At 47.3% G+C, this 70,366-nt stretch overlaps 19 non-coding genes and 1 pseudogene across 19 annotated transcripts; all 20 read left to right on the forward strand.

Moving 5' to 3' along the window:
• Window positions 1–20,952: 20,952 nt before the first annotated feature.
• Window positions 20,953–21,116, forward strand: LOC135025206 (U1 spliceosomal RNA). Its single transcript, XR_010221991.1, has one exon. It is a non-coding gene; the product is annotated as a U1 spliceosomal RNA (small nuclear RNA).
• A 152-nt stretch (window positions 21,117–21,268) lies between these two features.
• On the forward strand, window positions 21,269–21,410 carry LOC135025193 (U1 spliceosomal RNA; annotated as a pseudogene).
• A 693-nt stretch (window positions 21,411–22,103) lies between these two features.
• On the forward strand, window positions 22,104–22,267 carry LOC135025200 (U1 spliceosomal RNA). The gene has a single exon (XR_010221985.1). It is a non-coding gene; the product is annotated as a U1 spliceosomal RNA (small nuclear RNA).
• A 152-nt stretch (window positions 22,268–22,419) lies between these two features.
• On the forward strand, window positions 22,420–22,582 carry LOC135025198 (U1 spliceosomal RNA). The gene has a single exon (XR_010221982.1). It is a non-coding gene; the product is annotated as a U1 spliceosomal RNA (small nuclear RNA).
• Window positions 22,583–23,253: 671 nt separating this feature from the next.
• Window positions 23,254–23,417, forward strand: LOC135025201 (U1 spliceosomal RNA). Its single transcript, XR_010221986.1, has one exon. It is a non-coding gene; the product is annotated as a U1 spliceosomal RNA (small nuclear RNA).
• A 151-nt stretch (window positions 23,418–23,568) lies between these two features.
• Window positions 23,569–23,731, forward strand: LOC135025170 (U1 spliceosomal RNA). Its single transcript, XR_010221956.1, has one exon. It is a non-coding gene; the product is annotated as a U1 spliceosomal RNA (small nuclear RNA).
• A 671-nt stretch (window positions 23,732–24,402) lies between these two features.
• LOC135025226 (U1 spliceosomal RNA) lies at window positions 24,403–24,566 on the forward strand. Its single transcript, XR_010222011.1, has one exon. It is a non-coding gene; the product is annotated as a U1 spliceosomal RNA (small nuclear RNA).
• A 152-nt stretch (window positions 24,567–24,718) lies between these two features.
• Window positions 24,719–24,881, forward strand: LOC135025188 (U1 spliceosomal RNA). Its single transcript, XR_010221974.1, has one exon. It is a non-coding gene; the product is annotated as a U1 spliceosomal RNA (small nuclear RNA).
• A 671-nt stretch (window positions 24,882–25,552) lies between these two features.
• LOC135025202 (U1 spliceosomal RNA) lies at window positions 25,553–25,716 on the forward strand. Its single transcript, XR_010221987.1, has one exon. It is a non-coding gene; the product is annotated as a U1 spliceosomal RNA (small nuclear RNA).
• A 152-nt stretch (window positions 25,717–25,868) lies between these two features.
• On the forward strand, window positions 25,869–26,031 carry LOC135025171 (U1 spliceosomal RNA). The gene has a single exon (XR_010221957.1). It is a non-coding gene; the product is annotated as a U1 spliceosomal RNA (small nuclear RNA).
• A 671-nt stretch (window positions 26,032–26,702) lies between these two features.
• LOC135025227 (U1 spliceosomal RNA) lies at window positions 26,703–26,866 on the forward strand. The gene has a single exon (XR_010222012.1). It is a non-coding gene; the product is annotated as a U1 spliceosomal RNA (small nuclear RNA).
• Window positions 26,867–27,018: 152 nt separating this feature from the next.
• LOC135025189 (U1 spliceosomal RNA) lies at window positions 27,019–27,181 on the forward strand. The gene has a single exon (XR_010221975.1). It is a non-coding gene; the product is annotated as a U1 spliceosomal RNA (small nuclear RNA).
• A 671-nt stretch (window positions 27,182–27,852) lies between these two features.
• On the forward strand, window positions 27,853–28,016 carry LOC135025214 (U1 spliceosomal RNA). The gene has a single exon (XR_010221999.1). It is a non-coding gene; the product is annotated as a U1 spliceosomal RNA (small nuclear RNA).
• Window positions 28,017–28,168: 152 nt separating this feature from the next.
• LOC135025168 (U1 spliceosomal RNA) lies at window positions 28,169–28,331 on the forward strand. The gene has a single exon (XR_010221955.1). It is a non-coding gene; the product is annotated as a U1 spliceosomal RNA (small nuclear RNA).
• Window positions 28,332–29,002: 671 nt separating this feature from the next.
• Window positions 29,003–29,166, forward strand: LOC135025222 (U1 spliceosomal RNA). The gene has a single exon (XR_010222007.1). It is a non-coding gene; the product is annotated as a U1 spliceosomal RNA (small nuclear RNA).
• A 152-nt stretch (window positions 29,167–29,318) lies between these two features.
• On the forward strand, window positions 29,319–29,481 carry LOC135025181 (U1 spliceosomal RNA). The gene has a single exon (XR_010221967.1). It is a non-coding gene; the product is annotated as a U1 spliceosomal RNA (small nuclear RNA).
• A 671-nt stretch (window positions 29,482–30,152) lies between these two features.
• On the forward strand, window positions 30,153–30,316 carry LOC135025208 (U1 spliceosomal RNA). The gene has a single exon (XR_010221993.1). It is a non-coding gene; the product is annotated as a U1 spliceosomal RNA (small nuclear RNA).
• A 152-nt stretch (window positions 30,317–30,468) lies between these two features.
• LOC135025186 (U1 spliceosomal RNA) lies at window positions 30,469–30,631 on the forward strand. Its single transcript, XR_010221972.1, has one exon. It is a non-coding gene; the product is annotated as a U1 spliceosomal RNA (small nuclear RNA).
• Window positions 30,632–31,302: 671 nt separating this feature from the next.
• On the forward strand, window positions 31,303–31,466 carry LOC135025209 (U1 spliceosomal RNA). The gene has a single exon (XR_010221994.1). It is a non-coding gene; the product is annotated as a U1 spliceosomal RNA (small nuclear RNA).
• Window positions 31,467–31,618: 152 nt separating this feature from the next.
• LOC135025185 (U1 spliceosomal RNA) lies at window positions 31,619–31,781 on the forward strand. Its single transcript, XR_010221971.1, has one exon. It is a non-coding gene; the product is annotated as a U1 spliceosomal RNA (small nuclear RNA).
• The last annotated feature ends 38,585 nt before the right edge of the window (window positions 31,782–70,366 follow it).

Genomic DNA, 70,366 nt, shown 5'->3' on the forward strand with positions numbered 1-70,366 from the left:
CAGTGGCTAAATCGGAACATGTAAGTAGGCATCCTTTAAGTTTACCAAAACCATGAAATCTCCTTCCTCCGGACTGGAGATCACTACCGTGAGAGATTCCATCTTGAAATTGAATTTCTTTAGGTAGAAATTGAGGGATTTCAGATTTCAGATTGGTCTGACTGAGCAGTCCGGCTTCGGGACCACGAAGCGGCTTGAATAAAAACCTTCTCCCTGCTGACTAAGGCTGATTTGAACAATCGGTGAGGGGGAACGTCTTGAAACCCCAGTTTGTACCCTTGGGACACTATTTATAAAACCCATGAGTCCAGGTCCGAATGAATCCAGAACTGACTGAAGAGTTTTAGACGTGCCCCCACTGGTGCGGGCTCCTGCAAGAAAGCCCTAGCGTCATGCAGTGGATTTGGCAGAAGCAGAGGACAATCTCTGCTCCTGCAATCTTGAAGAGGCTACAGACCTCTTCCCTCTTCTCCTTCCTCTACCTGCAAAGAAAGGGGAATCTTAACTTCTTGCATATCTATTGGGCCGAAATGACTGCATCAGATAATGATGCGTCTTTATCCGTTGAGAGGGAACATAGTGCAAGAAGGTTGACTTACCTGCGGGAGCTGCCGAGATCAAATTAACTAGGCCGTCGCCAAACAAGGCTTCACCTTCATAGGGAAGAGACTCCCTTTCTTCTTGGAGTCAGTATCAGCATTTCCTTGGTGAATCCAGATATACAGGGAATGGGGGGAAGGGGATGTGTTCTGCACCAGCTATTAAATTCTAAATATTTGTATGAAGAGGCCCCAATAAATGTCCATCAGTTATATTAAATATTAATTGTAGGACGTTCGGGGGTGCTACCAGAGACAAGTAATGTTATGCAGGAAAGGAGAAGAGAAAAGAATGTCTCTTTTGCTGGCGCACAAATGATGATTTAAAAATTAACTTTTAATAAATTTGTTAAAATTGTCTAAACACGAAATAAAGTACAATAAGTTTGTATAATGTAATTACCATATATAATAAATGGAAATACATTTATTAATATCAAGGTTCGCTACCTGTGTTGTGTCTTTATTATTGATCCAAATTGACTATATCAATTAGTCTGATATTGAATTACTGGACACTATGTAATATTAGTTGAATGTATATTAGTAATTCACTTGACAAATGTCAGAACCTGGCAATAGTTCTACATATCATACACTTACAGCACTCTTTCCACAATATTTTCCCTTTATTCCAGATCAAATGGTATAATCCCCCACAGTAATTATTCCTGTTGTAGTATAGTACAGTATGGTTGCTGGGGACGTCTTTAATGAAAAGAGAGGGAACATCTAATGTGTCTCCTTATGGGTAAAATACTTGCAAGCTAAGTGCTATGAATAGCATCAGCATGTAGATAAATGCTGAGTGTTAGGTGAGTAATGCAGATAAATAGGGATATCTAATAATTCTACAGAATAGTGGGTGAATTATTAGATATCCCTATTTATCTGCACCTCTAAGCACACTATTTGACTGTTCACACCCTGCTGTGCCTATTACCCATCTCCTCCACCACCCTCAACACTGACCCACACATCATTCACCCACAAAGATACAATAAAGGTAGTTTGGATAAATTAGCTAAATGAAATGGATTTAACCAATTTATCTAAATGACCATTTTTGGATGTTTTCCAGTGTTTGGGAGCAAATGGTCAATTGTCATTTGCTTCCACATATTAGCATAATTTTGTTTCAACTAGAAAAAAAAATTGGACAGATAATCTAAGTGTGGATCCAGTTTAATGCTGATTTCAGAGCCAACTATAGACTTGATTGAGGTACTGTGTCCCCGGTACCAAATACCAATTAAAATAATATTGTGAGGTGTGAGGTGTTCAAAAAAGACTGAAAATGAGTGGAAATTATGGTTATTGAGGTTAATAATACTATGGGATCAAAATTACCCCCAAATTCTATGATTTAAGCTGTTTTTTAGGGTTTTTTGAAAAAAACACCCGAATCCAAAACACACCCGAATCCGACAAAAAAATTTCGGTGAGGTTTTGCCAAAACGCGTCCGAACCCAAAACACGGCCGCGGAACCGAACCCAAAACCAAAACCCGAAAAATTTCCGGTGCACATCACTACTTAATTAGAACTTCGGTCAATGTGAATTAACCATTGGACTCAACCATGGTTATCCTTAAAACCCAGGGGTCTATTTAAGATCGATCTTAATCGATGTTGGGCTTCCAGGTTGAAAAAAACACACATTTACTAACATTTTAAAATTTATATAAAAAATCATCTGTTCGTAAATGCAGTGCACATGGTTTTGCCCAACTGCTAACAAAATTCCTGCTGCGATCAACTTGGAATTACCCCCATCGATTGATGTTTTCACACTGCTCGTTCCAACCCCAAAAACTATGAAGAGGATGGGGGCATATACGCAGGGTCCATCCTGTGCATGTGCCTACATTTTCTCCGGGTGCCCCGCAGAAAATGCGAATGCCTCTGCCTGTCAATCAGTAGAGGGCGTACCTTCGCAGGTATATCGCGATCATGAGCCATGTCTCCCATTTTTGTCATTATAGGTGCTCTGTGAGCTGCTGACCATGCCCCAGCCCCTCTGTCTCCCGTGAATAGACATTGGGGCTTATTCAGACCAGATCGCTTCAATTTATTTTCACCCAGCGGGCAATCAGGTCTGCACTGCACATGCGTATGCGCCACAATGCGTAGGTGCGACGGTCCGGAGATCACAAGAAGATTGACAAGAAGAGGGTGTTTGTGTGGGTGGCAACTGAATGTTTCTAGGGAGTGTCCGGAATAACACTGGAGGGACCCGGCGTTTTGTGGGAGGATTTGTGACGTCACCTCAATGGCTGAGTAAGTGCTGAGCTGTGCAGCTCTTGTGCACATGTGATCACACACCTGCACAGCAAATTTTCCCTTCCGCTGTAGGCGGCAACCACCTGATCACAGGGATGCAAAAAACACACCCTAGCGATCAGGTCTGAATTACCCACAATGTGCAAGCTACAGGGAGCCTTCCACCCCCCCCCCCCTTCCCCATGACTATGGGACACTGGGGGGGGGGGGGTTGTTTGGGTTAGCTGGACATTCCCAAAAACAGTGACTGTCCTGCAAAAATTGGGTTAGTTGGGAGGTATGTGCAAATACATTTATTGTTTTGCATGCAGGGTAAATACTGGCTTCTTTGACATTTAGCCACAAATGCTGCACAGTTGAATTACAGTATTACACTGCAATTAACAGTTATGCTAGGACATTCCTTCTCCCAAAATCTACCTCTCTCTGCATGTTACATCTGTCCCACAGTGGCGTGCGGTGAGGTCAGTGGCTAGTGAGGCACTACAGCCATAATGTCCGCCGAATCCTGCCGATGACCCTTAGCCAATGCCCGCTACTGCCTCTGAGCCGATACCCACTGCCACCGCCAATGGCTTACAAACTCTCCCACAATCAACTGACCCAGCCCTCCACCACTAATTTCTATCTCAGTCCGATGCCGCCAATGCCCGCTGCCTGCCTGCTCATGTGATATATTATAAATTTTTAAAGAAAAAAAATGAGTGTTTGGGACTGGGAAGGGTGAGGGAGGAGGACATGAATGCAATTTTGTTGTCCAGGGCTTCCATTAACTTAAAGGAGAAGGGTCTGAATGGGTTAAAAAAAATGTGTGAGGTCCCCCCTCCTTAGTATAACCAGCCTCTTTGAGCCGGTCCTGGTTATTTAAATACTGGGGGAAAAATTGGACAGAGGTTCCCCGTATTTAGACAACCAGCACCGGGCTCTTAGACGGGTCCTGGTTCCAAAAATACGTGGGACAAAAGATGTAGGGGTCCCCCATATTTTTAAAACCAGCACCGGGCTCCACTAGCCAGAGAGATAATGCCACAGCCAGGGGACACTTTTATGTAGGTCCCTGCGGCCCTGGCATTACCCCTCCAACTAGTCACCCCTGGCCGGGGTTCCCTGGAGGAGTGGGGACCCCTTAAATCAAGAGGTTCCTCCCCTCGAGGCACCCAAGGGCCAGGGGTGAAGCCCGAGGCTGTCCCCAGCACCCCTGGGTGGTGGGCGACGGGCTGATAGCCATATGTGTAAAAAAAGAATATTGTTTTTTTGTTGTGGAACTACAAGGCCCAGCAAGCCTCCCCCGCTTGCTGGTACTTGGAGAACCTCAAGTACCAGCAGGCGGGGAAGTAACGGGCTCGCTGGTACCTGTAGTTCTACAACAACAAAAAATACCCAAATAAAAACACAAACACACACACCGTGACAGTAAAATTATTGAGACAGGCTGTAGCATGTGGATGCATGTAACCCTATAAAAGTGATGGATTGGGTGACTATTACAATACCCACTGTTGCTGTCTGAAAAATGATGGATTTATAGATTGCTCTGCCGAGATATGTTTTTTTTCTAAAATGCACCACAGGTATGGATGGATAGTATACTTGACGACACAGAGGTAGGTAGAGCAGTGGCCTACTGTACCGTACTGCTATATATTATATTATTTATTATTATTATCCTTTATTTATATGGCGCCACAAGGGTTCCGCAGCACCAAATTACAGAGTACATAAACAAATAATCAAACAGGAAAACAGCAACTTACAGTTGATGACAATATAGGTCAAGTACAGGGTAAATAAACATAGCTACATCAGCAGATGACACTGGAATAAGTATCAGGTTGCAGAAGACTGCTGGATTTGGTGCTGCTGAAGATTATTAAAGTAAGAAAAGAGTAAGCACATGAGGGAAGAGGGCCCTGCTCATGAGAGCTTACATTCTAAAGGGGAGGGGTAGAAAGACAGGGGTGAGACAGATGGGGTACATAGAGAGTGTGGAACAGAGGTTTAGGATGAGATTTGGCTGGGTTTGGTGAAGAAGTGGGTCTTGAGAGCCCATTTGAAGTTTTGTAGAGAGGTGGAGAGTCTGAGGGGGAGAGGTAGGGAATTCCAGAGAAGTGGTGCAGCGCATGAAAAATCTTGGAGGTAGGAGTGGGAGGAAGTAATCCGTAGGCAGGAGAGTCGGCGTGCATTAGCAGAGCGAAGAGGACGGGTGGGAGTGTAAAGCGAGATAAGATCAGAGATGTAGATGGGAGAGGAGTGGGTGAGGGTTTTGTAAGCAAGTGTGAGAAGCTTGAAATGGATTCTGAATGGGAAGGGGAGCCAGTGAAGGACTAGTAAGAGAGGAGAGGTGGACGTAGTGCATTTGGTGAGGAAAATGAGCCGGGCAGCAGCATTGAGGATAGATTGGAGTGGAGAGAGGTATTTGTCAGAAATGCCAGTCAGGAGGAGATTACAGTAGTCCAGTCTGGAGATGACCAGTGAGTGGATAAGAGTCTTAGTAGCATCCTGGGTCAGAAAGGGTCTGATCCTGGAAATATTTTTTAGATGAAAACGGCAGGTTTGTGAGAGGTGCTGAATGTGTGGTTTGAAGGAGAGGGAGGAGTCAAGGATTACTCCAAGACAGCGCACTTGGGGGGTAGAGGAGATAGTAGTGCCATCAATAGATAATGAGATTGTAGGAGGTGAGGTTATGCGGGAGGGAGGGAAGATGATCAGCTCGGTCTTAGACATGTTAAGTTTAAGAAAGCGCTGGGACATCCAGGAAGAGATAGCAGAGAGACAGTTGGAGATACGAGTGAGGAGAGTAGGGGAGAGGTCTGGAGAGGAAAGATAGATTTGAGTGTCATCAGCATAGAGATGATATTGGAAACCAAAAGAACTAATGAGCTTACCTAGTGAGGACGTATAGAGAGAGAAGAGGACCAAGGACAGAACCTTGGGGTACCCCTACAGTTAGTGGAAGTGAGGGGGAGGTGGAGTCATGAGAGGAGACAGAGAATGACGGTCAGAAAGGTAGGACGACAACCAAGAGAGGGCAGTGTTACGCAGACCAATGGAGTGAAGGATTTGCAGTAGGAGAGGATGGTCCACAGTGTCAAAAGCAGCAGAGAGATCAAGTAGAATAAGTAGAGAGTAGTGTCCCTTAGATTTAGCAGCATGGAGGTCATTGCATACTTTTGTAAGGGCAGTTTCAGTGGAGTGGAGAGGACGGAAGCCAGACTGGAATGGGTCAAGCAGTGAGTGTGAGGAAAGAAAGGAAGTAAGGCGGTTGTAGACAATACGCTCAAGGAGTTTGGAGGCAAAAGGGAGAAGAGAGATGGGTCGGTAGTTGGAGAGAGTGTTTGGATCAAGGTTAGGTTTTTTAAGAATAGGAGAGATGAGAGCGTGCTTGAAGGCAGAGGGGACAGTGCCTGATGAGAGGGAGAGATTGAGAAGGTGGGAAAGATGGGAACAAGCAGAAGAAGAGATGTGGCAGAGGAGGCGGGAGGGGATAGGGTCAAGTGGGGAGGTGGTGAGGGGACAGGAACGAATGAGGGCCATGACTTCCTCTCCAGATGCATGGGAGAAAGATGACAGAGTTGGTGCGAGGGATGGGGAGGGTTGGTAAGGGATGGGAGAAGGCTGGTTACTGATAGTCTGGTGTGATGTGATGTCCTGACGTATGGAGTCAATTTTGGATGTGAAGTAAGTGGCAAAGTCAAGAGCAGAGAGTGAGGAAGGGAGACGAGGTGGAGGTGGGCAGAGGAGTGAGTTGAGAGTGGCAAAGAGGCGCCGGGGGTTGGAAGACTGGGAGGAGATGAGGTTCTTGAAGTATGACTGTTTAGCAAGAGAAAGGGCAGCACTGAAGGATGAGAGCATAAGTTTGAAATGGAGGAAGTCTGCCTTAGAGCGTGATTTCCTCCAGTGTCGCTCAGCAGTACGTGAGCATTTTTGCAGATATCTGGTGCATTTGGTGTGCCAGGGTTGAGGTGTTAATTTGCGAGGGTGAACAGTGGTTGGTGGAGCAACAGAGTCAAGAGCAGAAGTAAGGGAAGCATTGTATGAGGAAGTGGCTTGTTCAGGGCATGAGAGAGAGAGAGAATAGGAGAGAGAAGTGAGTCAAACAGGGAGGAAAGGAATGTGGTGTCAATAGCTTCAATGTTACGCTTAGTGATGGTAGCCTTAGGAGGTTGAGATGGGGAAGTCGAGAGAGATAGGTTGAAGGAGAGCAGGTGGTGGTCAGAGAGGGGAAATGGGGAGTTGGAAAAATCAGAAATATCACAGCGGTGAGTGAAGACCAGATCCAGTGAGCTCCCATTCACATGGGAGGGTGAGGAGGTCCACTGGGAGAGACCAAGTGAAGAGGTGAGGTTAAGGAGTTTAGAGGCAGGGGATTGTGTGGGGATGTCAATAGGGATGTTGAAATCGCCTAGGATAATGGTGGGAATGTCAGAAGAGAGGAAGTGAGGAAGCCAGGAAGCAAAGTTGTCGATGAATTTGGAAGCAGTGCCAGGGGGGCGGTAAATGACAGCTACTCTAAGATGGACTGGTTGGAAGAGACATATGGAGTGGACCTCAAATGTAGATAATATAAGGGATGGTTCTGGTGGTATGAGTTGGTAGGAGTAACTAGAAGGTATAAGGACTCCAACACCACCCCCATGGCGACCCCCAGGTCGGGGGGTGTGTGTGTGAATGTAAGGCCCCCAGCAGAGAGAGCAGCAGCAGAAGTAGTGTCAGAGGGCGTAATCCAAGTTTCAGTAATGGCTAGTAGGTGTAGGGAGTTGGAAATGAAAAGGTCATGAGTGGGGACCAGTTTGTTACAAACGGATCTGGCATTCCAGAGGGCACAGGATAGGGGGTATGAGTTTGTGGGAGAGATGTGAATTAGATTTTCAGGGTTGCTGTAGCGATGAGGTGGGATTAACTTTGAGGGCAGGGATGAGAGAGTAGTGATGGTACGGGTGCCTGAGATAGGAGGGGAAACTGCAGGAGGTGGGCAGGGAGGGAGGTCAGTGTGATGTGGATGGGGGTGTGGGGAGGTGACAGGGAAGGGAGAGAGGGAGCAGGGCTGAGTTGTGGGGTAGCAGGACCATGGGGCAGAGGTGAATGAAAGTGGGGTAACAGGAAAGGTGGGGGAAGGAAACAGAGGGATGGAGGGGAGACAGAGGAGGAGGTGGAGGAGACTAGGGGGGAAGGATAAAGATACATTATTAGGTAGACACTGAGTGATGTGGGGAGTATAAGAAAGCATTGACATAGTGTTAAGTAGGTAAATAGGTTGAGGGAAAGTGGAAGTAGGAGAGGAGACTGTAAGGGAATCCGAGCAGAAGAATTGTAGAAATGCAGGTGAGAAAAGCAGTGTAGGCTCAAGGGGTGTAGATTTAGTATGAAATGAGTCAAAAGCGTAGATAAAGTGGGTGCAGAAATGTATTTGGAGTGTAAGAAATGAAAGGATTGTGTGAGGTTTAAGAAGCAATGGTAATTATGTTAGATGTTTTAAGTGTTTGCAGGTAAAATTGCATTGGTGCAGCTGTGCTTAAAAAACAAAATTACAATAATACAGATACAGGCATTTGTAGGTGAAATGGATGGTTTATGAAATGTCCAAGTAAGGTAGTTCTGTGCTATGTAATCAGATGCAACAATCAGGAGGTGAGTGATCTGAGGAGTAAGTGACTCACATTTGTTATTAGTTCTTCAGTTTTCTTTGTTTTGTTAGATTGGTGTGCTTCTGTTTTCCTTCTTTTTCACTTCGATTGAATGCTAATTGAACACTGCTGTTATGTGTCAATTTTATCACGCTTTTATAAAAATGCACGCTTAGATCAATAAATGCACAGCCAAATGGCTTTGCACAGCCTACACCATTGGACTTTAGTAGAAGACTATTACAAGTGAAACCAATAATTGAAATCTGTAACCACACCCCACCCCCTCAAATGCCAGGCAATAAATTACCTTAAAAACAACAACCAGGCATTCCACAAAGATTAAACTGGGTCTATATCATTCAAAACTTTAAAAAAGTACTTCAAAATCACATACTATGCAATAATGTTTCAATTTGCATTACCCAGCAGAATTAGCTTTGCATATATAGATATAGTGCAGCAGAATAGATTGGTGGTTGTAGTCAATTGTAATTACCCAGCAGAATTAGCTTTGCATATATAGATATAGTGCAGCAGAATAGATTGGTGGTTGTAGTCAATTGTAATTACCTGTAGGTGACAAGAAGAGAAGAAACGTCAATTCACAATCGATATCAGCTGAAGATAAATTAACGCTGATTGAACGCTGCGTTATGTGTCAATTTTATCACGCTTTGATAAAAATGCATGCTTAGATCAATAAATGCACAGCCAAACAGCTTTGCACATCCTACACCATTGGACTTAAGTAGAAGTCTGGTGGTCAGCAAAATTTTGCACTGTCCTCCTACTATATATAGTGCGCACAACTACTAAAATACACCACAGGTATGGATGGATAGTATACTTGACGACACAGAGGTAGGTAGAGCAGTGGCCTACTGTACCGTATTGCTATATATTATATACTGGTGGTCAGCAAAATTCTGCCCTGTCCTCCTACTATATATACTGCGCACAACTACTAAAATACACCACAGGTATGGATGGATAGTATACTTGACGACACAGAGGTAGGTAGAGCAGTGGCCTACTGTACCGTACTGCTAATTATTATATACTGGTGGTCAGCAAAATTCTGCCCTGTCCTCATACTATATAATACAATGCAGCACAGATATGGAGCATTTTTCAGGCAGAGAACGTAGATATTTTCAGCACACTGAGCACAGATATTTGCAAGCACACTGAGCACAGATATTTGCAAGCACACTGAGCACAGATATTTGCAGCACACTGAACACAGAAACTGAGAAAACGCTGCACGTCCTCTCCCTATCATCTCCAATGCACAAGTGAAAATGGCGGCGACGCGTGGCTCCTTATATAGAATAGAATAGCTGCTGACGGGCACGATTGAGGGAGGAAAGGGACATTTGAATCCAGCCCATAGATGCAATGTGAATATGTAATTTGTACCTTCCTATCTTAAAATGTATATACAGTGTATATGTCACAACTGAGGGCCTGAGCTGACTGGAGGCAGCCTCAGTTGTAGGGGCTGAGGTGTAGTGGAACCTGGGAGGTTGTATCAGACCCCTGGACATGTAAGTTAAATGTAGAAGAATTGCCCGAAGGCGTGCCCACGACAACCAGGATAAAAGTCAATGATGTTTATTTTGACAAACTCCATGCATCACCGCAGTAATAAAAGAGAAACATAAAATCAGCAGAGAAATAATACAGTTCCTGGGTACTACAGGAGGGCAAGGACCACAGGGCTCTGGTAGTATGAGACAGTTCTTATTATCTTCTAGTTGGAAAGTCCTTACTAGGCCCGACTGTAGCAATGGAGATAGCCCAGGATCATACTAGCTGGTGTTCCAGGAAAAGCTGGGCTGCTGTGGATAAAATGGCTGCTGTGGGTACTGGCTGAAACCAGACTGATGTAAGCACGGAGTGGATTGCTGGATGGAACCAGCCAAATAATAAATGAAGCTTGAGAGCGATGAAATATGATTGATATATGGAGTTTGAGAGCGGTGAAATAATAGTGCCGGTGGTGAGTGGTAATCTGCGGAAATGATACCGGCACTTTAAGAAGAGCTGATCTCTGCCGGAAGCTAGGCTGGAAGCAGGTAAATCTGTAACTGGAAACAGATGAGTCCCAGAGGACTGGAGAGTCAGGCTGCACCGCAGGTGGTAGACTAGAGCGGGTCTCTTTAGTGGAGGTTTGGAGATGGTAACTGGAACCTGGAAAACAACCACGGGAGAGAGACAAACTGGAACTAGGTTTGACAACCAAATCACTGACGCCTTCCTTGCTCAGGCACAGAATACTTATACCTGCAGCAAGGAAGGGATTGGCTAGGCAATTATGCAGATTACAATGGAAAAATCGGATAGGTGGAAATGAACAGGTGACAGAATCCAACATGGCTGCGCCCATGCAGACACTTGGAGGGAAGATTGGTTTGATAATCCATGTGGGAACTTTAACAGCAATGGCGGCGCCGGCCACAGTAAACAGGAGACGCCAGACTGATGAGTGCACATTTGAACCACGCGGGCAACAGCGGAGGCCGCGGCTGACATAAGCGCCACTCTGACATCCTGCATGCAGAAACTCAGGGACGGCGGCGGAGGCCGCGGGAGATGCCATTCAAGATGTAACATGGCGCCGCTGTGACAGCGTCTCAGAGTGACAGGAGAGGAGGCAGGAATGGGGACATCAGAATAACAGATGGGATCCGGTCCTGGAGCGCTGAGCCAGCCTTAGGAGGCATCTGAAAGGTAAGTTATGGCGTCCAGATACCCGGATCGTGACAGTATACACTAGAGGTCTTTCCGAACCCCCTAATCCTAACATTGTAATTTGCTTTAGGGCGCACCTCCAATTAGTCTAGTGTTTCTTGCTGCCTTTCCAATGAAGCAAGTTTAATTTAGTAATAGGTGAAAAACCATCCCTACAAAGGTGTTAATCAGAGACTTGGCTTTGTGGACACTTTTCAGAGAACAACTTTGTTAGCATAAAAGTAAAGCCAGAAAATGAAGAGCTGTTTAATCACTAGAGATGAGCGCCGGAAATTTTTCGGGTTTTGTGTTTTGGTTTTGGGTTCGGTTCCGCGGCCGTGTTTTGGGTTCGACCGCGTTTTGGCAAAACCTCACCGAATTTTTTTTGTCGGATTCGGGTGTGTTTTGGATTCGGGTGTTTTTTTCAAAAAACCCTACAAAACAGCTTAAATCATAGAATTTGGGGGTCATTTTGATCCCAAAGTATTATTAACCTCAAAAACCATAATTTCCACTCATTTTCAGTCTATTCTGAATACCTCACACCTCACAATATTATTTTTAGTCCTAAAATTTGCACCGAGGTCGCTGTGTGAGTAAGATAAGCGACCCTAGTGGCCGACACAAACACCGGGCCCATCTAGGAGTGGCACTGCAGTGTCACGCAGGATGTCCCTTCCAAAAAACCCTCCCCAAACAGCACATGACGCAAAGAAAAAAAGAGGCGCAATGAGGTAGCTGTGTGAGTAAGATAAGCGACCCTAGTGGCCGACACAAACACCGGGCCCATCTAGGAGTGTCACTGCAGTGTCACGCAGGATGTCCCTTCCAAAAAACCCTCCCCAAACAGCACATGACGCAAAGAAAAAAAGAGGCGCAATGAGGTAGCTGTGTGAGTAAGATAAGCGACCCTAGTGGCCGACACAAACACCGGGCCCATCTAGGAGTGGCACTGCAGTGTCACGCAGGATGTCCCTTCCAAAAAACCCTCCCCAAACAGCACATGACGCAAAGAAAAAAAGAGGCGCAATGAGGTAGCTGACTGTGTGAGTAAGATAAGCGACCCTAGTGGCCGACACAAACACCGGGCCCATCTAGGAGTGGCACTGCAGTGTCACGCAGGATGTTCCTTCCAAAAAACCCTCCCCAAACAGCACATGACGCAAAGAAAAAAAGAGGCGCAATGAGGTAGCTGACTGTGTGAGTAAGATAAGCGACCCTAGTGGCCGACACAAACACCGGGCCCATCTAGGAGTGGCACTGCAGTGTCACGCAGGATGTCCCTTCCAAAAAACCCTCCCCAAACAGCACATGACGCAAAGAAAAAAAGAGGCGCAATGAGGTAGCTGACTGTGTGAGTAAGATAAGCGACCCTAGTGGCCGACACAAACACCGGGCCAATCTAGGAGTGGCACTGCAGTGTCACGCAGGATGTCCCTTCCAAAAAACCCTCCCCAAACAGCACATGACGCAAAGAAAAAAAGAGGCGCAATGAGGTAGCTGACTGTGTGAGTAAGATAAGCGACCCTAGTGGCCGACACAAACACCGGGCCCATCTAGGAGTGGCACTGCAGTGTCACGCAGGATGTCCCTTCCAAAAAACCCTCCCCAAACAGCACATGACGCAAAGAAAAAAAGAGGCGCAACGAGGTAGCTGACTGTGTGAGTAAGATAAGCGACCCTAGTGGCCGACACAAACACCGGGCCCATCTAGGAGTGGCACTGCAGTGTCACGCAGGATGTCCCTTCCAAAAAACCCTCCCCAAACAGCACATGACGCAAAGAAAAATAAAAGAAAAAAGAGGTGCAAGATGGAATTGTCCTTGGGCCCTCCCACCCACCCTTATGTTGTATAAACAAAACAGGACATGCACACTTTAACCAACCCATCATTTCAGTGACAGGGTCTGCCACACGACTGTGACTGATATGACGGGTTGGTTTGGACCCCCCCCAAAAAAGAAGCAATTAATCTCTCCTTGCACAAACTGGCTCTACAGAGGCAAGATGTCCACCTCATCATCATCCTCCGATATATCACCGTGTACATCCCCCTCCTCACAGATTATCAATTCGTCCCCACTGGAATCCACCATCTCAGCTCCCTGTGTACTTTGTGGAGGCAATTGCTGCTGGTCAATGTCTCCCCGGAGGAGTTGATTATAATTCATTTTAATGAACATCATCTTCTCCACATTTTCTGGATGTAACCTCGTACGCCGATTGCTGACAAGGTGAGCGGCGGCACTAAACACTCTTTCGGAGTACACACTTGTGGGAGGGCAACTTAGGTAGAATAAAGCCAGTTTGTGCAAGGGCCTCCAAATTGCCTCTTTTTCCTGCCAGTATAAGTACGGACTGTGTGACGTGCCTACTTGGATGCGGTCACTCATATAATCCTCCACCATTCTTTCAATGTTGAGAGAATCATATGCAGTGACAGTAGACAACATGTCCGTAATCGTTGTCAGGTCCTTCAGTCCGGACCAGATGTCAGCATCAGCAGTCGCTCCAGACTGCCCTGCATCACCGCCAGCGGGTGGGCTCGGAATTCTGAGCCTTTTCCTCGCACCCCCAGTTGCGGGAGAATGTGAAGGAGGAGATGTTGACAGGTCGCGTTCCGCTTGACTTGACAATTTTCTCACCAGCAGGTCTTTCAACCCCAGCAGACTTGTGTCTGCCGGAAAGAGAGATCCAAGGTAGGTTTTAAATCTAGGATCGAGCACGGTGGCCAAAATGTAGTGCTCTGATTTCAACAGATTGACCACCCGTGAATCCTTGTTAAGCGAATTAAGGGCTCCATCCACAAGTCCCACATGCCTAGCGGAATCGCTCCGTGTTAGCTCCTCCTTCAATGTCTCCAGCTTCTTCTGCAAAAGCCTGATGAGGGGAATGACCTGACTCAGGCTGGCAGTGTCTGAACTGACTTCACGTGTGGCAAGTTCAAAGGGCATCAGAACCTTGCACAACGTTGAAATCATTCTCCACTGCACTTGAGACAGGTGCATTCCACCTCCTATATCGTGCTCAATTGTATAGGCTTGAATGGCCTTTTGCTGCTCCTCCAACCTCTGAAGCATATAGAGGGTTGAATTCCACCTCGTTACCACTTCTTGCTTCAGATGATGGCAGGGCAGGTTCAGTAGTTTTTGGTGGTGCTCCAGTCTTCTGTACGTGGTGCCTGTACGCCGAAAGTGTCCCGCAATTCTTCTGGCCACCGACAGCATCTCTTGCACGCCCCTGTCGTTTTTTAAAAAATTCTGCACCACCAAATTCAAGGTATGTGCAAAACATGGGACGTGCTGGAATTTGCCCATATTTAATGCACACACAATATTGCTGGCGTTGTCCGATGCCACAAATCCACAGGAGAGTCCAATTGGGGTAAGCCATTCCGCGATGATCTTCCTCAGTTGCCGTAAGAGGTTTTCAGCTGTGTGCGTATTCTGGAAAGCGGTGATACAAAGCGTAGCCTGCCTAGGAAAGAGTTGGCGTTTGCGAGATGCTGCTACTGGTGCCGCCGCTGCTGTTCTTGCGGCGGGAGTCCATACATCTACCCAGTGGGCTGTCACAGTCATATAGTCCTGACCCTGCCCTGCTCCACTTGTCCACATGTCCGTGGTTAAGTGGACATTGGGTACAACTGCATTTTTTAGGACACTGGTGAGTCTTTTTCTGACGTCCGTGTACATTCTCGGTATCGCCTGCCTAGAGAAGTGGAACCTAGATGGTATTTGGTAACGGGGGCACACTGCCTCAATAAATTGTCTAGTTCCCTGTGAACTAACGGCGGATACCGGACGCACGTCTAACACCAACATAGTTGTCAAGGCCTCAGTTATCCGCTTTGCAGCAGGATGACTGCTGTGATATTTCATCTTCCTCGCAAAGAACTGTTGGACAGTCAATTGCTTACTGGAAGTAGTACAAGTGGGCTTACGACTTCCCCTCTGGGATGACCATCGACTCCCAGCAGCAACAACAGCAGCGCCAGCAGCAGTAGGCGTTACACGCAAGGATGCATCGGAGGAATCCCAGGCAGGAGAGGACTCGTCAGAATTGCCAGTGACATGGCCTGCAGGACTATTGGCATTCCTGGGGAAGGAGGAAATTGACACTGAGGGAGTTGGTGGGGTGGTTTGCGTGAGCTTGGTTACAAGAGGAAGGGATTTACTGGTCAGTGGACTGCTTCCGCTGTCGGCCAAAGTTTTTGAACTTGTCACTGACTTATTATGAATGCGCTGCAGGTGACGTATAAGGGAGGATGTTCCGAGGTGGTTAACGTCCTTACCCCTACTTATTACAGCTTGACAAAGGGAACACACGGCTTGACAAATGTTGTCCGCATTTCTGGTGAAATACTTCCACACCGAAGAGCTGATTTTTTGGGTATTTTCACCAGGCATGTCAACGGCCATATTCCTCCCACGGACAACAGGTGTCTCCCCGGGTGCCTGACTTAAACAAACCACCTCACCATCAGAATCCTCCTTGTCAATTTCCTCCCCAGCGCCAGCAACACCCATATCCTCCTCATCCTGGTGTACTTCAACACTGACATCTTCAATCTGACTATCAGGAACTGGACTGCGGGTGCTCCTTCCAGCACTTGCAGGGGGCGTGCAAATGGTGGAAGGCGCATGATCTTCACGTCCAGTGTTGGGAAGGTCAGGCATCGCAACCGACACAATTGGACTCTCCTTGTGGATTTGGGATTTCGAAGAACGCACAGTTCTTTGCGGTGCTTTTGCCAGCTTGAGTCTTTTCAGTTTTCTAGCGAGAGGCTGAGTGCTTCCATCCTCATGTGAAGCTGAACCACTAGCCATGAACATAGGCCAGGGCCTCAGCCGTTCCTTGCCACTCCGTGTGGTAAATGGCATATTGGCAAGTTTACGCTTCTCCTCCGACAATTTTATTTTAGGTTTTGGAGTCCTTTTTTTACTGATATTTGGTGTTTTGGATTTGACATGCTCTGTACTATGACATTGGGCATCGGCCTTGGCAGACGATGTTGCTGGCATTTCATCGTCTCGGCCATGACTAGTGGCAGCAGCTTCAGCACGAGGTGGAAGTGGATCTTGATCTTTCCCTAATTTTGGAACCTCAACATTTTTGTTCTCCATATTTTAATAGGCACAACTAAAAGGCACCTCAGGTAAACAATGGAGATGGATGGATACTAGTATACAATTATGGATGGACTGCCGAGTGCCGACACAGAGGTAGCTACAGCCGTGGACTACCGTACTGTACTGTGTCTGCTGCTAATATAGACTGGTTGATAATGAGATGTAGTATGTATAAAGAAGAAAGAAAAAAAAACCACGGGTAGGTGGTATACAATTATGGATGGACTGCCGAGTGCCGACACAGAGGTAGCTACAGCCGTGGACTACCGTACTGTACTGTGTCTGCTGCTAATATAGACTGGTTGATAATGAGATGTAGTATGTATAAAGAAGAAAGAAAAAAAAACCACGGGTAGGTGGTATACAATTATGGATGGACTGCCGAGTGCCGACACAGAGGTAGCTACAGCCGTGGACTACCGTACTGTACTGTGTCTGCTGCTAATATAGACTGGTTGATAATGAGATGTAGTATGTATAAAGAAGAAAGAAAAAAAAACCACGGGTAGGTGGTATACAATTATGGACGGACTGCCGAGTTCCGACACAGAGGTAGCTACAGCCGTGGACTACCGTACTGTACTGTGTCTGCTGCTAATATAGACTGGATGATAATGAGATGTAGTATGTATAAAGAAGAAAGAAAAAAAAACCACGGGTAGGTGGTATACAATTATGGACGGACTGCCGAGTGCCGACACAGAGGTAGCTACAGCCGTGGACTACCGTACTGTACTGTGTCTGCTGCTAATATAGACTGGTTGATAATGAGATGTAGTATGTATAAAGAAGAAAGAAAAAAAAACCACGGGTAGGTGGTATACAATTATGGATGGACTGCCGAGTGCCGACACAGAGGTAGCTACAGCCGTGGAATACCGTACTGTACTGTGTCTGCTGCTAATATAGACTGGATGATAATGAGATGTAGTATGTATAAAGAAGAAAGAAAAAAAAACCATGGGTAGGTGGTATACAATTATGGATGGACTGCCGAGTGCCGACACAGAGGTAGCTACAGCCGTGGACTACCGTACTGTACTGTGTCTGCTGCTAATATAGACTGGTTGATAATGAGATGTAGTATGTATAAAGAAGAAAGAAAAAAAAACCACGGGTAGGTGGTATACAATTATGGATGGACTGCCGAGTGCCGACACAGAGGTAGCTACAGCCGTGGACTACCGTACTGTACTGTGTCTGCTGCTAATATAGACTGGTTGATAATGAGATGTAGTATGTATAAAGAAGAAAGAAAAAAAAACCACGGGTAGGTGGTATACAATTATGGACGGACTGCCGAGTGCCGACACAGAGGTAGCTACAGCCGTGGACTACCGTACTGTACTGTGTCTGCTGCTAATATAGACTGGATGATAATGAGATGTAGTATGTATAAAGAAGAAAGAAAAAAAAACCACGGGTAGGTGGTATACAATTATGGACGGACTGCCGAGTGCCGACACAGAGGTAGCTACAGCCGTGGACTACCGTACTGTACTGTGTCTGCTGCTAATATAGACTGGTTGATAATGAGATGTAGTATGTATAAAGAAGAAAGAAAAAAAAACCACGGGTAGGTGGTATACAATTATGGATGGACTGCCGAGTGCCGACACAGAGGTAGCTACAGCCGTGGACTACCGTACTGTACTGTGTCTGCTGCTAATATAGACTGGATGATAATGAGATGTAGTATGTATAAAGAAGAAAAAAAAAACCACGGGTAGGTGGTATACAATTATGGATGGACTGCCGAGTGCCGACACAGAGGTAGCTACAGCCGTGAACTACCGTACTGTGTCTGCTGCGACTGGATGATAAATAATGATATAAAAAATATATATATATCACTACTGCAGCCGGACAGGTATATATTATATAATGACGGACCTGCTGGACACTGTCTGTCAGCAGAATGAGTTTTTTATAGAATAAAAAAACACCACACAAGTCACACGACGAGTGTTTAACTTTTTCAGGCAATCACAATATAGTATACTATACTGGTGGTCAGTGTGGTCAGGTCACTGGTCAGTCACACTGGCAGTGGCACTCCTGCCTGCAGCAAAAGTGTGCACTGTTTAATTTTAATAATATGTATGTACTCCTGGCTCCTGCTATAACCTATAACTGCTCCCCAGTCTCCCCCACAATTAAGCTGTGTGAGCACAGTCAGATATTATACATAGATGATGCAGCACACTGGGCTGAGCACAGATATGGTATGTGACTGAGTCACTGTGTATCGTTTTTTTTCAGGCAGAGAACGGATTATATTAAATAAAACTGCACTGGTGGTCACTGGTCAGTGGTCAGTCACTAGTAAACTCTGCACTCTCTAGTACTCCTAAGCTCCAGTAAATCAAGTGTCTCTGTCTCAATCTCACTCTCTCTCTTCTAATCTAAATGGAGAGGACGCCAGCCACGTCCTCTCCCTATCAATCTAAATGCACGTGTGAAAATGGCGGCGACGCGCGGCTCCTTATATAGAATCCGAGTCTCGCGATAGAATCCGAGCCTCGCGAGAATCCGACAGCGTCATGATGACGTTCGGGCGCGCTCGGGTTAACCGAGCAAGGCGGGAAGATCCGAGTCGCTCGGATCCGTGTAAAAAAAGCTGAAGTTCGGGCGGGTTCGGATTCCGAGGAACCGAACCCGCTCATCTCTATTAATCACTCAATTGGATTTTTTTGCCAGCATATTTCTTTTTCTCTGCAACCCACTGCTAAATTGTGCTTCCTAGCTGTTTTTATAAAATCACTGAATCAAATCTAACTCTGATTACATCAGAGAAGGCCAGGTACCCTACACCATAACAGGGGGTTTGAAATTTTGACTTGTCTACTTAAAGATCACCAAAATCTGATCAAAAGGTCAATTACGTCCCTGGGTGGGATTGAACCACCAACCTTTTGGTTAATAGCCGAACACACTAACCGATTGCGCCACAGAGACACTTTGCAAAAAGTACATACTGACAAAGGCTAATAAGCATTTATCTAGAACGTTTCCTAGAAAAACTTTAAAAAGTCAATAATCTGGAGAGTTTTTGTAAGATGTTTCTTCCACCAACCAACGAAGAAACACATTGGTACTTTTCCATGATGAGTGAGTGCTTCAGGTTCTCTTGCACTTACATGTGCAGCAGAGTACTGCAATGGAAGCATGCTGGGCCCATAACCCAGAGGTAGGCAGATTGAAACTATCCTTTGCTATATGCATTTTTTTTTTGTTAATTAAAGTAATCCAAAACTGGGATTGATATTTTGGTTCTTTTATTTTTACTTAAAGTACAATAACTTTTACCATTTTAATTTGTTTTAATAGTATATTGACAGTATTGTTTTCTTTCAAAAATCCACTTAATTTTCTTTACCCTATTATTAAAATGGTAATTGACAAAAACAAACTACATTGTCACCAGAAGAGCAATACAAAATGTACAAGTGATATATTAAAATCATCTTTTCAGCTTGAATTTCAATGATGCATTGGGGCAACGATTTTGTTAGCAACATCTTCACCCTTAAATAAAGATTTTCTTAATTCCTTACCTGTGTGCTAATTAGATATCACCTTGTTTTCACATTAAACAGACTTCCACATGAGAAAGCAGCAAGGATGCAGTGGCGTTAATGTTTCCTGGTGTCAACCCGTATTATTTCAGTAGACATTGAAATGAGGATGCATCTTGCTGCCTTTCCAATGAAGCAAGTTTAATTTAGTAATAGGTGAAAAACCATCCTTACAAAGGTGTTAATCAGAGACTTGGCTTTGTGGACACTTTTCAGGAGAACAAATTTGTTAGCATAAAAATAAAGCCAGAAAATGAAGAGCTGTTTAATCACTCAATTGGATTTTTTTGCCAGCATATTTCTTTTTCTCTGCAACCCACTGCTAAATTGTGCTTCCTAGCTGTTTTTATAAAATCACTGAATCAAATCTAACTCTGATTACATCAGAGAAGGCCAGGTACCCTACACCATAAGAGGGGGTTTGAAATTTTGACTTGTCTACTTAAAGATCACCAAAATCTGATAACAAGGTCAATTACGTTCCTGGGTGGTATTGAACTTGGTCGGCTCTCGTATAATTCAGATCTCTTTGTCTCAGGTCTCTCTCCAGCCTAGTTTGCTGTCTGTTTCCACTTCTCTTTTCTTGAGCCGCTCCCTTCTATGCCCTTGCGCACTATCCTGACTTCTCTCGTCTGCTTACTTTGTGCATTCCAACGCACAATGCAAAAGGCCGCCATGCCCTGCATACCCCTTTTCTCTTTTCATGTGCAGATGAGGGTTCCAGCCAACTTTGGCCCACTGCTTGGATGACATCACCATATGCAAATCCATCTGCTGCAGGCCTTCCCCCAGGAATGCTTGTACTAGTTGTTGCATTTGGTTTGTTGTTTGGGGGTGCTTCAGTATTAGGCAGCCTTCTGCCCTCCCATGTTCATCTGAAAATATGTGTTCTCCCTGCAGTTGTTGTCCCCAGATGAGAGTTCCCTTGTGCTGCCTCAGTTGAATCTCCTTTACTTGACAGAGATGTGCCTGAGCAGCGGCCCTCCCCAGCCCTATCCCAAATCATACTTATTTTGCATAGGAGATACCATGGTCATGAAGATTGTTCTCCCAGGGTGAGGTTCATTCATTGCATTCTGGGTATGCTGACCCCTGTGATTTCCCCAAATGTGGGAAACTCGACTGCATTATTTGTGGTAGTGGGGGACTGTGTTTGTGCTTTTCTCTGGTCAGCTCTGGTAAAAGTCAGATTTCTTTGCCTCAGATCTTCCTCTAGCCTTGTTCTTCTTTTGAGAGTTCTCTTGTGCTGTCTCAGTTGGATCTCCTTCACTTGACAGGGGGGTGCCCGAGCAGCGACCCTCCCCAGCTCTAGCCCAACTCCTACTTACCTGCCAAGTGAGATACTATGATCATGAAGGTGCTTCTCCCAGGGCAAGGCTTACCCATTGCACTCTGGGTGTGTTGCTCCTGCGATTTCCCCAAATGTGGGACACTTGACTGCATAATTTGTGTTTCCCCTGGTCGGCTCTGAGATAATTCAGATCTCTTTGTCTCAGGTCTCTCTCCAGCCTAGTTTGCTCTCTGTTTCCACTTCTCTTTTCTTGAGCCGCTCCCTTCTATGCCCTTGCGCACTATCCTGACTTTTCCCGTCTGCTTACTTTGTGCATTCCAACGCACAATGCGAACTACAGGTAGTGCTGCAGGGCCCACACCCTTTTACTTGCCTTACAGAGGAGCTCTGGAGCTGTTACAGTGCCCAAGCTGCTGCAAGAAATCAGCTTGAATGCTTAAGGGGCTGGGGCATAGCACTCATGAGCCCCACACCGAAGGAGGGTGGAGGTGTTTAATGCGAACTAGGGGTCATCCAAGCGCCGCAAAAGGCCGCCATGCCCTGCACACCCCTTTTCTCTTTTCATATGCAGACGAGGGTTGAAGCCAACTTTGACCCACTGCTTGGATGACATCACCATATGCAAATCCATCTGCTGCAGGCCTTCCCCCAGGAATGCTTGTACTAGTTGTTGCATTTGGTTTGTTGTTTGGGGGTGCTTCAGTATTAGGCAGCCTTCTGCCCTCCCATGTTCATCTGAAAATATGTGTTCTCCCTGCAGTTGTTGTCCCCAGATGAGAGTTCCCTTGTGCTGCCTCAGTTGAATCTCCTTTACTTGACAGAGATGTGCCTGAGCAGCGGCCCTCCCCAGCCCTATCCCAAATCATACTTATTTTGCATAGGAGATACCATGGTCATGAAGATTGTTCTCCCAGGGTGAGGTTCATTCATTGCATTCTGGGTATGCTGACCCCTGTGATTTCCCCAAATGTGGGAAACTCGACTGCATTATTTGTGGTAGTGGGGGACTGTGTTTGTGCTTTCCTCTGGTCAGCTCTGGTAAAAGTCAGATTTCTTTGTCTCAGATATTCCTCTAGCCTTGTTCTTCTTTTGAGAGTTCTCTTGTGCTGTCTCAGTTGGATCTCCTTCACTTGACAGGGGGGTGCCCGAGCAGCGACCCTCCCCAGTTCTAGCCCAACTCCTACTTACCTGCCAGGTTAAATACTATGATCATGAAGGTGCTTCTCCCAGGGCAAGGCTCACCCATTGCTCTCTGGGTGTGTTGCTCCTGCGATTTCCCCAAATGTGGGACACTTGACTGCATAATTTGTGTTTCCCCTGGTCGGCTCTCGTATAATTCAGATCTCTTTGTCTCAGGTCTCTCTCCAGCCTAGTTTGCTGTCTGTTTCCACTTCTCTTTTCTTGAGCCGCTCCCTTCTATGCCCTTGCGCACTATCCTGACTTCTCCCGTCTGCTTACTTTGTGCATTCCAACGCACAATGCGAACTACAGGTAGTGCTGCAGGGCCCACACCCTTTTACTTGCCTTACAGAGCAGCTCTGGAGCTGTTACAGTGCCCAGCTGCTGCAAGAAATCAGCTTGAATGCTTAAGGGGCTGGGGCATAGCCAACATGAGCCCCACACCGAAGGAGGGTGGAGGTGTTTAATGCGAACTAGGGGTCATCCAAGCGCCGCAAAAGGCCGCCATGCCCTGCACGCCCCTTTTCTCTTTTCATATGCAGACGAGGGTTGTAGCCAACTTTGACCCACTGCTTGGATGACAGAACCATATGCAAATCCATCTGCTGCAGGCCTTCCCCCAGGAATGCTTGCACTAGTTGTTGCATTTGGTTTGTTGTTTGGGGGTGCTTCAGTATTAGGCAGCCTTCTGCCCTCCCATGTTCATCTGAAAATATGTGTTCTCCCTGCAGTTGTTGTCCCCAGATGAGAGTTCCCTTGTGCTGCCTCAGTTGAATCTCCTTTACTTGACAGAGATGTGCCTGAGCAGCGGCCCTCCCCAGCCCTATCCCAAATCATACTTATTTTGCATAGGAGATACCATGGTCATGAAGATTGTTCTCCCAGGGTGAGGTTCATTCATTGCATTCTGGGTATGCTGACCCCTGTGATTTCCCCAAATGTGGGAAACTCGACTGCATTATTTGTGGTAGTGGGGGACTGTGTTTGTGCTTTCCTCTGGTCAGCTCTGGTAAAAGTCAGATTTCTTTGTCTCAGATCTTCCTCTAGCCTTGTTCTTCTTTCGAGAGTTCCCTTGCGCTGCCTCAGTTGGATCTCCTTCACTTGACAGGGGGTGCCCGAGCAGTGACCCTCCCCAGCTCTAGCCCAACTCCTACTTACCTGCCAGGTGAGATACTATGATCATGAAGGTGCTTCTCCCAGGGCAAAGCTCACCCATTGCACTCTGGGTGTGCTGCTCCTGCGATTTCCCCAAATGTGGGAAACTTGACTGCATAATTTTTGTTTCCCTTGGTCGGCTCTCGTATAATTCAGATCTCTTTGTCTCAGGTCTCTCTCCAGCCTAGTTTGCTGTCTGTTTCCACTTCTCTTTTCTTGAGCCGCTCCCTTCTATGCCCTTGCGCACTATCTTGACGTCTCCCGTCTGCTTACTTTGTGCCTTCCAATGCACAATGCAAACTACAGGTAGTGCTGCAGGGCCCACACCCTTTTACTTGCCTTACAAAGCAGCTCTGGAGCTGTTACAGTGCCCAGCTGCTGCAAGAAATCAGCTTGAATGCTTAAGGGGCTGGGGCATAGCCAACATGAGCCCCACACCGAAGGAGGGTGGAGGTGTTTAATGCGAACTAGGGGTCATCCAAGCGCCGCAAAAGGCCGCCATGCCCTGCACGCCCCTTTTCTCTTTTCATATGCAGACGAGGGTTGAAGCCAACTTTGACCCACTGCTTGGATGACATCACCATATGCAAATCCATCTGCTGCAGGCCCTCCCCCAGGAATGCTTGCACTAGTTGTTGCATTTGGTTTGTTGTTTGGGGGTGCTTCAGTATTACGCAGCCTTCTGCCCTCCCATGTTCATCTGAAAATATGTGTTCTCCCTGCAGTTGTTGTCCCCAGATGAGAGTTCCCTTGTGCTGCCTCAGTTGAATCTCCTTTACTTGACAGAGATGTGCCTGAGCAGCGGCCCTCCCCAGCCCTATCCCAAATCATACTTATTTTGCATAATAGATACCATGGTCATGAAGATTGTTCTCCCAGGGTGAGGTTCATTCATTGCATTCTGGGTATGCTGACCCCTGTGATTTCCCCAAATGTGGGAAACTCGACTGCATTATTTGTGGTAGTGGGGGACTGTGTTTGTGCTTTTCTCTGGTCAGCTCTGGTAAAAGTCAGATTTCTTTGCCTCAGATCTTCCTCTAGCCTTGTTCTTCTTTTGAGAGTTCTCTTGTGCTGTCTCAGTTGGATCTCCTTCACTTGACAGGGGGGTGCCCGAGCAGCGACCCTCCCCAGCTCTAGCCCAACTCCTACTTACCTGCCAAGTGAGATACTATGATCATGAAGGTGCTTCTCCCAGGGCAAGGCTTACCCATTGCACTCTGGGTGTGTTGCTCCTGCGATTTCCCCAAATGTGGGACACTTGACTGCATAATTTGTGTTTCCCCTGGTCGGCTCTCGTATAATTCAGATCTCTTTGTCTCAGGTCTCTCTCCAGCCTAGTTTGCTGTCTGTTTCCACTTCTCTTTTCTTGAGCCGCTCCCTTCTATGCCCTTGCGCACTATCCTGACTTCTCCCGTCTGCTTACTTTGTGCATTCCAACGCACAATGCGAACTACAGGTAGTGCTGCAGGGCCCACACCCTTTTACTTGCCTTACAGAGCAGCTCTGGAGCTGTTACAGTGCCCAGCTGCTGCAAGAAATCAGCTTGAATGCTTAAGGGGCTGGGGCATAGCCAACATGAGCCCCACACCGAAGGAGGGTGGAGGTGTTTAATGCGAACTAGGGGTCATCCAAGCGCCGCAAAAGGCCGCCATGCCCTGCACGCCCCTTTTCTCTTTTCATATGCAGACGAGGGTTGAAGCCAACTTTGACCCACTGCTTGGATGACAGAACCATATGCAAATCCATCTGCTGCAGGCCTTCCCCCAGGAATGCTTGCACTAGTTGTTGCATTTGGTTTGTTGTTTGGGGGTGCTTCAGTATTAGGCAGCCTTCTGCCCTCCCATGTTCATCTGAAAATATGTGTTCTCCCTGCAGTTGTTGTCCCCAGATGAGAGTTCCCTTGTGCTGCCTCAGTTGAATCTCCTTTACTTGACAGAGATGTGCCTGAGCAGCGGCCCTCCCCAGCCCTATCCCAAATCATACTTATTTTGCATAGGAGATACCATGGTCATGAAGATTGTTCTCCCAGGGTGAGGTTCATTCATTGCATTCTGGGTATGCTGACCCCTGTGATTTCCCCAAATGTGGGAAACTCGACTGCATTATTTGTGGTAGTGGGGGACTGTGTTTGTGCTTTCCTCTGGTCAGCTCTGGTAAAAGTCAGATTTCTTTGTCTCAGATCTTCCTCTAGCCTTGTTCTTCTTTCGAGAGTTCCCTTGCGCTGCCTCAGTTGAATCTCCTTCACTTGACAGGGGGGTGCCCGAGCAGTGACCCTCCCCAGCTCTAGCCCAACTCCTACTTACCTGCCAGGTGAGATACTATGATCATGAAGGTGCTTCTCCCAGGGCAAAGCTCACCCATTGCACTCTGGGTGTGCTGCTCCTGCGATTTCCCCAAATGTGGGAAACTTGACTGCATAATTTTTGTTTCCCTTGGTCGGCTCTCGTATAATTCAGATCTCTTTGTCTCAGGTCTCTCTCCAGCCTAGTTTGCTGTCTGTTTCCACTTCTCTTTTCTTGAGCCGCTCCCTTCTATGCCCTTGCGCACTATCTTGACGTCTCCCGTCTGCTTACTTTGTGCCTTCCAATGCACAATGCAAACTACAGGTAGTGCTGCAGGGCCCACACCCTTTTACTTGCCTTACAAAGCAGCTCTGGAGCTGTTACAGTGCCCAGCTGCTGCAAGAAATCAGCTTGAATGCTTAAGGGGCTGGGGCATAGCCAACATGAGCCCCACACCGAAGGAGGGTGGAGGTGTTTAATGCGAACTAGGGGTCATCCAAGCGCCGCAAAAGGCCGCCATGCCCTGCACGCCCCTTTTCTCTTTTCATATGCAGACGAGGGTTGAAGCCAACTTTGACCCACTGCTTGGATGACATCACCATATGCAAATCCATCTGCTGCAGGCCCTCCCCCAGGAATGCTTGCACTAGTTGTTGCATTTGGTTTGTTGTTTGGGGGTGCTTCAGTATTACGCAGCCTTCTGCCCTCCCATGTTCATCTGAAAATATGTGTTCTCCCTGCAGTTGTTGTCCCCAGATGAGAGTTCCCTTGTGCTGCCTCAGTTGAATCTCCTTTACTTGACAGAGATGTGCCTGAGCAGCGGCCCTCCCCAGCCCTATCCCAAATCATACTTATTTTGCATAATAGATACCATGGTCATGAAGATTGTTCTCCCAGGGTGAGGTTCATTCATTGCATTCTGGGTATGCTGACCCCTGTGATTTCCCCAAATGTGGGAAACTCGACTGCATTATTTGTGGTAGTGGGGGACTGTGTTTGTGCTTTTCTCTGGTCAGCTCTGGTAAAAGTCAGATTTCTTTGCCTCAGATCTTCCTCTAGCCTTGTTCTTCTTTTGAGAGTTCTCTTGTGCTGTCTCAGTTGGATCTCCTTCACTTGACAGGGGGGTGCCCGAGCAGCGACCCTCCCCAGCTCTAGCCCAACTCCTACTTACCTGCCAAGTGAGATACTATGATCATGAAGGTGCTTCTCCCAGGGCAAGGCTTACCCATTGCACTCTGGGTGTGTTGCTCCTGCGATTTCCCCAAATGTGGGACACTTGACTGCATAATTTGTGTTTCCCCTGGTCGGCTCTCGTATAATTCAGATCTCTTTGTCTCAGGTCTCTCTCCAGCCTAGTTTGCTGTCTGTTTCCACTTCTCTTTTCTTGAGCCGCTCCCTTCTATGCCCTTGCGCACTATCCTGACTTCTCCCGTCTGCTTACTTTGTGCATTCCAACGCACAATGCGAACTACAGGTAGTGCTGCAGGGCCCACACCCTTTTACTTGCCTTACAGAGCAGCTCTGGAGCTGTTACAGTGCCCAGCTGCTGCAAGAAATCAGCTTGAATGCTTAAGGGGCTGGGGCATAGCCAACATGAGCCCCACACCGAAGGAGGGTGGAGGTGTTTAATGCGAACTAGGGGTCATCCAAGCGCCGCAAAAGGCCGCCATGCCCTGCACGCCCCTTTTCTCTTTTCATATGCAGACGAGGGTTGAAGCCAACTTTGACCCACTGCTTGGATGACAGAACCATATGCAAATCCATCTGCTGCAGGCCTTCCCCCAGGAATGCTTGCACTAGTTGTTGCATTTGGTTTGTTGTTTGGGGGTGCTTCAGTATTAGGCAGCCTTCTGCCCTCCCATGTTCATCTGAAAATATGTGTTCTCCCTGCAGTTGTTGTCCCCAGATGAGAGTTCCCTTGTGCTGCCTCAGTTGAATCTCCTTTACTTGACAGAGATGTGCCTGAGCAGCGGCCCTCCCCAGCCCTATCCCAAATCATACTTATTTTGCATAGGAGATACCATGGTCATGAAGATTGTTCTCCCAGGGTGAGGTTCATTCATTGCATTCTATGTATGCTGACCCCTGTGATTTCCCCAAATGTGGGAAACTCGACTGCATTATTTGTGGTAGTGGGGGACTGTGTTTGTGCTTTCCTCTGGTCAGCTCTGGTAAAAGTCAGATTTCTTTGTCTCAGATCTTCCTCTAGCCTTGTTCTTCTTTCGAGCGTTCCCTTGCGCTGCCTCAGTTGGATCTCCTTCACTTGACAGGGGGGTGCCCGAGCAGCGACCCTCCCCAGCACTAGCCCAACTCCTACTTACCTGCCAGGTGAGATACTATGATCATGAAGGTGCTTCTCCCAGGGCAAGGCTCACCCATTGCACTCTGGGTGTGCTGCTCCTGCGATTTACCCAAATGTGGGAAACTTGACTGCATAATTTTTGTTTCCCTTGGTCGGCTCTCGTATAATTCAGATCTCTTTGTCTCAGGTCTCTCACCAGCCTAGTTTGCTGTCTGTTTCCACTTCTCTTTTCTTGAGCCGCTCCCTTCTATGCCCTTGCGCACTATCCTGACTTCTCCCGTCTGCTTACTTTGTGCCTTCCAATGCACAATGCAAACTACAGGTAGTCCTGCAGGGCCCACACCCTTTTACTTGCCTTACAAAGCAGCTCTGGAGCTGTTACAGTGCCCAGCTGCTGCAAGAAATCAGCTTGAATGCTTAAGGGGCTGGGGCATAGCCAACATGAGCCCCACACCGAAGGAGGGTGGAGGTGTTTAATACGAACTAGGGGTCATCCAAGCGCCGCAAAAGGCCGCCATGCCCTGCACGCCCCTTTTCTCTTTTCATATGCAGACGAGGGTTGAAGCCAACTTTGACCCACTGCTTGGATGACATAACCATATGCAAATCAATCTGCTGCAGGCCTTCCCCCAGGAATGCTTGCACTAGTTGTTGCATTTGGTTTGTTGTTTGGGGGTGCTTCAGTATTAGGCAGCCTTCTGCCCTCCCATGTTCATCTGAAAATATGTGTTCTCCCTGCAGTTGTTGTCCCCAGATGAGAGTTCCCTTGTGCTGCCTCAGTTGAATCTCCTTTACTTGACAGAGATGTGCCTGAGCAGCGGCCCTCCCCAGCCCTATCCCAAATCATACTTATTTTGCATAGGAGATACCATGGTCATGAAGATTGTTCTCCCAGGGTGAGGTTCATTCATTGCATTCTAGGTATGCTGACCCCTGTGATTTCCCCAAATGTGGGAAACTTGACTGCATTATTTGTGGTAGTGGGGAACTGTGTTTGTGCTTTCCTCTGGTCAGCTCTGGTAAAAGTCAGATTTCTTTGTCTCATTTCTTCCTCTAGCCTTATTCTTCTTTCGAGAGTTCCTTTGTGCTGCCTCAGTTGGATCTCCTTCACTTGACAGGGGGGTGCTTGAGCAGCGACCCTCCCCAGCTCTAGCCCAACTCCTACTTACCTGCCAGGTGAGATACTATGATCATGAATGTGCTTCTCCCAGGGCAAGGCTCACCCATTGCACTCTGGGTGTGCTGCTCCTGCGATTTCCCCAAATGTGGGACACTTGACTGCATAATTTGTGTTTCCCCTGGTCGGCTCTCGTATAATTCAGATCTCTTTTTCTCAGGTTTCTCTCCAGCCTAGTTTGCTGTCTGTTTCCACTTCTCTTTTCTTGAGCCGCTCCCTTCTATGCCCTTGCGCACTATCCTGACTTCTCCCGTCTGCTTACTTTGTGCCTTCCAACACACAATGCGAACTACAGGTAGTGCTGCAGGGCCCACACCCTTTTACTTGCCTTACAGAGCAGCTCTGGAGCTGTTACAGTGCCAATCTGCTGCAAGAAATCAGCTTGAATGCTTCAGGGGCAGGGGCATTGCCAACATGAGCCCCACACCAAAGGAGGGTGGGGGTATTTAATGCGAACTAAGGGTCATCCAAGCGCCGCAAAAGGCCGCCATGCCCTGCATACGCCTTTTCTCTTTTCATATGCAGATGAGGGTTCCAGCCAACTTTGTCCCACTGCTTGGATGACATCACTGTATGCAAATGCGTCTTCTGCAAACCTTCCCCCAGGAATGCTTGTACTAGTTGTTGCATTTGGTTTGTTGTTTGGGGGTGCTTTAGTATTAGGCAGCCTTCTGCCCTCCCATGTTCATCTGAAAATATGTGTTCTCCCAGCAGTTGTTGTCCCCAGATGAGAGTTCCCTTGTGCTGCCTCAGTTGAATCTCCTTTACTTGACAGAGATATGCCTGAGCAGCGGCCCTCCCCAGCCCTATCCCAAATCATACTTATTTTGCATAGGAGATACCATGGTCATGAAGATTCTTCTCCCAGGGTGAGGTTCATTCATTGCATTCTGGGTATGCTGACCCCTGTGATTTCCCCAAATGTGGGAAACTCGACTGCATTATTTGTGGTAGTGGGGGACTGTGTTTGTGCTTTCCTCTGGTCAGCTCTGGTAAAAGTCAGATTTCTTTGTCTCAGATCTTCCTCTAGCCTTGTTCTTCTTTCGAGAGTTCCTTTGTGCTGCCTCAGTTGGATCTCCTTCACTTGACAGGGGGGTGCTTGAGCAGCGACCCTCCCCAGCTCTAGCCCAACTCCTACTTACCTGCCAGGTGAGATACTATGATCAGGAAGGTGCTTCTCCCAGGGCAAGGCTCACCCATTGCACTCTGGGTGTGCTGCTCCTGAGATTTCCCCAAATGTGGGACACTTGACTGCATAATTTGTGTTTCCCCTGGTCGGCTCTCGTATAATTCAGATCTCTTTTTCTCAGGTTTCTCTCCAGCCTAGTTTGCTGTCTGTTTCCACTTCTCTTTTCTTGAGCCGCTCCCTTCTATGCCCTTGCGCACTATCCTGACTTCTCCCGTCTGCTTACTTTGTGCCTTCCAACACACAATGCGAACTACAGGTAGTGCTGCAGGGCCCACACCCTTTTACTTGCCTTACAGAGCAGCTCTGGAGCTGTTACAGTGCCAATCTGCTGCAAGAAATCAGCTTGAATGCTTCAGGGGCAGGGGCATTGCCAACATGAGCCCCACACCAAAGGAGGGTGGGGGTATTTAATGCGAACTAAGGGTCATCCAAGCGCCGCAAAAGGCCGCCATGCCCTGCATACCCCTTTTCTCTTTTCATATGCAGATGAGGGTTCCAGCCAACTTTGTCCCACTGCTTGGATGACATCACTGTATGCAAATGCGTCTTCTGCAAACCTTCCCCCAGGAATGCTTGTACTAGTTGTTGCATTTGGTTTGTTGTTTGGGGGTGCTTTAGTATTAGGCAGCCTTCTGCCCTCCCATGTTCATCTGAAAATATGTGTTCTCCCAGCAGTTGTTGTCCCCAGATGAGAGTTCCCTTGTGCTGCCTCAGTTGAATCTCCTTTACTTGACAGAGATATGCCTGAGCAGCGGCCCTCCCCAGCCCTATCCCAAATCATACTTATTTTGCATAGGAGATACCATGGTCATGAAGATTCTTCTCCCAGGGTGAGGTTCATTCATTGCATTCTGGGTATGCTGACCCCTGTGATTTCCCCAAATGTGGGAAACTCGACTGCATTATTTGTGGTAGTGGGGGACTGTGTTTGTGCTTTCCTCTGGTCAGCTCTGGTAAAAGTCAGATTTCTTTGTCTCAGATCTTCCTCTAGCCTTGTTCTTCTTTCGAGAGTTCCCTTGTGCTGCCTCAGTTGGATCTCCTTCACTTGACAGGGGGGTGCCCGAGCAGCGACCCTCCCCAGCTCTAGCCCAACTCCTACTTACCTGCCAGGTGAGATACTATGATCAGGAAGGTGCTTCTCCCAGGGCAAGGCTCACCCATTGCACTCTGGGTGTGCTGCTACTGCGATTTCCCCAAATGTGGGACACTTGACTGCATAATTTGTGTTTCCACTGGTCGGCTTTCATATAATTCAGATCTCTTTGTCTCAGGTCTCTCTCCAGCCTAGTTTGCTGTCTGTTTCCACTTCTTTTTTTTTGAGCCCCTCCCTTCTATACCCTTGTGCACTATCCTGACTTCTCCTCCTGTCTGCTTACTTTGTGCCTTCCAACGCACAATGCGAACTACAGGTAGTGCTGCAGGGCCCACACCCTTTTACTTGCCTTACAGAGCAGCTCTGGAGCTGTTACAGTGCCAAGCTGCTGCAAGAAATCAGCTTGAATGCTTCAGGGGCTGGGGCATTGCCAACATGAGCCCCACACCGAAGGAGGGTGGGGGTGTTTAATGTGAACTAGGGGTCATCCAAGCGCCGCAAAAGGCCGCCATGCCCTGCACGCCCCTTTTCTCTTTTCATATGCAGACGAGGGTTGAAGCCAACTTTGACCCACTACTTGGATGACACAACCATATGCAAATCCATCTGCTGCAGGCCTTCCCCCAGGAATGCTTGCACTAGTTGTTGCATTTGGTTTGTTGTTTGGGGGTGCTTCAGTATTAGGCAGCCTTCTGCCCTCCCATGTTCATCTGAAAATATGTGTTCTCCCTGCAGTTGTTGTCCCCAGATGTGAGTTCCCTTGTGCTGCCTCAGTTGAATCTCCTTTACTTGACAGAGATGTGCCTGAGCAGCGGCCCTCCCCAGCCCTATCCCAAATCATACTTATTTTGCATAGGAGATACCATGGTCATGAAGATTGTTCTCCCAGGGTGAGGTTCTATTCAAAATCGCAGTTGGTCCCAATGACGCGGTTGTTGTTTTTGGGAGTCATACTGGACACAGAAGAGGCTTTCTTCCAGTGGAAAGGCTATGGAGATCCAGAGTCTGGTCAAACAAATTCTAAAACCAGCAAGAGTGTTAATCCATCAATGCATTCTGTTGCTTGGAAAGATGGTTGCGGCCTACGAGGCCATTCAGTTTGGCAGGTTCCATGCCAGAGTGTTCCAGTGGGACCTGTTGGACAAGTGGTCCGGATCCCACCTACACATGCACCGGAGGATAATCCTGTCTTCCAAGACCAGAATCTCACTCCATTGGTGGCTGCACAGTTCTCACCTCCTAGAGGGGCGATGGTTCGGGATCCAGGACTGGATCCTAGGGACCACGGATGCAACCCTCCGAGGCTGGGGAGCAGTCACACAGGGGAAAACATCCAAGGAAGATGGTCAAGTCAGGAAAGTTGTCTCCACATAAATATTCTGGAGTTAAGGGCCATTTAATAACTGCAGACACAGTACGCACTGGGACGGGTGCCCAGCATCCTCTACGGACTAAGAGAAAAGGATTTACCGGTAGGTATTAAAATCCTATTTTCTCTAACGTCCTAGAGGATGCTGGGGACTCCGTAAGGACCATGGGGATAGACAGGCTCCGCAGGAGACATGGGTACTTTAAGAAAGACTTTAGTTCTTGGTGTACACTGGCTCCTCCCTCTATGCCCCTCCTCCAGACCTCAGTTTGATACTGTGCCCAGTGGAGACTGGATGCTTTCAGGAGCTCTCCTGAGCTTTCTGACAGAAAGTATTTTGTTAGGTTTTTAATTTTCAGGGAGCACTGCTGGCAACAGATTCCCTCATCGAGGGACTGAGGGGAGAGAAGCAGCCCTACTCTGAGTTGCAAGGTCCTGCTTCTTAGGCTACTGGACACCATTAGCTCCAGAGGGATTGGTACGCAGGATCTCACCATCGCCGTCCGTCCCAGAGCCGCGCCTCCGTCCCCCTTGCAGAGCCGGAGGATAGAAGCCGGGTGAGTATGAGAAGAAAAGAAGACTTCAGAGGTGGCAGAAGACTTCATGATCTTCACTGAAGTAACGCACAGCACTGCAGCTGTGCGCCATTGCTCCCATACAGCTCACACACTCCAGTCACTGCAGGGTGCAGGGCGCAGGGGGGGGGGGGGGGGCACCTGGGCAGCAATATAACCTCTTTTTGGCAAAAATATAACACATATACAGCTGGGCACTATATATATGTATGAGCCCCCACCAATTTTACAGTTTAAGCGGGACAGAAGCCCGCCGCCGAGGGTGCGGGGCTTCTCCCTCAGCACTCACCAGCGCCATTTTTTCTTCACAGCACCGCTGAGAGGAAGCTCCCCGGACTCTCCCCTGCTTATACCATAGTAGACAAGAGAGTTGAAAAGAGGGGGGGGGGGCACATAATTCGGCGCAAATTACATACAGCAGTACTACTGGGCAAACATTAAGTTACTGTGTATTCCTGGGTTATATAGCGCTGGGGTGTGTTCTGGCATACTCTCTCTCTGTCTCTCCAAAGGGCCTTGTGGGGAAACTGTCTTCAGAAAAAGCATTCCCTGTGTGTGTGGTGTGTCGGTACACGTGTGTCGACATGTCTGAGGAAGAAGGCTATATTAGAGAGGAGCAGGAGCAAATGAATGTGGTGTCTCCACCGACAGCTGATTGGATGGATATGTGGAGTGTTTTAAATGCTAGTGTAAACTCATTGCACAAAAGATTAGACAAGGCTGAAGCTTTGGGACAGTCAGGGTCTCAACCCATGCCTGATCCTATGTTGCAGGGACTGTCAGGGTCTCATAAGCGCCCACTATCCCAGATTGTTGACACAGATACCGACACGGATTCTGACTCCAGTGTCGATTACGATGATGCAAAGTTACAGCCAAAATTGGCAAAATCCATTCGATATATGATTATGGCAATAAAAGATGTTTTGCACATCAGAGAGGAATCCCCTGTCCCTGACAAGAGGGTACATATGTACAAGGGAAAAAAGCCTGAGGTAACCTTTGAGGGGGTCACACGAGCTGAACGAGTTATGTGAAAAAGCTTGGGAATCTCCAGATAAAGGACTGCAGATTTCCAAAAGGATTCTTATGGCGTATCCTTTCCTATCAATGGATAGGTTACGATGGGAATCCTCCCCTAGGGTGGACAAAGCATTAACACGCTTATCCAAGAAGGTAGCCCTCCCGTCCCAGTATACGGCTACCCTCAAAGAGTCTGCTGACCGCAAACAGGAGATTACCCTGAAGTCCATTTATACACATTCAGGTACCTTACTCAGACCGGCAATTGCGTCGGCCTGGGTGTGTAGTGCTGTAGCGGCATGGACGGATACCTTATCTGAGGGGATGGATACCCTAGATAAGGATACTATTTTATTGACCCTGGGGCATATAAGAGATGCTGTCCTATATATGTGTGTATGCAAACTACAGGTGGTGCTGCAGGGCTCACACCCTTTTACTTGTCTTGTAGAACAACTCTGGAGCTGTTACTGGGTCCAGCTGCTGCAAGAAATCAGCTTGAATGCTTCAGGGGCTGGGGCATGGCCAACATGAGCCCACACTGATGGGGGGTGGGGGTGTATAAAGCGATTTAGGCGTCATCCAAGCGCAACCCCACAAAGGCCGCCATGCCCTGCGTGACCCTTTTCTCTTTTCATATGCAGACGAGGGTTGCAGCCAACTATGCCCACTGCTTGGATGACATCACCATATTCAAATCCATCTGCTGCAGGCCTTCCCCCAGGAATGCTTGCACTAGTTGCTGCATTTGGTTTGTTGTTTGGGGGTGCTTCAGTATTAGGCAGCCTTCTGCCCTCCCACATTCGTCTGAAAATGTGTTCTCCCTGCAGTTGTTGTCCCCAGATGAGAGTTCCCTTGTGCTGCCTCTGTTGAATCTCCTTAACTTGACAGGGGTGTGCCCGAGCAGCCGCCCTCCACAGCCCTATCCCAACACATACTTATCTTGCATATGAGGTCTCTTGATCATGAAGATAGTTCTCACAGGGTGAGGTTCATCCATTACATTTTAAAGTAGGAAGGTACAAATTACATATTCAAATTACATATATGTGCTGGATTCAAATGTTTTCCCCCCTTCCTTTCTCAATTGTGCCCATCAGCAGCTATTCTAATGTTGCTGCCAATGGGTGTGACACATTAATTTCTTCTGTGGGGTACACTGGACTCCACAAGGATTCACATTGGGGTGTAGAGTAGGATCTTGATCTGAGGCACCAACAGGCTCAAAGCTTTTGACTGTTCCCAAGATGCTCAGCGCCCCCTCCTCTATAACCTCGCTTCCATGAACAGGGAGCTCAGTTTGTAGTTGGTGCCTTCAGTAGCAGGCCACTTAACAGGGGGATGCCTCAGGCAGCCTATTCTTAGCTATTAATTTTGGCAAGAAAAGAAGAACTTTTTTTATAAGAATCTACAAGGGCTGCAGCAGGCTAGGTCTAATAGACTTCTTTACTGCAGCTCCATCACTCCCAATGGCGCAGTATACTCCTGTGCCCCGGTTGCTGGGTCACTGCAGCGGAGGCTCCGGTTTCTTCCTAAGGTCAGTCACACACACACACCGCCCTCCGGGATCACGAGGCCGCTGATGGGGGCGGGCCGTGTGCGCACTGGCGTGGACACTGATTACTGGGCAGCCGCTCCACTAGCCACCAGGGACAGTTAAGGTTGGGTTTTTTTCTCCTATATTAACCCCATTTTGTACTACCCGCAGTGCATTGTGATAGGTAATGGGGCCTGATTCAGGTTGGATCGCAATCCAACTGCAAAAACTGCTAAGAGCATACGCATCCGCCTGCATTTTCTGCGACACCCCGCAGATAATGCGATCGCCTCTGTCTGTGAATCGGTGAAGGGGGGGGTGGGAGGGGGGTCAACAACACTCCATTTCCAAGTCGGAGATGGAGCGGTGCGGGGGCATGGTTTCAAAATGGGGTCGGCAACGGAGAAACAGGAGGTGTGGTCAGAGCAGCTGCATGACATCACATGGGCCGGACTCTGCCAGTGGAGCCCCAGCGTCATGAGGTAGATTTTGTAGAGGCCGGGGAGGACTTCTGTTCCTGGAAACTAGCTGTGTTGTGCAGCTTTATTCCTCTGCCCCTACCTCTGGCAAGAAAGGACGCACCTCGCACTTTCTTGTTTCTTTGTGACCGAAAGGACTGCATTTGATAATGCGGAGCTTTCTTATGCTTTGAGGGAACATAAGGTAAAAAATTTGATTTTCCAACTGTAGCTGTGCGTGTTAATGCTTTGTCCATCCTAGGGGAGGATTTCCATCGTAACCTATCCGTTGATGGAAAAGGATACGCCATAAGAATCCTTTTGGAAATCTGCAGTCTTTTATCTGGAGATTCCCAAGCTTTTTCACATAACTCGTTCAGCTCGTGTGACCCCCTCAAAGGTTACCTCAGGCTTCTTTCCCTTGTACATATGTACCCTCTTGTCAGGGACAGGGGGTTCCTCTGTGATGTGCAAAACATCTTTTATTGCCATAATCATATATCGAATGGATTTTGCCAATTTTGGCTGTAACTTTGCATCATCGTAATCGACACTGGAGTCAGAATCCATGTCGGTATCTGTGTCAACAATCTGGGATAGTGGGCGCTTATGAGACCCTGACAGTCCCTGCAACATAGGATCAGGCATGGGTTGAGACCCTGACTGTCCCAAAGCTTCAGCCTTGTCTAATCTTTTGTACAATGAGTTTACACTAGCATTCTTTCGAGTTTCTGAGTTGGTAGCGCCTTCCAAGAAAGCAGATTCGCGCATGCTGGTCGGGGACGTGGTAGTGGGTGAGAGGTCCTTGCTATGCAGATTGCGGCGCTCCAAGACGGATCAAGTGGGGAGAGGGCGCTGGGTTACAATGGTTCCAGCGCTGGAGGAGAGCGTTTGCCCGGTGGGGCTGGCCATGCAATATGTGGTGGTGCGACCCGTTAAGGAGGGGTCTTGGCTGTTGCATTATGATGGGCTGCCAGTCACGAAATACCAGTTTCGTTGGATGCTGAGTCGTTGTTTGGCGGGTTTGGGCCTCCCACCCACTGCTTTCGGTACTCACTCCTTTCGCATAGGCGCAGCGACGTCGGCGGCTGCGGCGGGTTGCTCCAGAACTGAAATCCAGGTGGTGGGGCGATGGAAGTCGTCAAGTTACAGACGATATATTCGCCCCGTCACATGAGAAGTCGGTTTGCGCTTGGTGCTTTGTTTAAATTGCAATATATTATGTTGTTCCAGTTCTGTGATTTTATGGTGTTGTGCGTATGTTGGTGTTCCCCCCTTTTTTATCCTACTCAGGGATTAGCTACTCGCCGTTGCTGGCATGAGTCGGCAGCGGGGGTCTGGAGTTATTAGCGATTTTTTGCCTGACTTGACGGACTGAATTCTAATTTATAATTCGGCTCATTTGGTCTAATCAGAGTCCCTCAGCAGGTCTTTACGTTTCACCTCCAGCTGAGTTATTACATGTGTTTCCCATTTTATACCCCCCCCCCCTCCCTGTTTTTTATTTCGTTTGTTTTATTTGATCTTCCCCCTTTGTGTCTTTAATTGAGCTTTAAATTGGAAACGGAACAGGGTGCAGTCGGCTAGGCCATGACTGCTGCAATAGCGAGATATAAAGTTTTTCTTTTTGGCAGATCCTTCAGTACAAACAATTAATAAGCCTCTTAGTAATCAATTCTACCCCTCTTTTTCCCTTCAGGATGGTTCGAAGACTATTTGCCCATTTGGGTGGTTGGCCACTCTTACATTTACTGGGCGGCCAGGTTGGTGGCCTCGGAAGGGTCTCAGGCATTGCTAGGAACACAGGGTGTCAGATGGCTTGGCTGGCGAGGAATGATGTGGGGTGAGCTGAGGAGTAGGTTAGTGAGTCAGGCCAGCAAGCATGGAGTCCCTAGGGTTTTGGTTGTCCATCTAGGTGGCAACGACCTGGGGAAGAGGACATCCTTGGATCTGCGGTGGGCCATGATACAGGATCTGGCAAGTGTGACCGCGGCATGGACCAATTGTGTGTTGGTTTTTTCCATGATGGTGCCAAGATTGTGTTGGAGGGGTGTGGCGGATGGGCGCCAGATTGATGAGGCCCGGAAAAAGGTGAACGGAGCGGTGGCAAAGTGGGTGCTGTCCCACGGTGGGAGGGTGGTTCGCCACCCGAGGATACGGTTCAGAGACAGCCACCTTTTCCGGCGCGATGGAGTACATCTATCCAATGAGGGGATGATGTTTTTTCTGGAGGATCTAGGTTTCGCTTTGCAGGAGTTAGGGTAGGTTTATGGTGGCGGTGCGAAAGACTGTGGGGATGAGTCTTTCGCTGTTGGCGGAAAAGAACGGCAGTTTTGTATTGTAGGGAAAACTGTAGTGTTTTTACAGTTTGTTGTGGTTTAGGTGCACTCACCTCCATCGACTTATGGCCGCTTGACCACCCGTCCGGGAAGGCAGCGGCAGGGCACCCAGGAGCGGTGGGTAGTCACTGTGGGGGTTGAGTTGTCACCTATTACCGGTTTATGGTAAGTTTTAGTAAATTTATAGGGTTAGTTATTTAAGGTTAATTTAGATTAATTGAGCCGTTCTTTTGGGCCGCCACCATATGCCAGCTGGAGCGGCATATTAAATTAATTTCTTTATTACAGGTTTCCTAATGGATAGGGACAAATAAATAGCTAGCAATTTTCTGCCAAAATTCAAGTCTCAGTGTCGTTATTTCTGGTTCTTGGTTATGAATGCTTTACTTTCAAAGAAAGGGGTCCACCAAATATCACTAAGATGTTTAGGAGAGAGCATTGACTGCATAGGAGAGAAAAGAGTTAAACATCTGGGGAGGGGTGGACCTAGCTGTGAGGAAAGTACAGCCTTCTTTAGGGGGAGGGTTTGATATATATATGGAAGGTGAGGCCATTTTAAGTCTCTTGGGATTTGCTTTCCCACCCTCCCGCCCTGGTAGTTGGAAATTTTGGCACGTGGTGCTTTGGCTCTAAGTTGTTGGCTGTTTTCGTTGGCTATTTGTTGGCGGAAAAGAACGGCAGTTTTGTATTGTAGGGAAAACTGTAGTGTTTTTACAGTTTGTTGTGGTTTAGGTGCACTCACCTCCATCGACTTATGGCCGCTTGACCACCCGTCCGGGAAGGCAGCGGCAGGGCACCCAGGAGCGGTGGGTAGTCACTGTGGGGGTTGAGTTGTCACCTATTACCGGTTTATGGTAAGTTTTAGTAAATTTATAGGGTTAGTTATTTAAGGTTAATTTAGATTAATTGAGCCGTTCTTTTGGGCCGCCACCATATGCCAGCTGGAGCGGCATATTAAATTAATTTCTTTATTACAGGTTTCCTAATGGATAGGGACAAATAAATAGCTAGCAATTTTCTGCCAAAATTCAAGTCTCAGTGTCGTTATTTCTGGTTCTTGGTTATGAATGCTTTACTTTCAAAGAAAGGGGTCCACCAAATATCACTAAGATGTTTAATATCCCTGTAACTGTTATGATTACAGTATTTCACTAAATAATTTAATTTGCTGAACCTTCTGTAAAAAGAAATATTAAGATGCTGTAATTCCCAGATGCAGCAAATTTGTTAGCTAGTGGGCAAAACCATGTGCACTGCAGGGATGGGGGGGGGCAGATATAACATTTGCAGAGAGATTTAGGTGGGTTATATTGTTTGTGTGCAGGGTAAATACTGTCTGTTTTGTTTTTACACTGCAATTTAGATTTCAGTTTGAACACACCGCACCAAAATCTAACTCTCTCTGCACATATTATACACCCCCCCCCTGCAGTGTACATGGTTTTAGCTAATAAATTTGCTGCTGTGATCAGATCTGAGTTAAGCCCTATGTATTTGGCACTGGCAAAGGGTTAGAGGCCTTGCTGTAGAGCTCACACCTTTCTTATCATGCATTGTAATATTTCCTATGTCCTGATGTTGTGCTCTCTGCTCCATCCAAGTAAACAGCAATGTAGCGTGGCTATCAAAGAGCGTGAAGATTGCAGATTTCCTGGGATTAATGCTAAAGAATGCTATTATAGAGGCTGCTGCTTTAATTCAAGTGTCACTGGGGTTAAATGGTGTTTTTAACCTTAAAAACACAGGTAGAGTATACAGTACAGTGGTAGAGTGGGAGCATGTAGTGCTATTGATTACAGATTTGATGGAGCTTAAACATGGATAAGGTCCATAGCTATAAGAGTTTATCTTGTGTATCCTTTATTCTTAGTCATGGTCAGATAAGATTAGAAAATACCATTTAAGTGGAAATTTCCTGTTAGCTGTTTTAGCTAAATTGCACCAGTTAAATAAAAAAAACTAAGCTGCTGTAATTCCTGGATGTTTCCTTACTGCATCAACAGGAAGTGACAAGAAACAATGTAATGTGGAACCGTACAGCAGAAGGGATTGCGGCTACCCCACAATAAGTGCAGCGGAATGTAAGAAGAGGAATTTTTGCTTTGACTGCAGCATTCCCGGGGTTAACTGGTGTTTCTTCAAGTCACAAGGTATGGAGCTGCTGTATAGTTACTGGCAAGTCAGTAGTTGTATGATGCTCACACCCAGGGCCGGATTAACAATGGGGCGGATGGAGCTGCAGCTCCAGGCCCCCCATTGCAAACAGGCCCACAGGAGACTGACAGCCATGACAGGAAAATAACTTTTTCCTGTCACAGACTGTCAGCGACTGTCCTCTCTCCCATGCCCCGACGCCAGCACTCTCACCAAGAGCCACAGGACGGTGCAGGCAGTGTGGTGGCCGCATCTCACCCCCAGTCTCTCCTTCTCCGGGGTCCTGACTGATCCTGTCACTCACAAGCTCCGCCCCCTCAGACTACACGAGGAGCTGCTGCTGCTGCATGAAGCCTGGTAATTGTAAGTTGTACAATGGCTTCTGGATAAGTAGCATCGACTGCTTTGTGTGTGTAGTGTTTGTGTGCATGTAGTGGTGTGCATGTATGTACATGTGATGTTGTGTACTGTATGTGTGTTTGTGTGTACTGTATGTCTGTGTAGTGTATGTGTGTAGTGTGCACTATGCACTATGTGGTGATGTGTGTGTACTGTCTGTGTGTATATGTGGTGGTGTGTGTGCGTGTACTGTGCATGTGTATATGCATGTGTATATGCAGTGGCGTGTGTGTGTGTGTGTATATATATATATATATATATATATATATATATGTATGTGGTGGTGTGTGTGTAGTGATGTGTTTGTGTACTGTATGTGTATGTAGTGTATACTGTGCGTGTGTATATGCAGTGGTGGTGTGTGTACTGTGTGTGTATATGTGGTGGTGCGTGTTTGTTGTGTGTACTATGTGTGTGTATGTGGTGGTAGGCAGGGATAACAGTGAAACAACAAATGAATACCTGGCGCTTATCAAGGCATCAAAACTGTTTGGCCAATCGCTATATTATTGTATGTAGAATTCTCATGTAATGCTGCAGTACTGTGATGCCAGGGTTAAGTAACAACAAAAAAAGGTAATAGGAATACTTAGGGCGTGCCATAACATATTTATTAAAAATGAATATTACTGTACATACACATTATGCATACATAATAACAATACTGTAAGTCATTAAAAATATATTAAATGAACAAGACTTGTCTTATTTCTAATCATTAAGGTTACCCAATAATCGATGGTATTAAATCCTAAAAAGTGCCAAATAGAAGTTTAGTTTCAACAGTTGTATTCTGATAAAGTTAGTGCTTGTTTATTCCAGCAATGTCAGTCTCTGGAGGGGGGGAGCCTGACTGTACGGCACAAATAGGTAAATGTATTATAGCCGCACGCATCATGCCGCTATAACACTTCCTGCGTCGCCTCATTACTGAGGCGAAGCAGGAAGGGACATCAACAAGATGTATTAACATCTTGTCTGCCGAAGCGCTCCCCCCTCCGGTGATGTACCCCTGAGCACACAGCGCGTCAGCTCAGTGCTGACGCGCTGCGTCTCCTACCCGGCCGGCTCCTCTGTGCATGCGCAGGAACTCGTTACTCAGGTGAGAACTTCAGCGCAGTCCGGTGCCGGCACCCGCCACAGGCAGCGACAGCTCTGTACCTGCTGTAGTGTATGGTGCAGGTGTATGACACCTGCAGCTGTCCAAATCGACAGCTGCAGGTGTCGGAATGGTCAGCGATGCTGACCGTTCATATATTGCCCGCGCATATCCGCCTGCTATGTTTTAGATAGCCGCACCGCAGCCATCATACATGGGGGAGAAGAGGTATAACGCACATCATGTGCGCTGATACCGCTTCTCCCCCATATTGCCAGATCATACATTTACCGAAAAAAGAGCACGGCGCTATGCTCCACCTCCTAGATGTTACACTTATCCCCACAGCAATGATGTAACGGAATAACTTTTACGCTGACAAAAGGAGGTCGCCGGGGCTCTGTATGTAACGTACCAGCGCTATGCTCCACCTTTGATGTTTGTAGTTATTGTACAAAGTTACTGTATATCCAAGATGCTATTAACAAACATTAGGAATGGAGAAGGCCAGCAGCTGTTAAAGTACTTTACCCACGATGCTGTGGGGATAAGAGTAACATCTAGGAGGTGGAGCATAGCACCGCGCTCTTTTTGAACCGTACAGTCAGACGCCCTCTCTCCAGAGACTGACATTGCTGGAATAAATAAGCACAACTAACTTTAATGGAATACAACTATTGAAACTAAAATTCTATATGACACTTTTTAGGATTGGATACCATCGATTAAGGATTTCTGTCCATAAACCCTTATTGGGTAACCTTAATTATTTGAAGATAAAAGGAGTCTTGTTCAATTGTTCAGTTAATATATTTTTAATGATATATTGTTATTATGTGTGCATAATGTGTATGTAAAATAAATTTTTTATAAATTTGTTATTGTGCTCCCTAGGTATTCCTGATACCTTTTTTTGTTAGGGGTTAAAGTGTATCAGAACGGGGCAGAACTGCGTTTCCGTCAGTTGTATGTGGAATAAGCGGCACTGCTACCATGGGCATTTATTATGTGTATAAGCGGCATTGATACTGTGGACGTTAACATGTATGTAAGTGGCACTGCTACCACGGACATTTATTATGTGTATAAGAGGCACTGCTGCCACGGGGAATTATGTGTATAAGGGGCATTCCTACCGTGGGCATCATTATGTGTATAAGCGGCACTGCTATTTACAGGGGGTTTCCTTTTGTTTGTTAACTTTCACATTACACTGTTGATATAAGTGAAGTGGAGATGGCAATTAAGGTGACTGAAGGAAGGCCACACCCCCACACCACTGATCATGCCCCCCACACCACTAGCCACACCCCATGTGGCGGTGCACAATTAGGCCCTTTGTAAATTTCAGCTCCAGGCCCATGTGGACCTTAATCTGGCACTGCTCACACCTGTTAAGCTGGATACACACAGAATGCCCTACACAGGGGGTGAAATGAGCGCCCCCCCCACCCCTCGTACGCTCAGTACACATCACGCTGTGCTGAGCGGGGGGAGAGATGTGTGCTGAGCAGTTCGCTCAGCACACATCTCTCCCCAAAATCGGGCCGTGAATACAGACCTTTAAACTGGATCCACACTTAGATTATCTGTCCAATTTTTTTTTTTCTAGTTGAAACAAAATTATGCTAATATGTGGCAGCAAATGACAATTGACCATTTGCTCACAAACACTGGAAAACATCCAAAAATGGTAATTTAGATAAATTGGTTAAATCCATTTCATTTAGCTAATTTATCCAAACTACCTTTATTGTATCTTTGTGGGTGAATGATGTGTGGGTCAGTGTTGAGGGTGGTGGAGGAGATGGGTAATAGGCACAGCAGGGTGTGGACAGTCAAATAGTGTGCTTAGAGGTTCAGAGTCATTGTATGAGACTCTGGCAACAGTGACTTGATGAGTCTGGTGTCCATAGGGTGGGACGCACTAACCTTTTTATGCTATTGAAATAGTTCTCCTCCTGACCGACGCAGTTCCTTGCTCCGAGGTTGGTGTATTGTCCTGTTGCAGCGCCTCTCCACTGTGGTCACAGTGAGCTGTGTGGTGTTGCTGGCGCATGCCAATCTCCCCCCAACCTCCCTCTGGCATTTCAGACCTACGTACGCATGATGGGATCTTGTATGATATGCGCGTGTGCTGTAGAGATGAAAGTGGCGGTGAGGAGGCAGATCGTGAGATGGGGAAACTTTGTGGGCTGTTAGCGAAGGGGAGCACTGGGCAATCTGAGTTGCAAAGAGGGCAGCAGAAGAGGTTATTGCATGTGCACTGGTGACAGGTCCATCCTTGGTGGCTAGCCTCAGTGGTAAAGGGGTACATGAGCTAGTGTCCCTTGGTCAGCCATGTACCATGGCCACCTCCCTACCTCCTATATATTCTCCCTAATCTGTCACTTTGTTACGGTCTGCTGCTGGCACTGGTGTATCGTCCTGCAGATGCCGTCTCCGCCCATTGCTGTGACTTCCCCCAGAGTTAGCCACACAGAGTTACAGATCTGGGAAAATATATAGGAGATCATTACTTTCACTTGCAGCCTACCTTATTTTTTGCAGCCTAGCATGCTCCTGACCCCTTCTCTCACTAATACTTATACAACATTCATGAACTCATCTTAAGGTTTCTTTATTATTCAGTCACACTGTCTTGGATCCAAACCATTTCCTGTGGCATTGCAGTCAAACAATTGAGCTATTTACCCTTGCATAGAAAGGTATAATCTAAGCTAGAGAATTCTATTTGGAGCTCACCTTGTACTTTGTGAAGAAATAATCAGCATTGTGGCTGAGCAGATATATGGAGTGTGTGGCTGCACACTGCATTGATCTGCTGAGTTGCAATGCTAATAATATTTTTTTGCAAAGTACCAATAGCTTCATATAATGTTCACAATTTTTATGCAGGATCAAGTAGCTCAATGGGTAGGGTGTTTGATTAGAATTCAACAGGTTATAGGTTCGAATCTTGGGTATGGTAGTTTGAGGTGTTATTTAATAAAGTGTGTTTATATATTAGTCACACATGGCTTACTTGTACAAATGGCATGTTACCAGTTAGTGCTGACTGCTGATATGCCATTTGCACAAGCAAGCCATGTGTGACTGTATATGCATTTAAGGAGGGCAATACCACAAACCATTGAGTGTCAAGTATACTAGATATATCTTCATATCTCATGTGCTTTCTCTGAGACCAATCTTGTTATGCCCCTTCCCCACGAGGCATGCGCCTTTTGTCCATATTGCAAAAATAGTGGGGGGGGGGGGCATATAATTCTCTGTCACAGGGCACTAAAAAGTTTAGTTATGGCTCTGGTATGCATTATGTAATCTGGCAGACCATCTCTCCAACACTGGCTGATTGGAATAGAAATCCGGTTATCTATGTGAGCAAATGACCATCAACGATTTACTCTCAAACACTAGAAAATGGACAAAAATGGTCCCCTAAACAAATTGGTTAAATTTTGGGTTTAACCAATTTGTGTAATGACCATTTTTGACCACTTTTCTAGTGTTTGGGAGCAAATGGTTAATCGACATTTGCTCCTATACATTACCAGATTTTTATTCCATCCATCCAGACTGGATAGATAGCCTGACAGATAATTGAGTAGTGTACGCCCAGGATAACTGTCAGTTATTCTTTCTTTTATGATGGCACACAAATGGGTGGGCAGATCCAGGGGAAGCTCTGCCCACTCATGCATAGTTGTCAACTGATGTGAAGTTCCAGGGGGCAATCTCAGTTATAAATAAAAGTATCTGGAAATTGTCCCTAGTTTAATTAAAAAAAAAAAAAATTGATCAACTCCATTTATTTAGTATGATATCCCAGGTGATAGGATGCCGGCAGTCAGAATAACATGCTTTATTAAATAACACATCTCAAAGTACAATACCCAGGATTCAAACCTATAACCTGTTGAATTCTAATCAAACACCCTACCCATTGAGCTATTTGATCCTGCATAAAAATTGTGAACATTATATGAAGCTATTGGTACTTTGAAAAAAAAAAGTACCAGCATTGCAACGCAGCAGATCCATGCAGTTTGCAGCCACACACTACATGTATCTGCTCAGCCACAATGCTGATTATTTCTTCACAAAGTACAAGGTGAGCTCCAAATAGAATTCTCTATCTTAGAATTATACCTTTCTATGCCAAACCTAGAAGTCGGGCCCCCCACCCTGGGATCCCCCAGAGGGAGGCCCGCCCCGTCATGCGGCAGGCTTGTCCGTTTTGGAAGCAGGCTGACGGGCAGCCCAGGCTTGCTTCAGTCTGGGCTTGGCAGGTCTGGAAGCATGAGCTTGCTTTGGGTATGCCTGACCATGGGTACGCTTTACCTGGAGGATGAAAGGGCCAAGGAAAAGTACTTTTAGCCTTCTGCGTGGTAGGAGTCATACTAGGTAGGCAAGTTGTTTTAGCAGTAGCCAGATCAGCTACAATCTTATTGAGGTCTTCTCCAAAGAGAGTGTCTCCCTTGAAAGGAAGCACCTCCAGGGTTTTCTTGGAATCCATATCCACCGACCAGGATCTCAACCAGCTGTATAAAGTATTACCTTGGAACTGGCTCTCCACTCCCCATTATCTGGTTATCATGACTTCCTCCGCCAGTTTCCAGACTCGCTTGCTGAAGCTCGGCCACTTCTTCCTAGCAGCAGGCTCCTGGATCACTGGGCAGCAGAGGTGCTTGGGAGCCGGATGGGGGAGGAGCAATAAGGCAGGCAGCCTTTGGCACCCACACACACCCACACACACCCACACACACCCACACACCCACACACCCACACACACACCCACACACACACACACACACACACACCCACACACACCAAAAAAGAACATATCCCAGTTTAACATAACACTATGTGGTGCAAGGTATGGAGCTGGTCACTTGTATCAGACCTCTGACATTTGCCTTTTCACCCATATTGCATACTTTTTCTTGCAGGTTGTGTCTTAATTCAAGAAGTGTTCTAAGTACTTCAGCTTAGTATCTTTACTGACCCCTCTTTACCCCACACTACATAACTGACCCCTCTATACCCTACACTACATCACTGACCTTTCTATAACCATCACTGCATTACTGACACCTCTTTACAGTACACTGACCTCTATATACCTGCTAGTACATCCCTGATGCCTATATTCCCTACGCTACATCCCTGACACCTCTATTCCCTACGCCACATCCCTGACGCCTCTATTCCCTACGCCACATCCCTGATGCCTCTATTCCCTACGCCACATCCCTGACGCCTCTATTCCCTACGCCACATCCCTGACGCCTCTATTCCCTACGCCACATCCCTGACGCCTCTATTCCCTACGCCACATCCCTGACGCCTCTATTTCCTACGCCACATCCCTGACGCCTCTATTTCCTACGCCACATCCATGATGCCTCTATTCCCTACGCCACATCCATGACGCCTCTATTCCCTACGCCACATCCCTGACGCCTCTATTCCCTACGCTACATCCCTGACGCCTCTATTCCCTACGCCACATCCCTGACGCCTCTATTCCCTACGCTACATCCCTGACGCCTCTATTCCCTACGCTACATCCCTGACGCCTCTATACAGTACAATGCATTACTGATCCCTCTAGACCATACATCCTCATTACATCAGAGAGTTAGTGAAACACTGGAAAAAATAAGGGTATAAGTGGACTACAGAAACTGATGCTCTAAACAAAGGAGAGAGAGAGAGAGAGAGAGAGAGAGAGTAAAGCACAAGGGAAAGTGGGCAATTGGAACACCATAGAGAGAGGAGAGATAGAAATGCCTGAAAAAGTAAAGGGGGTTGGGTATGGCATCCGGCGCTCGGGATTCCAGAGGTCACATGATCCCCAATCCTAATACTAACCCTCTGGGGGGGTGGTGGATAGGGCTAACCCTCAGGGGGTGGCAGCTAGGGCTACCCCCCCCCCCTCCTAGTGCCTTCCCTTACACCACCTCCCCTGGTCCGACTCCTAACCCTCCCTCCAATACTCACCTTCGGGATGTTGGCTGTCTGTGTGCCGGCACCAGTCTCCCAAGTGGTGTCAGGATTCCAACATCGGTCAAATGACCGCCGGTATACCGTCTGCCAGGATGGTAAATGTATCCTGAGGACAGGTAGTGAGTGTGGAGGGATAGGTGGTTCAGTAAAATGTAACGGCTCAAACTGCGATCATTCACTGATAAATTGATTTATAGCTCTCCCTTTTTAACCATTGCAATTATAAAAGCAATGTTTTTTAAACTTTTAAATAAAGCTTGTTAGCATCCCCAGCACACTGTATATGCTGGGAGATGTAGTTATCAATATGAAAACATTTAATTACTGTATGAACTCTAATCCCCCAACTGAAACCTGGATGGTGCTCCTGGCAAGTGACATCCTGGCCAAGGGGTAGATACGCCCCTGAGGGTCAGGGCCAGCAACAGAAATCTTGGGCCCCAGTACACTGATATCTCTGGGGCCCCCTTAAGCCCCCCTTAACTTGGCAGAGGGATCTTTAAAAAAAAAAATGGAGCCTTTGACTCGGACCGTCAGTGAGGCCGGCAGGTGGTTTTCATACTGGGCTATCCAGCTCTTCGGTGGCGGTGGCAGGGACATTCAGAAAAGGGCCAGCACAGCAACATGCATAATAATGGCAATACAGTATGGACCACAGGGACTGGACAAAGTGATGGGGTAAAAGGAGGGGGGAGGGTTTAGTTGGCCTGTTGACACTGCAGCATACTTACGACTGCAAGGGATATAGGACTCTTGAGTTCACGGGCCAATTTCATGGCAGTCTCGGATAGGAGGGCATTGTGGATTCACCAAGGGAATGCTGATGCTGACTCCAAGAACTTCAGCGCAGTCCGGTGCCGGCACCCGCCACAGGCAGCGACAGCTCTGTACCTGCTGTAGTGTATGGTGCAGGTGTATGACACCTGCAGCTGTCCAAATCGACAGCTGCAGGTGTCGGAATGGTCAGCGATGCTGACCGTTCATATATTGCCCGCGCATATCCGCCTGCTATGTTTTAGATAGCCGCACCGCAGCCATCATACATGGGTGAGAAGAGGTATAACGCACATCATGTGCGCTGATACCGCTTCTCCCCCATATTGCCAGATCATACATTTACCGAAAATAGAGCACGGCGCTATGCTCCACCTCCTAGATGTTACACTTATCCCCACAGCAATGATGTAACGGAATAACTTTTACGCTGACAAAAGGAGGTCGCCGGGGCTCTGTATGTAACGTACCAGCGCTATGCTCCACCTTTGATGTTTGTAGTTATTGTACAAAGTTACTGTATATCCAAGATGCTATTAACAAACATTAGGAATGGAGAAGGCCAGCAGCTGTTAAAGTACTTTACCCACGATGCTGTGGGGATAAGAGTAACATCTAGGAGGTGGAGCATAGCACCGCGCTCTTTTTGAACCGTACAGTCAGACGCCCTCTCTCCAGAGACTGACATTGCTGGAATAAATAAGCACAACTAACTTTAATGGAATACAACTATTGAAACTAAAATTCTATATGACACTTTTTAGGATTGGATACCATCGATTAAGGATTTCTGTCCATAAACCCTTATTGGGTAACCTTAATTATTTGAAGATAAAAGGAGTCTTGTTCAATTGTTCAGTTAATATATTTTTAATGATATATTGTTATTATGTGTGCATAATGTGTATGTAAAATACATTTTTTATAAATTTGTTATTGTGCTCCCTAGGTATTCCTGATACCTTTTTTTGTTAGGGGTTAAAGTGTATCAGAACGGGGCAGAACTGCGTTTCCGTCAGTTGTATGTGGAATAAGCGGCACTGCTACCATGGGCATTTATTATGTGTATAAGCGGCATTGATACTGTGGACGTTAACATGTATGTAAGTGGCACTGCTACCACGGACATTTATTATGTGTATAAGAGGCACTGCTGCCACGGGGAATTATGTGTATAAGGGGCATTCCTACCGTGGGCATCATTATGTGTATAAGCGGCACTGCTATTTACAGGGGGTTTCCTTTTGTTTGTTAACTTTCACATTACACTGTTGATATAAGTGAAGTGGAGATGGCAATTAAGGTGACTGAAGGAAGGCCACACCCCCACGCCACTGATCATGCCCCCCACACCACTAGCCACACCCCATGTGGCGGTGCACAATTAGGCCCTTTGTAAATTTCAGCTCCAGGCCCATGTGGACCTTAATCTGGCACTGCTCACACCTGTTAAGCTGGATACACACAGAATGCCCTACACAGGGGGTGAAATGAGCGCCCCCCCACCCCTCGTACGCGCAGTACACATCACGCTGTGCTGAGCGGGGGGAGAGATGTGTGCTGAGCAGTTCGCTCAGCACACATCTCTCCCCAAAATCGGGCCGTGAATACGGACCTTTAAACTGGATCCACACTTAGATTATCTGTCCAATTTTTTTTTTTCTAGTTGAAACAAAATTATGCTAATATGTGGCAGCAAATGACAATTGACCATTTGCTCACAAACACTGGAAAACATCCAAAAATGGTCATTTAGATAAATTGGTTAAATCCATTTCATTTAGCTAATTTATCCAAACTACCTTTATTGTATCTTTGTGGGTGAATGATGTGTGGGTCAGTGTTGAGGGTGGTGGAGGAGATGGGTAATAGGCACAGCAGGGTGTGGACAGTCAAATAGTGTGCTTAGAGGTTCAGAGTCATTGTATGAGACTCTGGCAACAGTGACTTGATGAGTCTGGTGTCCATAGGGTGGGACGCACTAACCTTTTTATGCTATTGAAATAGTTCTCCTCCTGACCGACGCAGTTCCTTGCTCCGAGGTTGGTGTATTGTCCTGTTGCAGCGCCTCTCCACTGTGGTCACAGTGAGCTGTGTGGTGTTGCTGGCGCATGCCAATCTCCCCCCAACCTCCCTCTGGCATTTCAGACCTACGTACGCATGATGGGATCTTGTATGATATGCGCGTGTGCTGTAGAGATGAAAGTGGCGGTGAGGAGGCAGATCGTGAGATGGGGAAACTTTGTGGACTGTTAGCGAAGGGGAGCACTGGGCAATCTGAGTTGCAAAGAGGGCAGCAGAAGAGGTTATTGCATGTGCACTGGTGACAGGTCCATCCTTGGTGGCTAGCCTCAGTGGTAAAGGGGTACATGAGCTAGTGTCCCTTGGTCAGCCATGTACCATGGCCACCTCCCTACCTCCTATATATTCTCCCTAATCTGTCACTTTGTTACGGTCTGCTGCTGGCACTGGTGTATCGTCCTGCAGATGCCGTCTCCGCCCATTGCTGTGACTTCCCCCAGAGTTAGCCACACAGAGTGACAGATCTGGGAAAATATATAGGAGATCATTACTTTCACTTGCAGCCTACCTTATTTTTTGCAGCCTAGCATGCTCCTGACCCCTTCTCTCACTAATACTTATACAACATTCATGAACTCATCTTAAGGTTTCTTTATTATTCAGTCACACTGTCTTGGATCCAAACCATTTCCTGTGGCATTGCAGTCAAACAATTGAGCTATTTACCCTTGCATAGAAAGGTATAATCTAAGCTAGAGAATTCTATTTGGAGCTCACCTTGTACTTTGTGAAGAAATAATCAGCATTGTGGCTGAGCAGATATATGGAGTGTGTGGCTGCACACTGCATTGATCTGCTGAGTTGCAATGCTAATAATATTTTTTTGCAAAGTACCAATAGCTTCATATAATGTTCACAATTTTTATGCAGGATCAAGTAGCTCAATGGGTAGGGTGTTTGATTATTGATTAGAATTCAACAGGTTATAGGTTCGAATCCTGGGTATGGTAGTTTGAGGTGTTATTTAATAAAGTGTGTTTATATATTAGTCACACATGGCTTACTTGTACAAATGGCATGTTACCAGTTAGTGCTGACTGCTGATATGCCATTTGCACAAGCAAGCCATGTGTGACTGTATATGCATTTAAGGAGGGCCCCCCGGCAATACCACAAACCATTGAGTGTCAAGTATACTAGATATATCTTCATATCTCATGTGCTTTCTCTGAGACCAATCTTGTTATGCCCCTTCCCCACGAGGCATGCGCCTTTTGTCCATATTGCAAAAATAGTGGGGGGGGGGGGCATATAATTCTCTGTCACAGGGCACTAAAAAGTCTAGTTATGGCTCTGGTATGCATTATGTAATCTGGCAGACCATCTCTCCAACACTGGCTGATTGGAATAGAAATCCGGTTATCTATGTGAGCAAATGACCATCAACGATTTACTCTCAAACACTAGAAAATGGACAAAAATGGTCCCCTAAACAAATTGGTTAAATTTTGGGTTTAACCAATTTGTGTAATGACCATTTTTGACCACTTTTCTAGTGTTTGGGAGCAAATGGTTAATCGACATTTGCTCCTATACATTACCAGATTTTTATTCCATCCATCCAGACTGGATAGATAGCCTGACAGATAATTGAGTAGTGTACGCCCAGGATAACTGTCAGTTATGCTTTCTTTTATGATGGCACACAAATGGGTGGGCAGATCCAGGGCAAGCACTGCCCACTCATGCATAGTTGTCAACTGATGTGAAGTTCCAGGGGGCAATCTCAGTTATAAATAAAAGTATCTGGAAATTGTCCCTAGTTTAATTAAAAAAAAAAAAAAAAAAAAAATTGATCAACTCCATTTATTTAGTATGATATCCCAGGTGATAGGATGCCGGCAGTCAGAATAACATGCTTTATTAAATAACACATCTCAAACTACAATACCCAGGATTCAAACCTATAACCTGTTGAATTCTAATCAAACACCCTACCCATTGAGCTATTTGATCCTGCATAAAAATTGTGAACATTATATGAAGCTATTGGTACTTTGAAAAAAAAAAGTACCAGCATTGCAACGCAGCAGATCCATGCAGTTTGCAGCCACACACTACATGTATCTGCTCAGCCACAATGCTGATTATTTCTTCACAAAGTACAAGGTGAGCTCCAAATAGAATTCTCTATCTTAGAATTATACCTTTCTATGCCAAACCTAGAAGTCGGGCCCCCCACCCTGGGATCCCCCAGAGGGAGGCCCGCCCCGTCATGCGGCAGGCTTGTCCGTTTTGGAAGCAGGCTGACGGGCAGCCCAGGCTTGCTTCAGTCTGGGCTTGGCAGGTCTGGAAGCATGAGCTTGCTTTGGGTATGCCTGACCATGGGTACGCTTTACCTGGAGGATGAAAGGGCCAAGGAAAAGTACTTTTAGCCTTCTGCGTGGTAGGAGTCATACTAGGTAGGCAAGTTGTTTTAGCAGTAGCCAGATCAGCTACAATCTTATTGAGGTCTTCTCCAAAGAGAGTGTCTCCCTTGAAAGGAAGCACCTCCAGGGTTTTCTTGGAATCCATATCCACCGACCAGGATCTCAACCAGCTGTATAAAGTATTACCTTGGAACTGGCTCTCCACTCCCCATTATCTGGTTATCATGACTTCCTCCGCCAGTTTCCAGACTCGCTTGCTGAAGCTCGGCCACTTCTTCCTAGCAGCAGGCTCCTGGATCACTGGGCAGCAGAGGTGCTTGGGAGCCGGATGGGGGAGGAGCAATAAGGCAGGCAGCCTTTGGCACCCACACACCCACACACACCCACCCACACCCACACACACCCACACACCCACACACACACACACACACACACACACACACACACACACACACACCCACACACACACACACACACACACACACACACACACACACACACCAAAAAAGAACATATCCCAGTTTAACATAACACTATGTGGTGCAAGGTATGGAGCTGGTCACTTGTATCAGACCTCTGACATTTGCCTTTTCACCCATATTGCATACTTTTTCTTGCAGGTTGTGTCTTAATTCAAGAAGTGTTCTAAGTACTTCAGCTTAGTATCTTTACTGACCCCTCTTTACCCCACACTACATAACTGACCCCTCTATACCCTACACTACATCACTGACCTTTCTATAACCATCACTGCATTACTGACACCTCTTTACAGTACACTGACCTCTATATACCTGCTAGTACATCCCTGATGCCTATATTCCCTACGCTACATCCCTGACACCTCTATTCCCTACGCCACATCCCTGACGCCTCTATTCCCTACGCCACATCCCTGATGCCTCTATTCCCTACGCCACATCCCTGACGCCTCTATTCCCTACGCCACATCCCTGACGCCTCTATTCCCTACGCCACATCCCTGACGCCTCTATTCCCTACGCCACATCCCTGACGCCTCTATTCCCTACGCCACATCCCTGACGCCTCTATTTCCTACGCCACATCCCTGACGCCTCTATTTCCTACGCCACATCCATGATGCCTCTATTCCCTACGCCACATCCATGACGCCTCTATTCCCTACGCCACATCCCTGACGCCTCTATTCCCTACGCCACATCCCTGACGCCTCTATTCCCTACGCCACATCCCTGACGCCTCTATTCCCTACGCCACATCCCTGACGCCTCTATTCCCTACGCTACATCCCTGACGCCTCTATTCCCTACGCTACATCCCTGACGCCTCTATACAGTACAATGCATTACTGATCCCTCTAGACCATACATCCTCATTACATCAGAGAGTTAGTGAAACACTGGAAAAAATAAGGGTATAAGTGGACTACAGATACTGATGCTCTAAACAAAGGAGAGAGAGAGAGAGAGAGAGAGAGTAAAGCACAAGGGAAAGTGGGCAATTGGAACACCATAGAGAGAGGAGAGATAGAAATGCCTGAAAAAGTAAAGGGGGTTGGGTATGGCATCCGGCGCTCGGGATTCCAGAGGTCACATGATCCCCAATCCTAATACTAACCCTCTGGGGGGGTGGTGGATAGGGCTAACCCTCAGGGGGTGGCAGCTAGGGCAACCCCCCCCCCCTCCTAGTTTCTTCCCTTACACCACCTCCCCTGGTCCGACTCCTAACCCTCCCTCCAATACTCACCTTCGGGATGTTGGCTGTCTGTGTGCCGGCACCAGTCTCCCAAGTGGTGTCAGGATTCCAACATCGGTCAAATGACCGCCGGTATACCGTCTGCCAGGATGGTAAATGTATCCTGAGGACAGGTAGTGAGTGTGGAGGGATAGGTGGTTCAGTAAAATGTAACGGCTCAAACTGCGATCATTCACTGATAAATTGATTTATAGCTCTCCCTTTTTAACCATTGCAATTATGAAAGCAATGTTTTTTAAACTTTTAAATAAAGCTTGTTAGCATCCCCAGCACACTGTATATGCTGGGAGATGTAGTTATCAATATGAAAACATTTAATTACTGTATGAACTCTAATCCCCCAACTGAAACCTGGATGGTGCTCCTGGCAAGTGACATCCTGGCCAAGGGGTAGATACGCCCCTGAGGGTCAGGGCCAGCAACAGAAATCTTGGGCCCCAGTACACTGATATCTCTGGGGCCCCCTTAAGCCCCCCTTAACTTGGCAGAGGGATCTTTAAAAAAAAAATGGAGCCTTTGACTCGGACCGTCAGTGAGGCCGGCAGGTGGTTTTCATACTGGGCTATCCAGCTCTTCGGTGGCGGTGGCAGGGACATTCAGAAAAGGGCCAGCACAGCAACATGCATAATAATGGCAATACAGTATGGACCACAGGGACTGGACAAAGTGATGGGGTAAAAGGAGGGGGGAGGGTTTAGTTGGCCTGTTGACACTGCAGCATACTTACGACTGCAAGGGATATAGGACTCTTGAGTTCACGGGCCAATTTCATGGCAGTCTCGGATAGGAGGGCATTGTGGATTCACCAAGGGAATGCTGATGCTGACTCCAAGAAGAAAGGGAGTCTCTTCCCTATGAAGGTGAAGCCTTGTTTGGCGACGGCCTAGTTAATTTGATCTCGGCAGCTCCCGCAGGTAAGTCAACCTTCTTGCCCTATGTTCCCTCTCAACGGATGAAGACGCATCATTATCTACCGCAGTCATTTTGGCCCAATAGATATGCAAGAAGTTAAGATTCCCCTTTCTTTGCAGGTAGAGGAAGGAGAAGGAAGAGGTCTGTAGCCTCTTCAAGATCGCAGGAGCAGAGATTGTCCTCTGCTTCTGCCAAATCCACTGCATGACGCTGGGGCTTTCTTGCAGGAGCCCACACCAGTGGGGGCACGTCTAAAACTCTTCAGTCAGTTCTGGATTCATTCGGACCTGGACTCGTGGGTTTTACAAATAGTGTCCCAAGGGTACAAACTGGGGTTTCAAGACGTTCCCCCTCACCGATTGTTCAAATTGGCCTTAGTCAGCAGGGAGAAGGTTTTTATTCAAGCCTCTTCGTGGTCCCGAAGCCGGACGGCTCAGTCAGACCAATCTAAAATCTGAAATCCCTCAATTTCTTCCTAAAGAAATTCAATTTCAAGATGGAATCTCTCAGGGTAGTGATCTCCAGTCCGGAGGAAAGAGATTTCATGGTTTTGGTAGACATAAAGGATGCCTACTTACATGTTCTCATTTAGCCACTGCATCAAGCTACCTAAGGTTTGCAATTCAGGATTGTCATTACCAATTTCAGACATTGCCGTTTGGTCTGTCCACGGCTCCGAGGATTTTCACCAGGGTGATGGCGGAAATGATGGTTCTCCTTCGCAAGCAAGGAGTCACAATTATCCCGTACTTGGATGATCTCCTGATAAAGGCGAGATCCAGGGACCAGTTGGTGCAAAACATTGCACTCTCCCTGACAGTTCTTCAACAACATGGTTGGCTCCTACACTTGCCAAAATCGCAGTTGGTCCCAATGACGCGGTAGTTGTTTTTGGGAGTCATACTGGACACAGAAGAGGTTTTCTTCCAGGGGAAAGGCTATGTAGATCCAGAGTCTGGTCAAACAAATTCTGAAACCAGCAAGAGTGTTAATCCATCAATGCATTCGGTTGCTGGGGAAGATGGTTGTGGCCTACGAGGCCATTCAGTTTGGCAGGTTCCATGCCAGAGTGTTCCAGTGGGACCTGTTGGACAAGTGGTCCGGATCCCACCTACACATGCACCGGAGGATAATCCTGTCTTCCAAGACCAGAATCTCACTCCATTGGTGGCTGCACAGTTCTCACCTCCTAGAGGGGCGATGGTTCGGGATCCAGCACTGGATCCTAGGGACCACAGATGCAACCCTCCGAGGCTGGGAAGCAGTCACACAGGGGGAAAACGTCCAAGGAAGATGGTCAAGTCAGGAAAGTTGTCTCCACATACATGTTCTGGAGTTAAGGGCCATTTAATAACTGCAGACACAGTACACACTGGGACGGGTGCCCAGCATCCTCTACAGACTAAGAGAAAAGGATTTACCGGTAGGTATTAAAATCCTAGTTTCTCTAACGTCCTAGAGGATGCTGGGGACTCCGTAAGGACCATGGGGATAGACGGGCTCCGCAGAGTTCATGATCTTCACTGAGGTAACGCACAGCACTGCAGCTGTGCGCCATTGCTCCCATACACCTCGCATACTCCGGTCACTGTAAGGGTGCAGGGCGCAGGGGGGGCACCCTGGGCAGCAATATAAACCTCTTTTTGGCAAAAATATAACATATATACAGCTGGGCACTGTATATATGTATGAGCCCCCGCCAATTTTACAGTTTAAGCGGGACAGAAGCCCGCCGCCGAGGGGGCGGGGCTTCTCCCTCAGTACTCACCAGCGCCATTTTTTCTCCACAGCACCGCTGAGAGGAAGCTCCCCGGACTCTCCCCTGCTTATACCACGGTAGAGAAGATGGTTGAAAAGAGGGGGGGGGGGGGGGGGGCACAAAATTCGGCGCAAATTACATACAGCAGCGCTACTGGACAAACATTAAGTTACTGTGTTATTCCTGGGTTATATAGCGCTGGGGTGTGTGCTGGCATACTCTCTCTCTGTCTCTCCAAAGGGCCTTGTGGGGAAACTGTCTTCAGAAAAAGCATTCCCTGTGTGTGTGGTGTGTCGGTACACGTGTGTCGACATGTCTGAGGAAGAAGGCTATATTAGAGAGGAGCGGGAGCAAATGAATGTGGTGTCCTCACTGACACCTGATTGGATGGATATGTGGAATGCTTTAAATGCTAGTGTAAACTCATTGTACAAAAGATTAGACAAGGCTGAAGCTTTGGGACAGTCAGGGTCTCAACCCATGTCTGATCCTATGTTGCAGGGACTGTCAGGGTCTCATAAGCGCCCACTATCCCAGATTGTTGACACAGATACCGACATGGATTCTGACTCCAGTGTCGATTACGATGATGCAAAGTTACAGCCAAAATTGGCAAAATCCATTCGATATATGATTATGGCAATAAAAGATGTTTTGCACATCACAGAGGAACCCCCTGTCCCTGACAAGAGGGTACATATGTACAAGGGAAAGAAGCCTGAGGTAACCTTTGAGGGGGTCACACGAGCTGAACGAGTTATGTGAAAAAGCTTGGGAATCTCCAGATAAAAGACTGCAGATTTCCAAAAGGATTCTTATGGCGTATCCTTTTCCATCAACGGATAGGTTACGATGGAAATCCTCCCCTAGGATGGACAAAGCATTAACACGCACAGCTACAGTTGGAAAATCAAATTTTTACCTTATGTTCCCTCACAGCATAAGAAAGCTCCGCATTATCAAATGCAGTCCTTTCGGTCACAAAGAAACAAGAAAGTGCGAGGTGCGTCCTTTCTTGCCAGAGGTAGGGGCAGAGGAATAAAGCTGCACAACACAGCTAGTTCCCAGGAACAGAAGTCCTCCCCAGCCTCTACAAAATCTACCTCATGACGCTGGGGCTCCACTGGCAGAGTCCGGCCCATGTGATGTCATGCAGCTGCTCTGACCACACCTCCTGTTTCTCCGTTGCCGACCCCGTTTTGAAACCGTGCCCCCGCACCGCTCCATCTCCGACTTGGAAATGGAGTGTTGTTGACCCCCCTCCCCCCCCCCCCCCCTTCACCGATTCACCGGGGTGCCGCAGAAAATGCAGGCGGATGCGTATGCTCTTAGCAGTTTTTGCAGTTGGATTGCGATCCAACCTGAATCAGGCCCCATTACCTATCACAATGCACTGCGGGTAGTACAAAATGGGGTTAATATAGGAGAAAAAAAACCCAGAGCTGTGCTCCTTAACTGTCCCTGGTGGCTAGTGGAGCGGCTGCCCAGTAATCAGTGTCCACGCCAGTGCGCACACGGCCCGCCCCCATCAGCGGCCTCGTGATCCCGGAGGGTTGTGTGTGTGTGACTGACCTTAGGAAGAAACCGGAGCCTCCGCTGCAGTGACCCAGCAACCGGGGCACGGGAGTATACTGCGCCACTGGGAGTGATGGAGCTGCAGTAAAGAAGTCTATTAGACCTAGCCTGCTGCAGCCCTTGTAGATTCTTATAAAAAAAAGTTCTTCTTTTCTTGCCAAAATTAATAGCTAAGAATAGGCTGCCTGAGGCAGACCCCTGTTAAGTGGCCTGCTACTGAAGGCACCAACTACAAACTGAGCTCCCTGTTCATGGAAGCGAGGTTATAGAGGAGCATCTTGGGAACAGTCAAAAGCTTTGAGCCTGTTGGTGCCTCAGATCAAGATCCTACTCTACACCCCAATGTGAATCCTTGTGGAGTCCAGTGTACACCACAGAAGAAATTAATGTGTCACACCCATTGGCAGTAACATTAGAATAGCTGCTGATGGGCACAATTGAGAAAGGAAGGGGGGAAAACATTTGAATCCAGCACATATATGTAATTTGAATATGTAATTTGTACCTTCCTACTTTAAAATGTAATGGATGAACCTCACCCTGTGAGAACTATCTTCATGATCAAGAGATCTCATATGCAAGATAAGTATGTGTTGGGATAGGGCTGTGGAGGGCGGCTGCTCGGGCACACCCCTGTCAAGTTAAGGAGATTCAACTGAGGCAGCACAAGGGAACTCTCATCTGGGGACAACAACTGCAGGGAGAACACATTTTCAGACGAATGTGGGAGGGCAGAAGGCTGCCTAATACTGAAGCACCCCCAAACAACAAACCAAATGCAACAACTAGTGCAAGTATTCCTGGGGGAAGGCCTGCAGCAGATGGATTTGCATATGGTGATGTCATCCAAGCAGTGGGCATAGTTGGCTGCAACCCTCGTCTGCATATGAAAAGAGAAAAGGGTCACGCAGGGCATGGCGGCCTTTGTGGGGTTGCGCTTGGATGACGCCTAAATCGCTTTATACACCCCCATCAGTGTGGGCTCATGTTGGCCATGCCCCAGCCCCTGAAGCATTCAAGCTGATTTCTTGCAGCAGCTGGACCCAGTAACAGCTCCAGAGTTGCTCTACAAGACAAGTAAAAGGGTGTGAGCCCTGCAGCACCACCTGTAGTTTGCATACACACATATATAGGACAGCATCTCTTATATGCCCCAGGGTCAATAAAATAGTATCCTTATCTATGGTATCCATCCCCTCAGATAAGGTAACCGTCCATGCCGCTACAGCACTACACACCCAGGCCGACGCAATTGCCGGTCTGAGTAAGGTACCTGAATGTGTATAAATGGACTTCAGGGTAATCTCCTGTTTGCGGTCAGCAGACTCTTTGAGGGTAGCCGTATACTGGGACGGGAGGGCTACCTTCTTGGATAAGCGTGTTAATGCTTTGTCCACCCTAGGGGAGGATTCCCATCGTAACCTATCCATTGATGGGAAAGGATACGCCATAAGAATCCTTTTGGAAATCTGCAGTCTTTTATCTGGAGATTCCCAAGCTTTTTCACATAACTCGTTCAGCTCGTGTGACCCCCTCAAAGGTTACCTCAGGCTTTTTTCCCTTGTACATATGTACCCTCTTGTCAGGGACAGGGGATTCCTCTCTGATGTGCAAAACATCTTTTATTGCCATAATCATATATCGAATGGATTTTGCCAATTTTGGCTGTAACTTTGCATCATCGTAATCGACACTGGAGTCAGAATCCATGTCGGTGTCTGTGTCAACAATCTGGGATAGTGGGCGCTTATGAGACCCTGACAGTCCCTGCAACATAGGATCAGGCATGGGTTGAGACCCTGACTGTCCCAAAGCTTCAGCCTTGTCTAATCTTTTGTGCAATGAGTTTACACTAGCATTTAAAACATTCCACATATCCATCCAATCAGCTGTCGGTGGAGACACCACATTCATTTGCTCCTGCTCCTCTCTAATATAGCCTTCTTCCTCAGACATGTCGACACACGTGTACCGACACACCACAAACACAGGGAATGCTTTTTCTGAAGACAGTTTCCCCACAAGGCCCTTTGGAGAGACAGAGAGAGAGTATGCCAGCACACACCCCAGCGCTATATAACCCAGGAATTCACAGTAACTTAATGTTTGCCCAGTAGTACTGCTGTATGTAATTTGCGCCGAATTATGTGCTCCCCCCCTCTTTTCAACTCTCTTGTCTACTATGGTATAAGCAGGGGAGAGTCCGGGGAGCTTCCTCTCAGCGGTGCTGTGAAGAAAAAAATGGCGCTGGTGAGTGCTGAGAGAGAAGCCCCGCACCCTCGGCGGTGGGCTTCTGTCCCGCTTAAACTGTAAAATTGGTGGGGGCTCATACATATATACAGTGCCCAGCTGTATATGTGTTATAGTTTTGCCAAAAAGAGGTTTATATTGCTGCCCAGGTGCCCCCCCCCCCCCCCCTGCGCCCTGCACCCTTACAGTGACTGGAGTGTGTGAGGTGTATGGGAGCAATGGCGCACAGCTGCAGTGCTGTGCGTTACTTCAGTGAAGATCATGAAGTCTTCTGCCACCTCTGAAGTCTTCTCTTCTTCTCATACTCACCCGGCTTCTATCTTCCGGCTCTGCAAGGGGGACGGAGGCGCGGCTCTGGGACGGACGGCGATGGTGAGATCCTGCGTACCAATCCCTCTGGAACTAATGGTGTCCAGTAGCCTAAGAAGCAGGACCTTGCAACTCGGAGAGTAGGGCTGCTTCTCTCCCCTCAGTCCCTCGATGAGGGAGTCTGTTGCCAGCAGTGCTCCCTGAAAATTAAAAACCTAACAAAATACTTTCTGTCAGAAAGCTCAGGAGAGCTCCTGAAAAGCACCCAGTCTCCACTGGGCACAGTATCAAACTGAGGTCTGGAGGAGGGGCATAGATGGAGGAGCCAGTGTACACCCAGAACTAAAGTCTTTCTTAAAGTACCCATGTCTCCTGCGGAGCCTGTCTATCCCCATGGTCCTTACGGAGTCCCCAGCATCCTCTAGGACGTTAGAGAAAATAGGATTTTAATACCTACCGGTAAATCCTTTTCTCTTAGTCCGTAGAGGATGCTGGGCACCCGTCCCAGTGCGTACTGTGTCTGCAGTTATTAAATGGCCCTTAACTCCAGAATATTTATGTGGAGACAACTTTCCTGACTTGACCATCTTCCTTGGATGTTTTCCCCCTGTGTGACTGCTCCCCAGCCTCGGAGGGTTGCATCCGTGGTCCCTAGGATCCAGTCCTGGATCCCGAACCATCGCCCCTCTAGGAGGTGAGAACTGTGCAGCCACCAATGGAGTGAGATTCTGGTCTTGGAAGACAGGATTATCCTCCGGTGCATGTGTAGGTGGGATCCGGACCACTTGTCCAACAGGTCCCACTGGAACACTCTGGCATGGAACCTGCCAAACTGAATGGCCTCGTAGGCCGCAACCATCTTCCCCAGCAACAGAATGCGTTGATGGATTAACACTCTTGCTGGTTTTAGAATTTGTTTGACCAGACTCTGGATCTCCATAGCCTTTCCACTGGAAGAAAGCCTCTTCTGTGTCCAGTATGACTCCCAAAAACAACAACCGCGTCATTGGGACCAACTGCGATTTTGGCAAGTTTAGGAGCCAACCATGTTGTTGAAGAACTGTCAGGGAGAGTAGATGTTTTGCACCAACTGGTCCCTGGATCTCGCCTTTATCAGGAGATCATCCAAGTACTGGATAATTGTGACTCCTTGCTTGCGAAGGAGAACCATCATTTCCGCCATCACCCTGGTGAAAATCCTCGGAGCCGTGGACAGACCAAACGGCAACGTCTGAAATTGGTAATGACAATCCTGAATTGCAAACCTCAGGTAGCTTTATGCAGTGGCTAAACGGGAACATGTAATTAGGCATCCTTATGTCTACCAAAACCATGAAATCTCCTTCCTCCGGACTGGAGATCCCTACCCTGAGAGATTCCATCTTGAAATTGAATTTCTTTAGGTAGAAATTGAGGGATTTCAGATTTAAGATTGGTCTGACTGAGCCGTCCGGCATCGGGACCACGAAGAGGCTTGAATAAAAACCTTCTCCCTGCTGACTAAGGCCGATTTGAACAATCGGTGAGGGGGAACGTCTTGAAACCCCAGTTTGTACCCTTGTGACACTATTTGTAAAACCCACGAGTCCAGGTCTAAATTAATCCAGAACTGACTGAAGTGTTTTAGACGTGCCCCCACTGGTGCGGGCTCCTGCAAGAAAGCCCTAGCGTCATGCAGTGGATTTGGCAGAAGCAGAGGACGATCTCTGCTCCTGCGATCTTGAAGAGGCTACAGACCTCTTCCCTCTTTTCCTTCCTCTACCTGCAAAGAAAGGGGAATCTTAACTTCTTGCATATCTATTGGGCCAAAATGACTGCGTTAGACAATGATGCGTCTTCATCCGTTGAGAGGGAACATAGGGCAAGAAGGTTGACTTACCTGCGGGAGCTGCCGAGATCAAATTAACTAGGCCGTCACCAAACAAGGCTTCACCTTCATAGGGAAGAGACTCCCTTTCTTCTTGGAGTCAGCATCAGCATTCCCTTGGTGAATCCACAATGCCCTCCTATCCGAGACTGCCATGAAATTGGCCCGTGAACTCAAGAGTCCTATATCCCTTGCAGTCGTAAGTATGCTGCAGTGTCCTTGATATGATCCAACGTAAGGAGTAATCCCATCTCTCCAAGATATCTATATCGGATGACGAGGTATTCGACCAATTCTTGAATACTACTACTCACCCATGCGCATGTAATGGCAGGTCTAAGTAATGTACCCGTGGTTACATAACTAGAAATAATGTAGCTTCCTGCATACGATCCGCTGGATTTGTGACAGGGCCCCGTGCAGAAGAGGGGGTGACTCCCACTTTATTCTGTCCGCAGCAGGAAATGAATAAACAACCGGAAACCTTTTGGGGATTTGAAACCATCTTGTCGAGCTGGCCCAGACTTTCTCAAACAGAGATGGAGGAACGTTACATCAGCTTTCATTATATATCTATATATACATACATATATACCCCTTTGTCAGGAACAGCAGGGTCCTCAGTGATGTTAATATGTCCTTAATATCCACAATCATGTACTGAATGCTCCTTTCCAATATTGGATCTAATCAGGAAATATTATGGCCGACATAGGAATCAGTATCCGTGTCAGTATCGATGTGTAGTAACATTTTTGCGGGCCTGAGTGAAAAGAAGCATAGCCATGAACATCACATCTTTTCTCTACGTCTGTGTCTGGGTCACAGATTTATCCAACCTCACTCTGATATTACTGAAACTTTCACCCAGTCAGTTATTGGTGGTGCCAACAGGGCCACCATCATATGTCTGCATTCCTAATATAGTTTCCTCTTGGGAAAAACATTCAGCCACCGACATGTTGACACACATGTACCAAGTACCCACAGACACATCGGCTTATGGGGGATAGACCTACAGTAAATCTGTCAGAGGGACAGAGAGGATTTTTCAGCTCACAATCCAGCGCCAAAAGTACACATTCTGGGAAATAATAAACTCTATAGTGATAGACTTGTTACGCTCTATAGATGTGCTGGTGAGGTGAGGAAGAAGCCCCGCCGCTGTAATGGCACGCTTCTGTCCCGCTCAGAAACAAATAATTAATTACGCTGGCGGGGTAAGTACAGTGCCCAGGCACTAATGTCCACTTTTGCCAGCCTTTTGTGAGGAATTTATGCTGCCCAGGGTGCCCCCCTTCCCCACCCACACGCCCTGCACCCTGCAGTGCCTGTGTTTGTGTGGGAGCATGGCGCACAGCATTCCGCTCGCTGCGTGGTACCTCAGAATGCCGTCACTGGAGAAGAAGTCTTCTGTTCTTCTGCTACTCGCCTGTCTTCTGACTTCTGGCTCTGTAAGGGGGTGATGGCAGGCTACGGGAGTGGGCATCTAGGCGTACATAGCGATCAGCACCCTCAGGAGCTAATGGTGTCCTGTCAGCCAGAAGCAGAGCCATTGAACTCACTAGAAGTTGGTCATACTTCTCTCCCCTAAGTTCCACGAAGCAGGGAGACTGTTGCCAGCAGCCTCCCTGAAAATAAGAAAAACTAACATAAGTCTTTTCAGAGAAACTCAGTAGAGCTCCCCTGTAGTGCATCCAGTCTCACTGGGTACAATTCTAAAACTGGAGTCTGGAGGAGGGCAGAGCCAAAACTAGGGAGGGGCTAGGGGGGGCATGTGACCCGGGCGCGGGATTTTATAGGGCGCTGGGATCAGCTGGGTCTGACACAGCAGAGAATCTATTGAAGAAAAATGGGATTTGTAGTCATGTGTGCTACTGCTTAGACTTTATGCAGTAGCATAGAGACTACAAATCCCATGAGGCATTGCAGAAAGCTGGCCACGGCTGCTGGAGCTAGGGAGTCAGGGTAACGTCTAGTTTCCCTTCCTAAGCAGCGGCGGCAAGCCCAAAAAAGTATACTGCCCGCCCGCACGAGCTACGAATGTGGTCAGCTACTGACCTTTTTCTGGCCCCACACAGCATTGCATTCAGCCCGACAGCACAGTGATGGATGGAAGCAGGACAGCGAGAGACGGAGGTAAAACACACACACATATTCATTGTGACTGGTGTTAACCCCTGCAGCTCATTCAAACTACTGCTCATTTTCACCACTGTGACAGCTACAGATATACAGATATATACAGATATATATATATATATATATATATATATATATATATATATATATAGCAAATGGAAGGACTGCGGCAGGGCCGGTTCTATGTTTTGTGGCGCCCCGGGCAAAATATGGGGGGCGTGGCTTCAATAGGGGGCGTGGTCAACGCGCTGAAAGAAAAAAGAAAAAGAAAGAAAAAGTATACTTACCATCCCCGTTCCTGATCCAGACCCCCTCCGCCGGCGGCGGCGCTCTTCTGCTCTCCTCTTCGATCTATGGGAGAGACGTTATTACGTCTCTCCCATAGAACAGCATAGACACTAGAGGTCAATTATGACCCCTAGTGTCTGTGCCACTGTGCTGTGCGGTGCGCGATGACGTCATCGCGCATCGCACAGCAAAGGTCCTCTAGACGAAGGGAAACTAGACCGTAGCGTCTAGTTTCCCTTCATGGAGAGGACCATTGCTGTGCGGTGCGCGATGACGTCATCGCGCACCGCACAACTAAGGTCCTCTCAATGAAGGGAAACTAGACGCTACGCGTCTGGTTCCCTTCCAAGCGGGGGGCACAGCAGGGCACTGCGGGGGGCACAGTGGCGGTTCTTGCCCTGGTGCGGCGCCCTCCGGATGGCGCCAGCGCCCTCCGGAAGGCGGCGCCCCGGGCAAAAGTACCGCTTGCCCGCGGCAAGAACCGCCACTGGACTGCGGCACTCGAAAATCAAGGTGAAAAAAGTGCTGGTTTATTGGAACAAATCCATCATAAAGATGCCGTGTAGAGCCGACGTTTCGGTGCCAAGCACCGTTTTCAAGGCAGGCATGTACAGATTGAACAAAAAAAAAAGCTTTTTTTTTTGTTCAATCTGTACATGCCTGCCTTGAAAACGGTGCTTGGCACCGAAACGTCGGCTCTACACGGCATCTTTATGATGGATTTGTTCCAATAAACCAGCACTTTTTTCACCTTGATTTTCGAGTGCCGCAGTCCTTCCATTTGCTTTATCACACTCTTACTGAAGGCACCGCATCAGATTCACTACAGCTACGAGTGACGGTTCTTTTTTGCACGTATATATATATATATATATATATATATATATATATATATATGTGTATGTGGCTGTGTACATATATACACGCGTGTGTGTGTGTGTGTGTGTGTGTATATATATATATATATATATCTCTATCATGTGTGTATTACTGGTGTCTGCTGGTCTGAGGGATATCTGTGTTGAATTTGTTTGTTTCTTATTTTTTTTTGTTTTTATTTTTCTATTTTATTATATATATATATTTATTTATTTATTTTGGGGGGGGGGGCGCAAAATTTCTGTCTTGCCCCGGGTGCCGGTAGTCCTAGTTTCGGCCCTGAGGGGCATAGAGGGAGGAGACAGTTCACACTAGAGATGTGCACTTGAAATTTTTCGGGTTTTGAGTTTTGGTTTTGGGTTCGGTTCCGCGGCCGTGTTTTGGGTTCGACCGCGTTTTGGCAAAACCTCACCGAATTTTTTTTGTCGGATTCGGGTGTGTTTTGGATTGGGGTGTTTTTTTTTTAAAAACACTAAAAAACAGCTTAAATCATAGAATTTGGGGGTCATTTTGATCCCAAAGTATTATTAACCTCAAAAACCATAATTTCCACTCATTTTCAGTCTATTCTGAATACCTCACACCTCACAATATTATTTTTAGTCCTAAAATTTGCACCGAGGTCGCTGGATGACTAAGCTAAGCGACCCTAGTGGCCGACACAAACACCTGGCCCATCTAGGAGTGGCACTGCAGTGTCACGCAGGATGGCCCTTCCAAAAAACACTCCCCAAACAGCACATGACACAAAGAAAAAAAGAGGTGCAATGAGGTAGCTGTGTGACTAAGCTCAGCGACCCAAGTGCCCGACACAAACACCTGGCCCATCTAGGAGTGGCACTGCAGTGTCACGCAGGATGTCCCTTCCAAAAAACCCTCCCCAAACAGCACATGACGCAAAGAAAAAAAGAGGCGCAATGAGGTAGCTGTGTGAGTAAGATTAGCGACCCTAGTGGCCGACACAAACACCGGGCCCATCTAGGAGTGGCACTGCAGTGTCACGCAGGATGTCCCTTCCAAAAAACCCTCCCCAAACAGCACATGACGCAAAGAAAAATAAAAGAAAAAAGAGGTGCAAGATGGAATTGTCCTTGGGCCCTCCCACCCACCCTTATGTTGTATAAACAGGACATGCACACTTTAACCAACCCATAATTTCAGTGACAGGGTCTGCCACACGACTGTGACTGATATGACGGGTTGGTTTGGACCCCCACCAAAAAAGAAGCAATTAATCTCTCCTTGCACAAACTGGCTCTACAGAGGCAAGATGTCCACCTCATCATCATCCTCCGATATATCACCGTGTACATCCCCCTCCTCACAGATTATCAATTCGTCCCCACTGGAATCCACCATCTCAGCTCCCTGTGTACTTTGTGGAGGCAATTGCTGCTGGTCAATGTCTCCGCGGAGGAATTGATTATAATTCATTTTAATGAACATCATCTTCTCCACATTTTCTGGATGTAACCTCGTACGCCGATTGCTGACAAGGTGAGCGGCGGCACTAAACACTCTTTCGGAGTACACACTTGTGGGAGGGCAACTTGTGTCTGCCGGAAAGAGAGATCCAAGGTAGGTTTTAAATCTAGGATCGAGCACGGTGGCCAAAATGTAGTGCTCTGATTTCAACAGATTGACCACCCGTGAATCCTTGTTAAGCGAATTAAGGGCTGCATCCACAAGTCCCACATGCCTAGCGGAATCGCTCCCTTTTAGCTCCTTCTTCAATGCCTCCAGCTTCTTCTGCAAAAGCCTGATGAGGGGAATGACCTGACTCAGGCTGGCAGTGTCTGAACTGACTTCACGTGTGGCAAGTTCAAAGGGCATCAGAACCTTGCACAACGTTGAAATCATTCTCCACTGCGCTTGAGACAGGTGCATTCCACCTCCTATATCGTGCTCAATTGTATAGGCTTGAATGGCCTTTTGCTGCTCCTCCAACCTCTGAAGCATATAGAGGGTTGAATTCCACCTCGTTACCACTTCTTGCTTCAGATGATGGCAGGGCAGGTTCAGTAGTTTTTGGTGGTGCTCCAGTCTTCTGTACGTGGTGCCTGTACGCCGAAAGTGTCCCGCAATTCTTCTGGCCACCGACAGCATCTCTTGCACGCCCCTGTCGTTTTTTAAAAAATTCTGCACCACCAAATTCAAGGTATGTGCAAAACATGGGACGTGCTGGAATTTGCCCATATTTAATGCACACACAATATTGCTGGCGTTGTCCGATGCCACAAATCCACAGGAGAGTCCAATTGGGGTAAGCCATTCTGCGATGATCTTCCTCAGTTGCCGTAAGAGGTTTTCAGCTGTGTGCGTATTCTGGAAAGCGGTGATACAAAGCGTAGCCTGCCTAGGAAAGAGTTGGCGTTTGCGAGATGCTGCTACTGGTGCCGCCGCTGCTGTTCTTGCGGCGGGAGTCCATACATCTACCCAGTGGGCTGTCACAGTCATATAGTCCTGACCCTGCCCTGCTCCACTTGTCCACATGTCCGTGGTTAAGTGGACATTGGGTACAACTGCATTTTTTAGGACACTGGTGAGTCTTTTTCTGACGTCCGTGTACATTCTCGGTATCGCCTGCCTACAGAAGTGGAACCTAGATGGTATTTGGTAACGGGGGCACACTGCCTCAATAAATTGTCTAGTTCCCTGTGAACTAACGGTGGATACCGGACGCACGTCTAACACCAACATAGTTGTCAAGGACTCAGTTATCCGCTTTGCAACAGGATGACTGCTGTGATATTTCATCTTCCTCGCAAAGGACTGTTGGACAGTCAATTGCTTACTGGAAGTAGTACAAGTGGGCTTACGACTTCCCCTCTGGGATGACCAT

Source organism: Pseudophryne corroboree, unplaced genomic scaffold, assembly GCF_028390025.1.
Source record: "Pseudophryne corroboree isolate aPseCor3 unplaced genomic scaffold, aPseCor3.hap2 scaffold_414, whole genome shotgun sequence".
Taxonomy (NCBI): Eukaryota; Metazoa; Chordata; class Amphibia; order Anura; family Myobatrachidae; genus Pseudophryne; species Pseudophryne corroboree.